Source organism: Mus musculus, chromosome 8 (genome assembly GCF_000001635.26).
Source record: "Mus musculus strain C57BL/6J chromosome 8, GRCm38.p6 C57BL/6J".
NCBI lineage: Eukaryota > Metazoa > Chordata > Mammalia > Rodentia > Muridae > Mus > Mus musculus.
Genome location: NC_000074.6, coordinates 12,381,729 through 12,453,249, shown reverse-complemented (window position 1 = coordinate 12,453,249; position 71,521 = coordinate 12,381,729). Strand labels below are relative to the sequence as shown.

At 48.3% G+C, this 71,521-nt stretch overlaps 1 protein-coding gene and 1 long non-coding RNA gene across 2 annotated transcripts; both read right to left on the bottom strand.

The window, feature by feature from the left end:
• Nucleotides 1–16,517: 16,517 nt before the first annotated feature.
• Nucleotides 16,518–67,479, bottom strand: Sox1ot (Sox1 overlapping transcript). Its single transcript, NR_027975.2, has 8 exons — nucleotides 67,220–67,479; nucleotides 28,148–28,369; nucleotides 27,127–27,487; nucleotides 26,343–26,471; nucleotides 23,212–23,743; nucleotides 22,519–23,100; nucleotides 20,827–21,815; nucleotides 16,518–18,509 (listed from the first exon to the last, which is right to left on the bottom strand). It is a non-coding gene; the product is annotated as a Sox1 overlapping transcript (long non-coding RNA).
• Sox1 (SRY (sex determining region Y)-box 1) lies at nucleotides 53,695–57,731 on the bottom strand. The gene has a single exon (NM_009233.3). The coding sequence runs from the start codon at nucleotides 56,887–56,889 to the stop codon at nucleotides 55,714–55,716; it is 1,176 nt and encodes a 391-aa protein (NP_033259.2). The 5' UTR covers nucleotides 56,890–57,731; the 3' UTR covers nucleotides 53,695–55,713.
• Nucleotides 67,480–71,521: the final 4,042 nt, after the last annotated feature.

Here is a 71,521-nt window from a genome sequence, read left to right as displayed (position 1 = left end):
ATTGCTGGCTAACTCTAGTACATGAGTCTGAGCACTGGATATCGCTCCTGTACTTGAATATAGAAGTGAGAAACTGCATTCGCACGAAGTAACTAGCTTTTACTCAGTGCAGCTGACTCCCTGTGCACACTCAGAAAGGGGCGTTGTCTTAGCAGGATTTACTGCTGTGATCAGACACCATGACCAAATCAGGGTTTATAAGGACTGCATTTAATTAGGGCTGGTATAGGTTCATAGGTTCAGGCCATTATCATCAAGGCAGGAACATGGCAGTGTCCAGGCAGGCGTGGTGCAGGAGAGGCTGAGAGGTCTACATCTGGTTTCTAAGCAGCTAGGATGAGGGTCTTAAAGCCCACATCCACATCTTCTCCAAGAAGCCACACCTCCAAATAGTGCCACTCCCTGGGCCAAACATATACAAACCATCACATCCACGCACTGATTTTTCTGGATGCTGTTAGTCTGTTTTAACTTCTCACAGGACTATATGTAGGGCATTTTCTACAGTAGCTATCTGTAGTCTTCCAACTGTGGTCAAGCGTTCCCACCCCCACAGCTCCTGCTCTGCCTCTGTGCTCTCCCTATTCCCTAGATAGCACTTAGTTTATTAGAATGTGTTTTTAAAGCATTCACAAGCCGTGCCAGTTGGTTTAAATAAAAAGTTGGAGATCAAACTAAAGAATCTGTATCAGGCAGTGTGGTGGGGGGCAAGGAATACATTTGGAGAAAAGACAAGAGGTTAGAGAAGGCATAGATGAAGGCGAGAGACTGGCACAGGACAAGGAGGGCAAGGAAGAAGAAGGAAACGGAGGGCAAGGAAGACCATCACCGATCAGTGGCCCGGCTGGGGTGTTGAAAGCCCTCTGATCCCATCTGGAGACCTCAGGGTCTAGCTCCGCACAGTAACAAACTGCGGGACTGTATGCCCAAGGGCAAGAGGATGGCTTACTATTGGGGCAACTGGAAAGGAAACAGAAAGGTGAGTGAGTGGGAACGTTCCTGGCCGCATCAAGGCCTCGTGCTCTATGTCCAGTCACTCAAGGTTAAGCTGGGTGTTTGAGACCTCCTTGTCCCAGGTCTTTGTGGGGCTGGAGTGCAGAGGTGGGGAGCAGCCTGTCAGGGAGCCAGCAGGGCCTTCATGACTGCGGAGCTTTGTGAGCACTGCACACTTTGGCGTCTTCAGGCAGGATTAACATAGAAAGGAAGACCCACCCCGAGGGAACTTAGTGCTGCTATCCAGGGTCCTAAAGTGAACAGAGATGAGGAGGCCACTGCACCCCACTGTCCATCTCTCTCCGCTTCCTGACTGAGGATGCACCAAGGCCCGCAGCTCATGCCCCCACCACTGTGGTTTCCCTACCATGAAAGTCTTATGTGAGCCAAAATAGAGTCTCCTTCCTCACATTGTCTTTGTAAGGTACTTGGTCAGAGCAGTGAGAAAAGGGTGCTAATACAGGGGAGACCGGATGAAAGGGTGGGAGGGAAGGGAAGCTTCTTGGGTATCTTTTCTTTAAAAAAAAGTTTTAATTTTTATATGTGTGTGTGTGTGTGTGTGTGTGTGTGTGTGTGTGTGTGTGTGTATGTGTGTGTATGTGTGTATATGTGTGTGTGTATGTGTGTATGTATGTATATGTGTGTATGTGTGTGTGTATGTGTGTGTGTGTGTGTGTGTGTGTGTGTGTATATACGTGTGTATGTGTGTCTATGCTTCCTCTGCTCCCTACAAACATGGGCACAGGTGTCTTTGTGGAGGCTCAGGAAGCCCTTGGCCAAATACACTGAACTTCGATGAAAACCTCAGTAAACCAGAAGTGTTTGCCCAACAGAACCAATGTGCACCACAAGCCTGAGCCTTCCTCCTGCTGGCTTTGGGGGAGGGGCGGCTACTTCTCTTACAACACTGGGAATGAGTAGAATACAGTAGCACATGCCTGTAATGTCATCATGAGAAAAGCCAGTGAAAGAGGATTGCTGTGTATTCAATGACAGCCAGGGCCCATCTAAAATAATAAAACAAAAGCAAAGAAATAAGCCACACCAGAAGACCAAGGTAAGACATTTAACCATTTCTGTTTCTGTCCAATATCATATAAGAGAAGTTTCCTTTAAGCATAGACAAGGGCAAGAAAAAAAAATTACATGAATCGTGAAGGAGAAGAAACGTACATCTCTTTACTAGTGATATCCCCACTACACAAAAATCCTGCAGAATCTACATATTATATCCTAAGACTGACACATGCATTTAACAAGACTGCAGTACAGCAATATGGAAGGACATGTACATATATGTATTCCCAACTAACAACTGGGAATTACTTCCAAATAGTCTTTCAACTGAATCACAAAAATGAAGCATTCAGCTGTTTATATCATGGAATAGAGGACAGAACATATGAAAAGCCACAGGATGATTGGAAAAAGGCCTGCACACACAGAGTAGTACTCCATGCGTGCATCTGCAGGTAATATCAGCTCGTCGATTCTTTGGAAATTCACCTGCAGATATGAAGCTGGTCCTCATCAAACCCTAGCAGGATTCTTTTGCAACAGACAAGCTGATTCAAAAATTTATGTAGAAAGGCAAGTTACTGGAATCATAATAATTTTGAAAAAGCACAAAATTAAGACTACCTAATTCCCAAACTCAGTCTATGGCTGCAACGATCAAGACAATGCCGTACTGGCAAAAGGACACACAGGGATCGATACAGGAGGATGGAGCCCAGAAATAGACCCACACAATTGATTTTTGACAAGAGTAGAAAGATAATTCAATGGAGAAAAGACAGTCCTGTCAGCCAGTGGCCCTGCAGCCACTGGACGCCATATGAAAAACAGACCCTCTGTCTATAGCTAAAAATTGACCACAGATATAAATGTAAAACTCAAAACTGTAGCAATCTTAGAAGAAATGTAGGGGAAAAAACCCCACATTGCATTGGTTGTACAAATATTCTTAAATATGATGTGAAAAACCTTATCTATAAAGGAAAACATAAATTTATCCAAATTAAAAGTTTGTTTCTGCTCAAATCACTACCAAAAGAATGAAGGTAAAAGGTGTAGATTATTCCAGGATGCTTAAATTGCTACCTCACAAAGGGCTCATGCAAGTTATAGAGAGATTTGTCAAAAATCCAATAAGACCAAGCTGTCTGGTTGTGAAATTGGCTGACTATATGAAGAGACACTTTCCCAAAGACGAGTCAGACAGAAAAGTGAGCCACGCCCACAGAACACCCAGGCTCACTGTTCATTAGTGAAATGCTGTTGCCTTTGGTACTCATATTCCACTTGCTGATGGCTTTTTTTCATTGCAATTTTAAGTGTTGGTGGGCTTGCAAAGTGACCAGAATTCCCAAGGCAAAATGGTCACATGTATAGAAAACACTTTTCAGAATTCTCATGAAATTAAATTAATCTTGCAAGAACTTATGGTCTAGATCTCAGATATTTAACCAGAAGAACTGAAAGTATGTATACACACACACATATAACGCAGAGACACACACAAATCACTTTCGAAAATGTTTATGACAACTTTTAAAAAAAATGTGGTTTTGAGACTGCCTTTGCTTTCCAAGTGCTGGGATTAAAGCTATATACCACCACAGCCACCAGCTTTTAAATTTTATTTCTAATATCTCCATGTGGGGAAATTGAAGGAAAAATGTAGAAAAAAACAAACAAACAAAAACATTGTGGTTTTGGTTGGATAAACTGTTCTCAAATACAATGTGAAAAGCAAAATCTACAAAGGAAAAATTAAAACTATCAAAATTAGAAAGTTTGGCTCTGCCCAAATCACCACTAATAGATAAAAGTAAGACACAAACCTAACTGTAGAGCGGATATGCTCAGAGTGAGGTCACCACTTAGGGAGGACAAAGGAAATTAAAAGTCTCCCTACTTCCGTGTGTGTGTGTGTGTGTGTGTGTGTGTGTGTGTGTGTGTTGTAGCAATTTCCTCTGAGGTAAAACATTCCACCTTGTAGGGAAGCTCTTCAGACTCAGGATGTTTAAAAGAGAGGCTCATTTGACTCAGAGAGTAAACAACTTAGAAGTTTCAGGAAGTCCCTGAAACTGACCAGTTTAGATAGACTGAAATCTCCCTAAGCTTATCTACAAAGTAAAGATTGCTTAGAGACACCCTCAGATAAGCCCAGATGCATGGAAGATTCACTCTCCAACCTGTTGGGTTGCCTGCAAATTGTGCAGTGAGTTCCAGCTTTCTTGAGCTGTCACTCATGCTACACATGGCAGGCTTTGGTGATGTGGCACTTCTGCTCCTGTAATTAACCCATCACCTATACTTGTGTTGATAAGCCCAACAAACACATTGGTTCACCAAGTTGGGTCTTGTTGGTTCTATTACCTTGGTATGTCATTAGTTTCTGTCCTACTTTGCTCTCTATTGCTGTGGCGGGCATGACCTAAATCAATGTGAGGAGGAAAGGGTTTATTTCAGCTTACAATTTATAGTCCACCATGAAGGAAAGCCATGGAAGAAATGCAAGGCAGGAACTGAAGCAGATGTCATGGAGGAACTCTGATTACTAGCTTGGAGCCCATGAATTGTTCAGCTTGCCCTCTCATACCTCCCAGGACCAACTGCCCATGGGCGGCATCACCCACAATGGGCTGGGTCTTACCACAGCAATCATTAATCAAGAAAATGCCTCATAGATTTGCCGACATGCCAATCTGATGGAGGCCATTTCTTAGTTAAGCTTCCCTCTTCCTGGATATGTCTAGGTTTCTGTCAGACTGACAAGAACCAAACAGCACAGTTCCCTCTCTGAGATGCTCACATCTCCTCAGGAACTGTCTCACAACAGTGAGTCTTGACTGCATTGTGCACACACATGATCACACATTGTACACTCATGGAAATATGCGCAAGCTGGCACACTCCATTGTTCTAATATTAACTTACACACGCACACACTTGCTCCCACACAGAATATAGCTTGGGTTTTGGATAAGAGCAGCTGCTTGTTTACTTCCTTAATGCAAATATCCAGAAGCCAGTAGCAATTTCACAGCACTTCCACCAGCCTTACACTGTGTGTGGCCGCAGAACACTGTAGTGCTATTCCCAGGACTCTAACAATGCCTGTGCAATTCTTTGCACTGGGGGTTTTTTAAATGCACCCCCTCCCCAGTGCCTGTATAACCCATGTGGCATAGAATGGCAGCTGGTGTCTGAACATGCAGAAAGAGATGTCAGTGAGACATGGAGAGAATTCTAGAAAACCACCAAATCCCTAGCTCAGGACCTATGCTGAGATGTTAGGGGATGGAGAGATGTCTCAGTGCTTAAGAGCAGGTGCTGCTCTTCCAAAGGACCCAGCTGCACGATGGCTCACAACTATGCACAACTCTAGATCCTTGTTGCCCGGCACCCTCTTCTGACCTTCCTGGACATCAGGCAAGCACATGGTGCACATACATTTGTGCAAGCAAATACTCACACAATAAGTAAATCTATTTTTCTTTTAAAATGGAGACTTTATAGCTCTTGGCAGCAGAGCCTCCAGTCAAGGTCACACATGTGCAGGTCCATGCATGAAAGGAGAGTTCATCTTTTCACAAACATTGTCAAAAGCAATGCACTGCTTTTCTGAGTTCACATACCCTGCGTCTGTCTACCTGTCGTCTGTCTGAGTACCTGGATAATTATGCTTAAAGCAAGCTTGTATGCATCCTGTGGTAATAGGTGGCTCTCCTTGGAGCATTATCCCTAAAATAAGATTTGCTCTTCATTTCTTGGAGAATGCAACTGAGGAAGGATGAGACACAAAGATGATGCTAACCTAATGGTCCTCTCAAGGTTGTGCCTGCCAGCCCCAGCAGCTGGGGAGGAGCGGCGGCTGTAAGGTTTTAGGTGTGCCTTGCAGGAACTGCCCCTTCAGGAGGCACCGGGTGGTGAGGTGGTGAGGTCAAACCTATGTATGCCGCTGCTTTCAAGGCCCCAACACCTGAGTCCCTGTAGACCACCTGAAAAAGAGCTCGCTCTCTCTCTCTCTCTCTCTCTCTCTCTCTCTCTCTCTCTCTCTCCCTCCCTCCCTCCCTCCCTCTCTCCATTCTATCATTTCACTCTCTCTAACAATGCAAGTCCGAGATCAAAGCCACTGTAGCCATATTTGGAATTTAGCTTCATTTCTACATTTTGTTTTCTTTGGTTTCCTTCTTTCCTTCCCCTCTTCCCTCTCTTCTTCCCCCTCCTCTCCTCCCTTCATTGATTTTCCCTTCCCCCTCTTTCCTCCCCTCCTCTCTTTTCTCCCCCTCTTCCCTCCTCTCCCCCTCCTCCCTCCTCTCCCCCCTCCTTCCTCCCTCTTCCCTTCTCTCCCTCTTCCCTCCTCTCCCCCTTCCTCCTTCCTCTTTGCCCCTCTTTACTTCTCTCTCCTTCTTAAGGTATTTCTCCCTCTTTACCCCCTCACCCAAGTCTACCATGGACAGAGTTCTGCCCTCAGTGTGGGAGACCGCGTAACATTAAGACATAGGTCCTGCCTTAAAGGGTGAAAGAGACAGAAAAAGAACAAGCTTGCTCGGTTTGACAAATCCTGGGGAAGACTGTCAGGGGCCTCTAAATGGGTCAAGTGGGAGCCAGAAGCAACATTCAGGAAGAAGGCAGGTCACACAGCCCTGGCCGTCCCTGTTAGGAGCATGGCCCACGGGCCATGTTCTGACCCTGTGGCGTGCTCCCCAAAGTCACCCGCTCGAGAGCTTCCGTATCCAAATCGCCCGTTTTGAAGCGCGTCGCCACAGATCTATTTAAAGTCCTGCTGCTGCGCGGCTCGCATTTGATATACGAGGAATTTTGATTTCGTGTCTCATTTATTAGCCTTCATATTCAAATTCAGAATGTGTGATTTTACTCGGAGATCTGCAGAGGGATGTGGGTGCGCTGGGGACGCCTCTCACCTCAGGTGGTGTCCCAGTCTGAACCCATTTGAAGGCCAGGCGGCTGTGGCCAGCAGCAGCCCCTCGCTTGGCCTTGCACCCAGCCCTGATACGATGGTGTCAGCTGAGTCTTAAGTCTGCGGCTGAGGTTGAGCTCATTAAGGACCCTGAGGCCATCCTGGGCTCCCCTGCAATCTCAGGAAGGGGCAGCTTCCCAAGAGGCCCCTGATTGGGGCTGGCGGGACCCAGCAGGGGTCCAACAGCTCAGTGTGACAATGCAGGGGCTTCTCTGCCTCTCAGCTCTGTGAGTGGCAGTAGCCAGCCAGTGTTGCCTGCTCCGGAGGACTCCAAGGTGGGGCTACCCATGATGCAGTTCTGAATCTCACCTCCTGTCGCCTGATTGGCAATTACACTGCCCTGCTTGCTGCAATCAGATCTGAAATCAGCTCTGCCTGTCACGGAGTTGCCTTGCACCCCTGGAGCAGCTGCTGGAGATGCACCAGAACTGAGGGGTTAGAATAGGTGGTCCATTCTATCCAATTTATTCTAAAGACCCCAGCCCACCACCAAGGAAAGATGACAAAGTAGAAGGGTCAGGAGCCTTCCCTGTTGGCTCAGGGGACAGGGGAAAGGGTGCTGATGTTATGTGTATAAATGCAAATGTGGTAACATTGATGTGGCTGTCTGTCATCAAGGTTCTTCCCTCCCTCCCTCCCTCCCTCCCTCCCTCCCTCCCTCCCTCCCTCCCTCCCTCCCTTTCTTCTTTCCTCCTTCCCTCCCTTCCTTCCCTCATGTATCTCAGGATGGCCTAGAACTCATTAAGTAGCTGAGGGTGACCTTGAACTACTGGGATTACGGGTGTGTATCACCTGATTCTAGGCAGTGCTGAGCCCAGCGCTTTATGCATGGAGTAAGCATTAGACCTGCTGAGCTTCCTCCAGCTCCAGCCCCAGCATCTGCCTGTGCAGCTTCCTAATGCCTCTTGAACCATGGGCTGCAAAGACCTCACTGCCTCTGTATCCATGTGCCAATAGCACCCAGGGTGGTGGTGGTAGTCCATTCTCTCTAGCTCACCCACACTGCCTGCTAAATGCTTCCCCCACCCCAAAGGCAAACTGGGAATCACTGTCTCTGTCCTCCACAGAATGACCTAGGTGTAGTTGGCATAGAAGTGTTGCCCTGATCATCGCTGCAGGGACTTCAGACCTGACCAGCCTCTCACCTAGTAACTAAGGACATCAGTGCACCTGAGATCTCCCTGCCCCAGAACCTCAACTAGGTGCGATTTGGGGGACATGTCCCTGGCAGGTTATAGGGTGGAGCCAGCTGTCCACTTCCAGCTGAGAATCTTCTCTCAGGCTGAGATCCCTTCTACCCTGGAACCCTGCTCTGGGCACTGAGTGTTCCACCCCTGATTCCAGCCCTGGAGACTGTATCTGCTCCAGCCTGCCTACAAGCCCCTGATTTTGAGGTGCCATCTATTCTGTCAGCCCTGAGTCAGTGCCTGGGGCTGTCCCAGCACAATGTAGCCAGTCCAGGGTGCCTTGAGGTTCTAGGAATGAAAGTATTAGCTTGGGGAAGCAGGTGGACCGTAATGCACCTGGAGAGGTGTCTTCCTGACTCTGAACACCATGTGGGCTTTTCAGTCAGCTCCTGGCATTCTGGTCTCTGCTGCATTGGCCTTTCTGTGGGCCCTTGCTCTTATTCTAAGGAGTCATTCAGAGCTGCCTACTTAGAGGGATTGCATCATATTTAAACCAATTACATCTACAAAGGTGGTGTTAGTAGTGGTGCTGTTTGAGTGTGGAAGCAGAGGAGTTAAGATGTTATATCTGGAGGGGGCGGTCATGATTCGACCCAGGGATATGCTGCCCTGCCACCCAGAGAAATTTACCCAGTCCTTCCTTTCCTCCTGTTAGGCTGTCCATGCATGCGGTCCCACAAGCTGATCCCATGTCAGGAAGAGAGGCAGAGTTAGTGGCTGGGTAGAACGGCATCAGGGGGTGGAGTACTGTATTAGTCAACTGTCTAGTGCTATGAGAAAAGGACTAAGAAAAATCAGCTTCGAGGTGCAAAGACAGCATGGGTCATCACTCCAACACTTTCAGTCCACGGCTACCCAGCTCTGCTGCTCCTGTGGTCAGGCAGAGCATCGTGGTCATGGTGGGGGTCATGGAGGAACAGAGCCCCTCAGCTCTGGGCAGCCAGGGAACAGAGGGAAGAAAACATGGGATGAGGCCAGAACATCACCACCATGTGTGATGTTTACTTACTTCCTCCAGCTGGGTCTGACTTGCTAAAGTTTCCACCAACTTCCATTAAATAATACTATCAATTAACAATCACTTTGAGGTCACTCCAGATCCAAGCTTGAATGGCTTTATTCTGTGTCTCTGCAGGGGCTATTTTCTCCAGACATCTGTTTTTATTGAGGACAGAGATCCAGATTGTATTTATTTATTATGGAGACAGGGTCTCATTTAGTTCAGGTTAGCCTCAAGCATATATGTATAAACAAGGATGGCCCAGTCTCCAGCTGGCTGAGATTACATGCAGGCACCCCGCACCCAGTTCACGTGTGTATCTTACCAACACTGTACATTTCAGATCATGTCTACCTGTGTACTTCAGACATGTTGCAGTCCAGAGGTCAGACCAGTATAATGAACAAATTTGATGATAAAGGAATTTTCACACAATGGTTTGGTTTCCCAGTGCATAGAAGATGTGTTTACACTGTACGTGGGCAACAGCACTGTATCTTTAAAATAGCAATGGCCATATCTTTTTTTGTTTTGTTTTGGTTTGGTTTGGTTTGGTTTTTTTTGAGACAGGGTTTCTCTGTGTAGCCCTGGCTGTCCTGGAACTCATTTTGTAGACCAGGCTGGCCTCGAACTCAGAAATCCGCCTGCCTCTGCCTCCCAAGTGCTGGGATTAAAGGCATGCACCACCACGCCCGGCTGCAATGGCCATATCTTAATCCAAAATATTTTATAGCTAAGAAGTACCAGCAATTAGGGAGGGCCAGGAAGGGGAGCAACAACATTTGGAATGTAAATAAGAAAAAAAATTTAATAAAAAAAGGGAAAATCTTTTATAAAATGAAAAAAATGTACTAGCAATTATCTGAGCTTTAGGAAAGATGACAGACCTGCTTGAAGCATGCTGGCCATGGGCCGTCAATAAAATGAAGCAGGAAAGCAAGGACTCCTGTACTGGTTAGGACTCCTGTACTGGTTAGGGCAAATGAACTCCAGCTGGGTTGCTCATAATAGGAAGGTGGTGATGGTTTGTGCGTGCATGCGCATACTGACATGTGTGTCTCAGTATAGCATTGGTGGAGCACAGGCAGCAACCCCCTCCCCACTCACTTTTATGACTGTAATCTAAATGCCACGAAAGGGTTGAATTACAATGGATGACACACACTTTTGAAGGATGGCAGACTATTTAGTACTTAGTATTTAGGATAGGGAGAAGTTAAGTCATTGGGGGCATGTCCTTATAGGCTGTCTTGAAATCCCCACCCCTTCTTGTCTTTCTCTTTTGTCTCTGGTTGCTGGGAAACAACTACCTTTGTCTCCACAGGCCTGAAGACTGTGGAGTTGGATGTATCGTTGGTTAAAGCCACCAAAACCGTGAGCCTAGAATAAATGTTATCAATTTGTTAGATGTAATTCTCCAGGATTTCGTCGCAGGGAGAGAAAGTTGACTGATACAACGTCTGTAAAGCAATATGGAAGTCAAAGTGAGTAAAGAGTAGTATTTAGGATAGGGAGAAGTTAAGTCATTGGGGGCATGTCCTTATAGGCTGTCTTGAAATCCCCACCCCTTCTTGTCTTTCTCTTTTGTCTCTGGTTGCTGGGAAACAACTACCTTTGTCTCCACAGGCCTGAAGACTGTGGAGTTGGATGTATCGTTGGTTAAAGCCACCAAAACCGTGAGCCTAGAATAAATGTTATCAATTTGTTAGATGTAATTCTCCAGGATTTCGTCGCAGGGAGAGAAAGTTGACTGATACAACGTCTGTAAAGCAATATGGAAGTCAAAGTGAGTAAAGAGTAGGCTTCGGCTCACACAGCCTAGATCTTGAGTACAGTGATGCCCTCAGATTCCTAGCCAGCAAGGAGACTATCATGGGTTATAAACTGCCTTGTGGGGCATCTGAAGATATGCATGCGATGTGATCCAGCGGAAGGCACAGGAAGCACTGGGAAATTGGCTGGGATCCCGAGAACTGTGCGCTGTCTGTAGGTCTGAGAGAAAAGCGTCACAGCTTGTCTGCCTCTCAAACACCATGACCAGTCTTTTGAAACACGCTAATCTCTTCTTCTTCTTCTTCTTCTTCTTCTTCTTCTTCTTCTTCTTCTTCTTCTTCTTCTTCTTCTTCTTCTTCTTCTTCTTCTTCTTCTTCTTCTTTCTCCTTCTCCTTCTTCTTCTTCTTCTCCTTCTCCTCCTCCTCCTCCTCCTCCTCCTCCTCCTCTTCCTCCTCATTATTATTATTATTATTATTGAAAAATCAACAGAAGGGCTGGAAGAGATTTCTCAGTGAGTAAAATACTTGTCAACTGGTTCAATCCCAGGATATAGATAAAAATCCAGAGCCAGGCATGGTGGCACATGCCTTTAATCCCAGCACTCGGGAGGCAGAGGCAGGCTGATTTCTGAGTTTGAGGCCAGCCTGATCTACAAAGTGAGTTCCAGGACAGCCAGGGCTATACAAAGAAATCCTGTCTCGAAAAACAAAAAAACAAAAAAAACAAAAAAACAAACAAACAAAAAAAATCCAGGCATGGTGTCATACACTAATCAGGAGGCTCACAGCTTGCCACTCTAGCTAATCACTGAGTGTTGGGGTCCAGGAATCACCTCACAAACTACACAAACACTGATCTCAGTCAGACAGGGATAGTTTATCGAGCATATACCCCAGGACTGGTCAACGAGGGCCATGGTCCAGATTCAGGAACTGAACCATGATGCAGAGTTAAGATCCTTCAGGGATTTTTAGCCCCAAATCCACAAACATCTGTGCCAAATTATTCCACCAATCAGGATGTAGGGATAGGGATTTCCTTAGGAGCATGACTTTGTTGTACACTTATCCTGCTCCCATTGGTTGGCGTATTCAACTGTGGGAGGGGATTTGCCTTGTCTAACATTCATGCCTTAACTTGTCTACCAGGATGAGACTTGTCTAACATTCATGTCTTAGCTTGCCAACCCGAATCTCAGTTACCCACGTGCCTGTCTCTTTCTGCCAAGCAGGATGTCAGTTCCCAGCGAGGTCTTGGGAACTTAGACTTTACTCAACCCCTGCTCAAAATGGAAGTCTTATTCCAAATAGCTTCTTATATTGGTGCCGGTGTCTTTCTTATGTTGGTGCCCCATCCCATGGGCAGCTTATACCATGGAAACATACATAGGCACAGGAAGTACTGCTCAGTGATTGGTTCAGGTCCAAGCTTATTGTGAGTAAACTGTATAAAACCGTTCTACTGACTTCTATTGTGATTGGTTTCCAAGGTGTAGAACATAGCAGAGTCTGTAATCAATCTTGGCATTAGAAAGTTTCTTAGTAACAGCAGAAGCATATGAGAAAGTTTTCTTACGATGGCAGACTAGCCAGGCAACTGTTACCTAGGCCTTAACATTCCATTTAGGCCCTAATATTTTACCTAGGTCCTAACAGTGAGCTTCAGATTCAGTAGGAGATCCTGTCTCAAAAACCAATGTAGATAGTGACTGAGGAAGACACTCAATGTCAACACATGACAGAGAGAGAGAGAGAGAGAGAGAGAGAGAGAATCAACAAAAATGCTGCCTGTGAATATTTTAAACACGAATTCTACATTTGTGCTTTAGTGCCAGTGTTTTAATTTAAAGCCCACCACAGTGGGAGAAGCACTTTATTTTACCAAGATAATAACCTTAGTAATCAATGTTTTCATTAAAAGCCTAGCAAGCTGCATAGCACTCACGCATGGCCCGCCCACTCCACGCGTTCACAGAGGTACTCAGCAAACAGCATCACGTCCCATTAGCCAGTGCCATCCCTCAGACTCACCCTTTTCAAGTATAGGTACCTGGAGGCCACTCTACCATGCGCCGGAACAGGCTCTCTCCTGACCTGGCACCATGTGTGTGCCTACTGGTCCACACTGCCCTCGTGAAGCTGGGCTTCTTTGCGTCCTTTCTCTGCCCACCGAATGGATCAAGAAACACCACCTCCCTTTACGTGTCTTGCTCTCTCCAGCAGCATGATGTCTCACCTCTGCCAGAGAGGCTGGCCTTTGCCCTCTGCTCTCCAGGCTTGTGCTTTGGGCTCAGGCCCTGCATGAACACAGCCTCACTGCTATGCCAAGTTACCTACCTCACAGGCTTCATAATGCTGTTCCTCCTGCTCCCCGGCCCTTACCAACTCTCTGCGGACCCCGTGCTCCCCCGCACCTCTGTGTCTTTGCTTATGCCTCCCTTTTGCTTGTCCTTCTTGGCTGAGATCCCTGGAGTTGCTGTGCTCCCAGGACAAGGTGACGGTGCTCCTCCTTGCCTCTTACAGAAATGCTAACTATTACAATTGTGCCAAGGTCACCCCTGTGCTCCTCCTGTCTTATCAAGACAAAAACAAACGCAGGGAAGATACAGAGAACCTTTCAGACTGGGTTCGGAAGGCCCGAAAAGCTTCAGGAAGCCTGTTGTGGAGAGTTTGAACATCCTCTCTGCCCGCTTCATGACAGAGCCTTGAAGCAGAAACTTCCACAAGCCAGGAACCTTGAGCCTTGCCCCACAAGAAAGAAAACCCTCACAGTAAGTGGGAGCCTGATTTTGAGTGAAGACTCTCCCAACCTTCCTCTGATCAGCCCTCACTAAGTATCCTTTCCTGGGAAACAGTTTGTCTTCCTGCAGCTTTAGTGGGGCTGTGAAAAGCCTGGAATTAGTCCCTAGCTTTGTGCTTACCTCTCATACAAGTTCTGGTTTCACCGAAGCCAGTGAACCAACCAGAAGGTTGCAAATGGCTAAGGCAGGGCCAGCCAGTGAAGCTGCAAAGGGATTGGTTGGAGCATTAGGCACCACCTCCTGGAGGCGGGACTTTTCCCCTACAATATCCAATTTGCATTAACTAAGGAGAGAGATTGAGCCAGCTCTGTCTCAGACACCCATTGCTCCCCACACGTGAGAGGCACTGGCTGCTAAGCACAGACACCTAGAGCACACACCACTGTGGCAGAGATACGAGGTTTCCCAGTTTATACCAGACTGGAACAGAGGCCTTCAAGCCTTAGCTGGGGGTGATTTTTAACTGTCTAGCTCCGTTCTTTACACATGAAATTGGGTGTTCAAAGTTCTAAATATGCTTTATTCCAGACCCCAGTCTCCAGCATCTTTGTTTTTTATTTTGGTCTCTGCAGCTGTTTCAGCACCATTCCCACCCACAGCAGCTGTGACTAGCCTCATCTTTGGCCATCTTGCAGTGCGGCAGGGAGCTCACCGCGGCCTTCACAGGAGGCCCAGCTTCTCTCACTCCATCGTTTTTATAGAGCTCATGGTATGCTCAAATGTTCCCTTTCCAACAGTAATATTATTTGGACCTGAAGTGAAAGGTCATCATGGCTCCCGCCACTCAGATACACAGGAATGTCCTCCAGGGAGCCAAGCTTCCGGGGCCCTGAATGCATTCCCGACACATCCCCACTGGTATCTGTTGTGTGGATATCTTGAGACACAGCATCAATGACTGCGAACAATTATCTGGAACACGGAGTTGGTTAACTTTGGTTGGTCGGGGGACGATCGGGATAAGATTCAACTGGGATTACTGGTTTCCTAAGACATTACCAGGAACCTGACTGGTGAAAAGGAGCCACTGGCCCCTGACTTCAGCAAGCCCATTCACTGTAGGAAAGCCTGAAGAACATCCCCTCGTGCCTAGACAGCCTGGCCATGTTCTAGGGCTTCCTTGGGAGATCTATTCTGAGAAACTTGCTTGATGCAGATGCCATTGCTGAGGAGATTTAAGGCCAGGGGCTCTCCCATCTCCCAGTGGTGTTTGTCTCAATGTCTTGAGCAACCTTTTCTAGAATGAGACAATTGTCCAGGTGGTGTATCCTGACTCCCCTGAGGACTCCGCCCTTACATGGAATGCGTCTTAGGGGAACACACACACACACACACACACACACACACACACACACACTCTCGAGCTTGGCTTACACACAAAGTATATATGGCTAGCACAGAGTCACGAGCGCTTTAGATGTGTCTGCTTTCCTATGTAATTTATCTTACTTGCAAAAACATTTATAATTTGCTTACTGCCATATTAAAATCTAGATAAGAACCTCGTTTACAGAGGCCCTCGTTCCTTTCTTATCTGCTTTTGAGACATCTTGTAATAAGACTTTTCCCCCCGGTCTGTAGTGCTTTTTCAATTTTTCAATCAATGTAGCTGACACCAGATAATTTCAACACAAGGGATATATAACCCTGGCCCCATATGAGCAGTGACCTAATTTAGTGAGTCTTGAGCTGTTTATCCACAATATCTTGCCTGTGAATATTTGAAAGTGCATAACCATTGTAATCTCCTGGGGGTGGGGGGAGGAAAACAGAAGGGCCATGAGAGCCTCCATGGTCTTAGAAGATGAAGCAAACAGGACCATGTAACAGACTCACTAAACAAACATGAGCGTTAGCTAATTGGGATTTTACTATGTGGGATCTGTGTGTTCCCCCCTCCCCCGCCCCCTTCTCCCTTCATCTTTCCTGTGTTCTTACTCAACGTTCTGGAATCTTCCAATCTTACATGGTTCTGGGAAAGTAGGAGAATGGGGACAGCACTGGCTGAAGTCCTGCTGCTCTTCTTGGCAGTTATGTGGGTCAGGATGAAGGAGAGCAAACATGAGTTACCACAAACAGATGCACCTCGTCCTGGGACATGCTGGCTACCCTACACGTCCGAGGCACCTTTGGGGGATGCTAATAGGAGGCTAATGTCTTTAGCATGACACGTGCCCCATCTGAAGGTAGTTTCTTGGCAACTATTAAAAGCTGTTAGTGTGGGGCTTGGAGTGTGGCTTAGTTTGTAGAGTGCCTGGTAGCACCAAGCTCTGTATTCTAGTCCAAGCACTGCCTCAAGATGGATATGGTGGGACACATCTGTAATCTCCATGCTCAGGAGGTTGGGGCAGGAGGGTCAGAACTTCAATGTTAACCTCAGCTAACCCAGTGGGTTAGAGACCAACCTGGGATATTTGAGAATCGGTTTCAAGCAAACAATAAATAGACAGATATACAAACATACAGAGAGACAGAGAGAGACAGAAACAGAGACAGAGAACAGACAGACAACAGACTAGGATGCTGCCACTAATGTTTTACTAGTTAAACAGAAAATCCTAAGAATGATATTTTGCAAGGAGTGCATTCCTCCAAAGAAACCATATCAGCTCATTTACATAAACCCTGACACTGCTACTTTATAATTTGGTACTTTATAATTTTTATCTTAGTTAGACAGAATTCAGCCAAAATCAGAGGAGTAAATGGACTTTAAAAATAATGGACAACAGCTCCTTTTATGATGAAAAATAATTTTATTCAAAATTTATCTCTGAGATACTTTCACTTTATTGATGTAGTGGATTTAACTTCACATTTTCCCATTTTTTTCATATTAGTTATACAATACCTAAAGTAAATAAATTGAATGATATTGTATGTACGCCAAGCCTATTCATGTAAAATTTTCGTGGTGTGCTTTAATTGAATATATTAAGGACAATAAGCATGGAGCAGGTTTTTTTCATTTCTTATCACCAAATGACTAAATAAAATTTCTACTTTTTATAATTTCACTTTCAGACCTCTGGTATCTAAAATATTATACAGAGTATTTTGGAATCTTTAATAATCAAGTTTACTTGAATTGGCAAGATGGTTCAACATCTCAAAGGCAGTTGGTGCCAAGCCAGGTGGCCTGAGTTAGATCCCTGGGACCCACAAGTTGGAAGGAGAGGAGTGACTCCTGAAGACTGTCTTCTAACCTCCTTGTTCACCATGGCAAGCACACTGCCAGTGCATGAATAAATGTAAATGAATACATGTAAAATAGACATTTATAAGCATGTTCCCTCATGGCCTCCTTGGTTTAAGTCTCATTTCATATCATTCTAAATGTGTATGTTAGCCCCAAAAGGAATTTTGAGAAGGAACTCACTCTTGGTTGGTATAGACAACAAAAGACAAATTTCTGTTCAGAATTCTGTTTTGTTTGAGTGGTGGCAGTTACACTCATTTGTAAGGCAAAATTAAAGCCAGAAAGTGTCAAGTGCTGACTAAAAGTTTGAAAATAGCAGAGAGAGGCTTCCTTGTAATGCCATGGGATTTGCACAGTCACTCCTAGAATCAACGTTCCTCCATCCAACAGTAGTAGCAAGATTCTTCAAAAGTTGCACACTTGTTGGCATTCACAATAGTATCTGAGTTTGGTAGCTGTATATGGGATGGATCCCCAGGTGGGGCAGTCTCTGGATGGCCTTTCCTTCAGTCTCTGCTCCACACTTTGTCTCTGTATCTCCACATGGAGGGACCCATGGCTTCCTGTCTGTAAATACATTCAAATTCTCAGACACTGCTTCTAAAATTACTTTCACTTCTTTCTGTTTTCGAGATGAGAGTGTGGGCACCTGCCGTGGTCCACACAAGACAAGGGCTCTAGACTGTAGAGCCCTGATCATTCACACTGGATGCTCAGCACAGTGACATTCACGATCTGATACTGTTTTGTTTTGCTTGCTTTGCTTTGCAGAATGAAATTCAGCACCACCTTTCCCCCCACAGCCCACTCACAGAGCAGTGAAAGCACGGGGCATGCACATGTAGCAGGGAATGGCCTTGTTGGACATCAATGGGAGGAGAGGCCCTTGGTCCTGTGAAGGCTCGATGCCCCAGTGTAGGGGAATGCCAAGACAGGAAAGCGGGAGTGGGTGGATTGGGGGAGCAGGGGGAGTGGGGATGGGATAGGGGGTTTTGGTAGGGGAAACTAGGAAGGGGGATAACATTTTAAATGTAAATAAAGAAAATATCTAATAACAAAAAGTTGCAGCTCGGTTAATGATCACAATGTAATTAAACAGAATTAAAGCTAATCTAGAAAGAATACCACTCCAGCAATAAATACAATGTATACTTCTTTTTACTGCTGCAAGTGAGGAAGCTTTGATTGTTACAAGGGTAACTTTGAGAGGAGCTGGGAGGGGCTCTGGCTGCCTCTAGTGATCGCAGGCTCAGTCCTTTCCACTGCATTTGTTTCTTCCCTTTCCATTTCCTAGAGGATCGTGGAAAGACCACAGACAGCCGCTGAAAGGCACAGAGCCAGCAAAGAGGAGCTACCAAGGCCACAGTGGCTTCCAAGAGCAGCTGGCAGTCAGGCTCACTTTAATAATGTGTTTTCTTTAACCCAACACATCCCAAGCACTGTCATTTCTGTAGCCAACATCTCAAGAAATCAATGATCTCCTTCTCATTCAGCAACTCTACATCTAGTGTGTATGACATTCTGAATGTTGGATGCTCAGGGGCCATATGTGGTGGCCAGGCACCCTCTTGGATAACACAAAATATACATGGCACTCTGGGAGCAATCTAGGAATAAATACAGACAGAAAGGACAAATCAGGAAGCACAGAAAACAAGCTGACAAAGCCCACCCACAAGTTGTCCAACCTGGGATGAATCCAGATCCTGACGGACAGAAGGAAAGGCCTGGCCCTTGGACTCACATTGTCCTGTGTGCCTAATCTAGAGTTTTTCAAGTTCTGCCAGGAGGTCAGGCCCTCAGGCTGGACGATCCATCCAGCATTCAAAAAGAACACAGACTGGGAACTAGAGAATGCCCTGTGTTTGAGTGTGAGTCTGCCACTTGTGAATGGCTTGTGACACATACGGGCTGATGTCTGGCACCTGTGTGCTCAAGTGAGCGTGAACATGGGAGGATGAACACCCACTGTGCGGGGGGAAATGGAGAGGCAAGAGCAAGCCTGTGGCCATTCCCCAGAAATGGGGAAGGTCCTTTTGCAGGAAAGAGGCCCTGTTTTGTCACATGACATCTCTGGCTACCAGCCCTATCATCCCTCCTACCCAGGACCTCCGCACTTCCTCAGTAGATACCCTGCGCATCTCCAGGGAGCCTGGTCCATACTGAGAGCCCAGCTTGTCCATGCAGTTTACAGCCTGATGGCCTCTCTCCACTACATTAACGTCCAAATGGCTACCCTATCTATAGTCTCCCTGGTTTGGGGCAGCCTGGAATGCTCAGAGAATCATGGGTTACAAGATCTCTTCCCCACTAATTGTTCACTTTCTTTCTTGTGTAAAACAGTATTTTGTTGAACTTCACATCTCTCTGAGCCCTCCCTATTGAGGCTATCAAGAATTGGGAAGGCTCCTTGGCAGGGTTGAGGTACAGGGGAGGCCTTATTCAGTATAGGAAGACATGCTCTGCAGCCATCTTATCTTGAGTATGACCCTGCTACAAGTGGCCTGGTGCTCTTCTTGGTGTTTCCTGGGAACATGCTCCACCAAGAGAGAAGGCAGAGGGGACAGCAGTGGAGTCCTGTGAAGAGGCAGGAGACCTGTCAACAGAGCAGGATGCTGCCGGCCTGTGATACTACATCTAGTAAGCTGACACAGGTAGATTGCACTGAGTTCTAGGCCAGCTTGAGTTATAGAATGAGACCCAAAACAAAGCAAAATGCAATACACTGGAGGTCCCCGGGACCAAACATATTGAAGGAGAGGAGGAAGCTGTCTTACCTAAAGCCCTGAAGCCTTGCCCCCCCCCCACTCCCCTGCCCGCCCCTACCACTTAGTAGGCAGTGAGCCTGAAGACCAGAGGGATGCACTTGCAGGTTCGGCAGCAGGCACACTACAGGCCACCCACTGCTGGTTCCATTCTCATTTCTTACACCAGGAACCACCATCCCCTGGCCAAAGAACATCTCTTCACAGTCCAGGTTGCAGAGAAGAGGGTGGGGGAGGCAGGGAGGGAAGATGGAAACGATGATATGAACCACTGATGCTTCTGTGAAGGGAGCTGAGGTGGTCTGAGAGTGCTGATGCAGCCAGCCTGCTTGCTTCTCTAGAAGGTGGCATTTGGAGTTCCAGCTAAGGAAAATGACCTTGGCATCTGCGGTTGCCTCTTGCTCCATCTCGTCATCCAGTCTCTTTTCAGTGCACTTAAACTTGCAAGCAGCAGCAAGAGACAACAAAAAAGCCTCCACATCTTAGCCCTTTAAGCCAGACGCCCCACTTCAGAAGCCAAGGCTAGTTTGTAAAGTTTTCAAACCCTCTAGTAAGAAACTGCAAACTTTCCCTTGCCCATGCCCTCCTCCGGTCCCCAACAACAGAAGCAGCTCTGGACATTGAAATGTGTCACAGACAGAAACACTCAAGACAAGGCTGCTCATGAATTCGGGTCGTATAATTTTCAGAGTCTACATCTTGCAATGATGACATTACTCTGGCAGCCAAGGGTCCAGGGCGGCCAGTCTGAGCAGCTGCTCCCAGCTTTGAAAGGCCCCGGACAATGGGTGCACTGTTCCCAGGGTTGCCCTCCGGCATTTGCATAGACTGTTCTGCCTGGTTGACCAGGGGCTGTCCAGCTCAGCATTGTCCACATATCAGAGGTGACAGGACTCAGGTGAGAGCTGAAGCCGGAAGGCCTCCAGAGGGCATGAGGATGACTGTCCTGGGAACCTTAGCTCGGCTTGCTTTGCAGAGATTCACATGTTTGCTTTCGCTGCTGGAGAGGAGGAACCAGGAGACTTTTAAGAGGAGCTTACAGAGGCTGTTGCAGAAGCATCCTGGGGTACCACCTAATCTAACAATCTAATAATGTGATGGACCAATGGGTGGTCACTCTTGGATGTTTAATATGCTGACAAAATGGAGGCGCACAGTTTCGGCTTCTGTGGCCTAAAGCTGTCACAAGCTGATGCCCAGCTTTCACACCTACAGAGACACCGTTGCCCAGGCGCAGAGACCTCACACACCAAGTGGTAGTTCCCTCGAAGCTGATGCTTTGACCTCAGCAGAGAAAGTTTTTGTAGACAAGTATTCTCCCTAGAGCTTTGGCACCACACACTCCACCATCTTATTTTATTTTATTTTATATTTTAGGTTTTTTGAGACAGGGTTTCTCTGTACAGCCCTGGCTGTCCTGGAACTCACTCTGTAGACCAGGCTGGCCTCAAACTCAGAAATCCGCCTGCCTCTGCCTCCCAAGTGCTGGGACTAAAGGCGTGCGCCACCACTGCCTGGGTACAACCCACCGTCTTTAACTGGAACAGGTAGGGCAAGGGGCTGAACAACTAGGATTTATTTCCACGCCCACAGTTCCTAAGTAAATATTACTAACCCTTGTAGGACCAGGATCCCGAAGGAGAAAATTCCAGGGGAGGGGCCTAAGGAGTAGCTGTGGGTGTGGTAGGGGTGAGGCTGGGAGATCAAGATGGGAGGGAACATTTTTCTGCATCTGAATAGACCACGGTCTGAAGACTCAGCAGCATCATTTTCAGGTTAAAAAGCTCTTTATATAGGCAGTTCTGTGCCTTTACTGGGAGCTAATCAACCTCTCTCAGGCCGGAGTCCCCACAGGCCTGTTTCCTTCCTCTCTTCCACATCTTCTGTGCGCCTAAGTGCTCGTAGACCCCCAACCCGAGCCCAAACAGGTGCTAGCTACTGTGCAGCATCCACTGCAGGGAGCTGGCCAGCTGCTGGCCCCCGCAAGAACCTAGGGGAAGCTTCCGTGTTCCCACCCGTGTTCACTGCGGATTGCAGCACCGCTCATCTTGGGAATATAGCGATTAATCCAGCCGCAGGTTTCCAGATAAGTGACTGTGATGGAGACTGTTGGCGAGAAAATAGACAATTATCCGCTGTTAGCTTTACATAAAGATCGCATTAACTCAAATTAGTTATCAGACAAAAGAGCGTCGGCAAGCGCGCCCTGCCGGCCCGCGCCCTGCACGCGGGCACCTCGGGGTGCAGCCGGGCAAAGCGTGGGGCTGGGCTGTGGCTTCGAGACGTGGGGCCGGGAGTGGGAGGACGCGGCGGGAGGGCTCTAGGCTGGCGTTACTCGTGCTGTGCTGGCCTGGATGGGGCGAGGGAGGGACATAGGGGCAGCCTACGGAGCCGGATCGGCCGGCCCCTGAACTACAACAGTCCCACCTCAGTCTGTCCCACGCTCGTCCCTTTTGCAAGCTCTACCCTGGGAGCCAGCCTGTCCCCGCGACCTGTAGTTCTTTCGTCTCTGGCTGTGACGTCGTTAATTCTCCCAGGCAGAGGCGGCTCTCCAGGCTCGCCACTGCCCCGCAGGGTGCACTGGACAACCTGGTGATCTGATCCTGCGGGGCTACCAGCCAGTATTCCCCGCCCCTGAACCCCCCACCCACCCACCCACCGCCACCCACCGCACTTTCTGAAGGTCGCTCTCAGTATGACTCATAGAGACGAAAAATGAAGACAAGCTGAGGGGGACCGGGCCCGAGCAGGGATAGGATGGGGCTGAGAGTGGCCTGAGGCAGGACCACGTCAGTGCGGCCTCGATTACCAAAGTTACGCACTGTCCACGCACTGAGCATCTTCGCTACCCTCCTTCTCCTGTATCCCGGTTAGCCTGGACACCGGCTTTCACCCGCAGGATGGATTTCGCTGACCGCTGTCGGTGGGAACAAACGCAGCGCCCAACATCCCGACGGGTTGCAACGCCCAGCGGGGTCCCCACTGCTGCAGGCGCGTACTGGCGGTGGCGCTTGCGCCCGGCCGGCCTCCTTGGCCCCAGGGTCCCCGGTCCCGCTGAATAGGGCGGATAATGACCCCCGGTTCCCAAGGCAGGCTCTCTGCTGCCTGGTGAGCCTTGGATTTGTGTGGTCCAAGCCTTTCCCAGCTTGTCCCATTCTGTCACCGGGATAAGGGGCTCCCTCGGCTCGTTTGCACCTGCGTCGCTTTTGGCTCCTTCAGGAATGCGCTGAAGCTTGTAATCAGCTTTGTGAAGCCATTGAGTGCACGGCTGAGTGAAACTTCCAAAGCTCGAGGAAAACTGGCCGGCTGAATAGGAGCCAGCATGGGGCTGCTCTCCAAGCCTCCGCGCTGCCAAATTCCAGCAGAGCGCCTCACAATCGCCTTCCCCACACTGAGAAAAGTGAGAAAAGAAAAGGAAAAATACCAGTCACCGGGGTTAGCTGTTTGTTCCCAGATTAATGGCAAGCGGCTCCCTCCTACTCCACCCCTCCACAAAGCTCACCAGTTCAGGAAATATGACAGGGAGGGGAGGGCAGTTATTAATAGCTCCCCAACTGATGTCACCCCCCCCCCGGGCGGGGGTCTTCTGGGTCTCTGGAGGGGTCCTCCATTCCCAGTTGTTGAGTTGAGCTCCATGTGCCTTAGGCCCAGCAGTTGAAGCTTGTCTTTGCTTGAGTAGAGCGGAGGATGAAGCCATATAGAATCCTTAGCCTAGGCTTCAGGAAGGAACCACTAAGCACCGGGCTCCTTCTATGCAGGCCCAGCAGGGACCCTGCATGCTGGCCCCTTAGCAACAGGTTCCTGGGTCTCTCCTTAGAGGAGCACTCTCACTTCCAAGACTCCCGTAATACCGTTTCTTGGTGACTCCAGTAACAGAGGTGCCTGCAGGGTGACAGCCACTACAGGTGCTTCTCCTTCTGCTTCAGGCATCTGGGCTGTGATTTCTAAGAGCCAACTACTTAAGACAAGTATTTCCATGTGCCGCAGAGGCCCTGGCTGATTCTCTCCCACTCAAGGTTAGTGAAGGCTCCTCTCTGCAAAACAAAATCCTTACCAGTCAACAAAAGACCAGACAGCCTGCAAAAGGCAAAACCATCCTTTTCAAGGTCCAGGTATACCTGGATTCTGGATGGCTGCTCGTCAAGGGAGGGCTCCTCCTTGGGAAGCCACAGTAGGTTCTAGAAACAGTGCGTGCAGTGTCCCTGTAGACAGAGGCACCGCCAGTGTCTACTTTGTGGATGCTGATCTGAACTCAAGTTTCAGAAAGGAAAACTAGAACCCTTTCTCTGTATCACTCAGGAGACCCTTAACTTAGCAAAGCCCCGTAAGAACCTCCCAGAGAATAGAAAGCAGAGGCCATATTGTGATGGACACATTAAAAACTTGCCTCACAATGGCTCTGGATTTTCATAGCTAATGAATTCCTTCCACCCTGAACAGGAAGTCTTTTCTGGGAGCACAGCTACTCGGCTCTTGTTTGATCCAGATGTCCATGTATGCCCTCTAGCCAAGAGAAGCTCAGTCCTGTGGGGTTCTTGCTGCCGTACCTTGCTTCCGTGGGGGGTACTCATGATGTCTGACTGTGGCTCTGTGCTATAAATAGTCCCCTGGTAGATCGAAAGGCTTAATGGGCCTCTTTAAATACCTAACTTATTATAAAGCCCTGGGGAGAATAACATTAACAGGCAGGGAGGAACAAGAATCAAGCTCCTCCTGTAGCAGCCCTATTACAGTGCTCTTGGTTGCAATCCTTACGGTGCAGAGTGGGCAGGAATTTTCCTATTTATACACCTTAATGTGCAGAGGGGGCTAGAGCACTTGAGAGGGTGTGAGAGACAGCCTGTCTGAGCAAGGAGGGAACTGAACTTACAGAGGTGGAGGGAGTGTCCCAGAATTGCTAATCAGGAGGATTCTGGCTACTTTCAGGTCCACCGGAAGGAGCTGCAGCTGGCGCACCGTTCTGCAGTCAACCATGCTTCGCAGCGGCCGGCGGACTAGTGAGGAAGCCCTCCCTTTCAGACAGACCAGGAGGAAATGTGGGACTCAGAGCAAAGTTACCTGACTGGGAACCCAGACTGTACATGCTCACTCAGAGGCTCTGAGCCACTTTGAACATCCCAACTCGCGCAAGCCACCCACGCTGACAATCAAAGTTTACTTTTTTTTTTTTTTCATTGTAAAGTTCGGCTCCATGTCTCCTGCAACCCCACTCATTCCAGCCACTCTCAGCGACAAGTCAGGAGGATCTGCGGCAATTCAGAAATGAGTGAAATTTTATTCCTGGTGGGGGCACTGGATTAAGAGGCTGGGAGAGTGTGAAGCTAGTCAACGTGTAATTGCGTGATAAGGCTCTCACGAGGAATTTATTGGCCAAGTTGCTATTTCTATTCCTTCCTAATCTGGTTTAGCACATTCGTTCTGTGCAATCTGTCTTCATAATCTCCTGTAGCAGAACGGCAGCCAATGGAAGCTCGCGTGTTTGGAGAGTGCAGGAAATATGCAGAAGCGCGATAAACTGATGCTAATTACCCATATTTAGGGCAGCAAGTGCAGAAGATCAAGGTTTACAAATAACAAGCCAGAGCCGATGATGATGGCTTCCTTGTGTGGAATGTATCGGAGGGGACCAGATAAGGGTTTCACGGGCAGCAGGGATTTATTGGTCAAAGGCTGTACCTTCCACTTCCCCACTTTTATAGCAGTAAATTATTTCGGCTAAATTCACCAGAACATCACTCTTTCATTTGGCGATGTGCCGTGACTTGCTCTTTCTTTGTGTCCATTCAATGCAAATCCTTGTAGTTTAACATCAGCTGATAAGAAACAAATAATTGAAGTAATAGGTAATTCCCTTCACACTGTGCACATAGGAGGGTCCAGGGGAAAATGAGCCCAGGCAAGGAGCAGGGGCTGAAAGCAAAGCGGCTTCACCTTCAGCCCTCGGACCACATGTCTAGTACCATGAGCTCACAGCATTGCCTCCTGCGCGTGGCATGGCCTGCTTGCTCACGAGGAGAATCACTTCCGGCGTGGCACTAGCAGAGCTGATGCTCTTGTCTAGAATCCTGATCAGATGATGACAACGATGACAATGACAATGAAGAAGACCATCAAATTATACCCAAGTATAGCGTTTCACCCTCTCACCACCACAGCATGACCATGACTTAGTTTGCCATCAGCCCTGTTCCCTCTACAACTCCCGGCTCTGAGAACAGACACAGGGAGGCCTGGGAAGCTGGTGGCAGGTGGAGGATGAGGGTGGAATTCTTGGCAATGCAGTAGCTGCTTCCTATGGCCTTGAGAGAACATTGCACAGCCACCTGCTGCAAACCTGCACAGCGGTAGTTTTAACATTTGTATGTTAAGTAAATGCAGCCCAAGGGCTTGCTTCATTCTTTGAGAAATTGCTAGGGTTTGTCTGTAGCCTTCTCAGTTGGTAGTGGAGATGGGCAAAGGGCATTCTCTGTTAGATGCATGTGGCAAAATGCTCTTGAGATAAAAGGAGCCATGCTCTAGTTTGGGGGCATAATTTACAACTCCTAAATAAGAAGGGATTAGAAAGGATAGTTGATCTTGCCACAAATTATTTTTATTCTCAACCATACAGACCACGAATTCTGTAATGCTTACCTCCATGGGCATGAATGTTTCCTTGGTATTCCAGCAAGCCCGGGGTGTGTTTTTATTCCATGTACCACCGTGGAAGGGGGAAAAAGGGATGCCAGTGGTCGGCTGTTGAATCTGAGGGTGCATCCAACTCTAGAAGGATAAAGACATTCCATGTGTGCATCTTAGAACCCAGAGCAATTGGGGTGAGAGGTTTAATTAACTGTATAATGAGTCTGTAACGTTTTGCCAAAAATATTTTAAAAACATGCCCATTGTACTGTGAGAGTTAACTTGTTATGAATTAGCAAGCGTACTAACAATAGTGTGTGGCTAACACAATATACACGCCATTGTTGCACATGCATTCCAAAATTATTCATTTAGCTGGGCATGGTGGCATGAGCCTTTAATCTCAGGACTTGGGAGGCAGAGGCAGGAGGATCTCTGTAAGTATGAGAACAGCTTGATCTATATAGTAAGTTCCAGGGCAGCCAGGACTGTATATAGAAACCCTGTTTCATATAACCACACTCTACTATTACTATTACTGATGATGATGATGACTTAATAATTTACTCATTGGGGAAAACAAATATTCTCCCTTAGGAATAGTCAGAGAGGGGTGGGGCAGTTCAGGTTTCCTGGGAAACACATCGATTAGAGAAAGAACCTGTTGCTCAAGTCATCTGATAAGTTCACATTCTCAGAAGTTCATTTATTCCCCCCCCCCACCTGAACATTCCTGTGCCCAAGTGACTGACTGACCCACTTCACTCTGGCCCACGTGCTTAGTGAAGTGACTTACCTGGGCCATGCTTGCCGTTTGAGTGGACTTGGATCTGCAGAGCCAATGAGATGATGTGGTCACTTCCTCCCCCCTCGGTTGCGGGGAGTTAGTTCACAGGTCTGACTTGCATCCAGCTTCACCTGTGTGTGTCTTGTGTGCAGTCCCGAGACAGCTTCGTGGCTCCCTGAGACCACTGGTTGTCTGTGAAGGTTAGTAACCCTTATTTTCAGAACACGCTAAGTTGAGATGATATTAACCAATCAGTCTGCACCAGTGGGAGCTGATCTAAACATTCTTTTTAAGTGAATGATTTCTTTTTAAATTGGCTTGTGTCCTTGAAGACAGACACAGGGACCAGCTTTGACCTCATAGAGTATTCCTGAAAAAGCATAGAGAAAATTTATTAGATTATTATTATTATTACTAGTAGTATGTATGTATGTATGTATGTATGTATGTATGTATGTATGTATGTAAAGTACGTATGTCCCCTTCAAGTATGTATGTATGCCTCTGCAGGCATGATAATGTGTGGGTGGGTGTGATCATGCCTGTGCCCTTGCAGGTGTATGTAGGTGTGTTTGTTCACGAAGGTGTGGGCAGGTATGTTTATCTGTGCAGATGTGGGCATATATGTGCAGATGTGTGTCCCTTAAGGTGCATATAGGCATGTGTGTGTACATACAGGTATGTTTGTGTATGCAGTTATGAGCAGGTGTGGGCTCATGTGTGTGTACCTGAAGGTATGTGTAGGTGTGTTTGTGTGCAGGTATATGTGCACAATTGTCTATGTAGGCTTGTGTCCTGACAGGTATGGCAGGTGTATGGAAAGGTGTGTGTGCATTCATTGTTCATGGGTAGGTTTGCACCCTATCGACCTGCAGCAGCGGGCACTTTGAATTCCTACCCGAGTGAAGCCCAGGAGAAGGTCAAACAAGAGAGGTGCAGGGGAGAGTAAATCAGAGGAATGGTCTAGGTCAATGTCTTTCTGAGAACCCGATGCTCTCCCTATGGCCCTGAACGTGATCGCAGTGCTTACCCGCCAGGGTGGGGGTGGGGTGGGCACCTGTGCTGTTCATACACTGACTCTGCCCACTCAGACGCCCACGTTAACTCAGCACAGGAGTTTTCCTCATCAGCCTGGCTTTCAGGAACCCTGCTTCCTTCTCTTGCTGGATCTTCTTCACACAGGCAGAGGAAGCTTCGGGCACTCATCTTGAATCACAGCCTTGTGCCTGCTGACAGCGGATGTTCGGGGTATCTGAAATAGACAGAACTCTGGATTGGCTGAGAACTGGCTAGGGGATGACTGCAGATAACGCACATGTGCTTCAAGTGTGGAAATACACTTTCAGCTCCAATGACTCCAAACAGCTCCCAAAGAAAACAAACAAACAGAACAGGTGGGACTTCCCTGAAGTCATTCACCACGAGACTACTCACTCCGTGTCACTTCCAGCCGTGTCTCTTCACTTTTTTTTTTTAATGTTTGAAGAAGTAGGAAAGGTTCTCACATCTTAGCCTGTGTGGCAGTTGGCCCTCGACTTATTCTGCAGCCACAGGGGCTGACGGGTCACCACAGGTCTCCTCTACAGACACACAAAGCTTGCCCTGGTGTCTACACTTTAGAGGTGAGATAAATACCAGGCTGAGCCAATCATTATCTGTGATTTGATGTGTTAAATGAGCCCGTTGCTTTAGAGGTTGTAAATGACAAGATTTTTACTGTTAGAGTAATTTCTGCCTATTTCCCATTTGATATGTCAGACCCTCATGGAAAAGTCCAAATTTGTCTGCTTGACATACGTTAACACTTCCCCCCCCCCTCCAAATTCTAGCTTAACTACTGTTTGCCTAGACGTCAGTCTACACCTGTGGGGTTTACCTCTTGAGGCCTCTGAGCGGTCCCCAGCCTCAACTCCAGACAGCACTGGTGTTTCAGCAGCTAAAGTGGGTGATTACTGGCATATTTACCGTAATTGATAAAAATCACAGGGAATGACACTTTTATTACTCACTGACACCAAACTAACACCTACAACAGATGGCTATGCCTACAGATCTATTAAAAAATATTCTTTAAAAAAAAATCAGGACTTCTTGCTAGTTCTCAATTCTGTGGGATTATCTGGCCTCATTTTAATGTATTGTGTCTGATTCCGGGGAATTCCCCAGGCTTTGGACATGTTTGGGGAGGGGACTCAATGAGCATTGGGGAAACATACTTAGAGATTGGGGACATAGGAATGTACTAGACAAGATCTGAGAGGCAGTGTGGGCAGAGCTCTGAAGTGTCTCCTGATATCCAGTGTGTCTGCTGCTGGGGTGCAGGCCAGTGTCTATAGATCCCACCTGTCATGGACCACTGAACCAAGCAGCCTAAATAGATAGAGCAGTCTCTGAGGAAAGGAAACACATTCTCTTCTCCACAGCATCCATCTCCTCCTCCTCCTCCTCCTCCTCCTCCTCCTCCTCCTCCTCCTCCTCTTCCTCCTCCTCCTCCTCCTCCAAGGACCATGCTTACCTGCCCACAGACTCAGGAGAGCAATAACTATCTGCACAGGCCAGAGCAGAGAAAGTTGCTATCATCCATGATGAGGGTTGTTGTTGAAAACAAATTGGACTGCAGGGGCTTTGGGAGGGGCTGCTGGAGCTTTGGGAGGGGGCTGCAGGGATTTTGGGAAGAAGCTGTAGGAATGGAGGAATCTCATACGCTGGGAATCCTATCACAAGAGGCCTAGAATGCCACCCTGTATGCTCACTACTATCCAGGTTGTCAGTCACAGGACCTGGAGGCAGTAGGCTGATGAAGATAGGGGGAGGGGAGAAGGCTAGAGCGCACTCTTTGGGGTTTGGGCTTCCACAGCTGAGAGAGAAAATGCAACAGAGACAAGGCAAGATGAGGGCTGCTTGAAAACAACCAGAAATTTGTGTGAGAGTTAGCTATTATGCAAATATGTGGACAGCAGATGGGAAAGGCTTCCAGTTAAGTTCGCAGTAGGGAATAAGGAGTTCTTAGGGAGTTACAGAATGTCAGGTAGGTTGAAGTTATGTAAGGTAAGGAGGCAGTGGTTGTCCCTGGCCAGGACTGGGCACTGGTGTGGACATGAAGGGGGCTTTAGGGCCTGAGATGTTAGAAGAGGTGGAGACTGGTGAGGGAGTGATGGAGGTCTGGAGAATGGACCAGGCAGTTTGGGCTAGGGTGTTTATTGGGGTCAGAGTTCACCAGGTATCTGCCAGGTATCTGCCATTGCCTTCCCAGACTCGTTGCTCTTCACCTCATCTTCAAGGGCAGCTCTTGCTCACCCTGTGAGTGATATACTGGACTTCGGCCTTGGACCTGGACCTAGGTGCTTCACAATCCAACTTCCTTCCACTGTCCTAGTACTGAGGACCACTGTGAGACCAGGCAGATGGGGACTCAGGGGAAGATGGAAGGACCACCTTTACCTCAGACAGTAAGAAGGAGGAGGGTGGAGAAGTGACCCATGATAGCACATCCCAGGCACCAGACACTTTCAGCCTGTGGTTTATTCTCAGAATAAAAGCGAGGTGGAAGTTTTCAATGTCAGTGCTATCAGAAAGAAGCTAAGGCTCTGAAAACATAGCTAATGCACAGACAGGCTAGCACAGCATCTTGGATATATATCCCACGCGTGCATTCACTCAGAGATGCTACCCCCTGCACAGAGGCCCAGCCCAGGAGTTTGTTCTGCACCAGGAAAATGTAAGGACACTCGTGAAGGATCAAGCTTAAGTTTGGGGGATGGCTCAGCTGGCAAAGTGCTTATCATGTAAGAATGAAAACTTAAGTTCCATCCCTAGCAGCTTCGTAAAAGCCAGGCCTAGTGGCATCTGCCTCTAATCTTCTTGCTGAAGAAGAAGAGGAAAGGTGGAGTCCTGGGCCTCACTGGCAAGCCAGTGTAGCTGAACTAAGGAGCTCCAGGCTCAGTGAGAAATCCTGCTTCAGAAGCTAAAGAAGAGAGGAATTGAAGAAGACAAAGGGCATTAACCTCTGGCCTCTACATGCACGTGTGTATAAGCACACAAACACACATACACACACCACACACACACATATTCACAACTCACATACTCACACAATTCACACTCACATACTCACACTCACACACAATCACACACACTCATACACTCACATACACACATACACACACATACACACACACACACATACACACACACACTCATATATGTACTCACACTCACATACACTCACTCACATACATACTCACACATACATACTCACACTCACACATACACACTCACATACACACTCACATACACACACTCACACACACTCACATTCACACATACACACTCACATGCACACTCACATACTCACACACTCACTCATATCATACACTCACATACTCACACTCTCACATACACACTCACACACTCTTATACTCATGCACACATACTTACACACTCACTTATACACTCACATACATACGCACTCACATACTCAAACATACTCATATACATACTCATGTACATACTCATGTACACACACACTCTATTAAGCTAATCGGTATTCCTTAAAAACTTGAAGCATTCTGTAATGTGGTGTCTATCATGTCCAGTATACAATTTAAAAATGATTAGATACGTCAAGAAATAAGTAAATATGACTGTGAGAGAAATCAGCCAAAAGCATCAGAGTTGATAGGACGGAGGAGGTAAACTAAGGCCACCGCTATAAAGAGGGTAAGCCCCTGGTGGGGAAAGCAAGAGACAGAGAGAGAGAGAGAGAGAGAGAGAGAGAGAGAGAGAGAGAGAGAGGAAGGGAAGGAGGGAGGGAGGGGGAGGGAGAGAGAGAGGGGGATGGGGAGGAAGGGAGGGGGAGGGAGGGGAAGGGAGAGAGGGGGGACAGGGAGGAAGGGAGGGAGAGAGAGAGAGTGAAAGAGAGAGAGAGAGAGAGAGAGAGAAACTGTGAAACCCCATGGTATTTCAGATCAGAGTGATCCTAGTTGAAGACAAGCATCTGTGAACGTTCTGTCTACAGTGGTTTTGTCTGTAAATATAAAGGCGTAAGGCATCCCTGTTGCACAGATTCCAGCTCTCTCTTGCAAGGCAGCCTGCAACTTCCCGAGTGGATTCTGGGGTGGCTAATCTTGGCTGTCAACTTGTATCTGGAATCAATTAAAACAAAAGCTACTGGGCACCCCTGTAAGGGAGTTTTGTTTTGTTTTGTTTTGTTTTGTTTTGTGAAAGACAGCATCTCTCTGTGTAGCCCTGGATGGCCTGGAAGTCATTATGCAGAGCAGGCTGGTCTCAGACTCTGAGATCTGCTTGCCTCTGCCTCCCAAGTGCTCTTTCTTGTTCTGGTTGTTTCAAACAGGAAGACCCATTGCAAATGCTGAATGCTAAAGGCCCCTTCTGGTAGCAGACAGGAAGTGCAAGGGACTGGAGAGGCCACAGGCTGCTTGAGAGTGCATGTTGCTCTTTGTAGTTGCCTGGGGACCTGAATCCAGCTCTCAGCATCCACTGGGTGGCTCACAGCACCTCTAGCTCCAGCTCTTGGGGATCCAGCCTTTACGAGCATCTACACTCTTGCAAAACTGCCACACGTAGAAATATATGCTGAAAATAAAATATATCTTAAATGAAATTTAAAACAAAACAGGAATGGATTTGATTGATTGATTGATTGATTGGCCTGCTGGCTGGCCCTCACACTCAGTAGCTAGTTCATCTCTCTTGCTGCTTGGCACTCCTTCTCTGATATGAGGCTGGAGAGCAGCAGCTCTGCAGGGACCCCCTAGGCCTCAGGGCGCCAGATTGGAAGTGTTGAGACATCTATTGCCAGATTCTCTGCCTTTGCGTTGTGAGGTAGCGAGCACCACTGTTGGTCTTCCAGGCATCATCCTGTGAGCCAATCTAACAGATTGTTTTTTTTTCTAAGATTTACTTATTTTATTTATATGAGTACACTATGGCTGTCTTTGGACACACTAGAACAAGGTATTAGATTCCTGTTATAGATGGTTGTGATGTGGTTACTGGGAATTGAACTCAGGAACCTCTGGAAGAGCAGTCAGTGTTCTTAACCCCTGAGCCATCTCTGCAGCCCTAACAGATACCTTTTGAATCTATGTATTAGTTCATAAGTTCTGTTTCTTTGCAGAACCCTGACTAACACAGGTGCCTGACCCACAGGCACACTGACACCACACTCTCTCTCCAAGACCTGTTGGTAGATCACCCAATGAGGCAGCTACCAGTCCTGTGACACCACCACATTGAACCCCGATCTCCTCAGCTGCACCAATCAATATGGACCCATCATCTTAGTGCATCGTCTTAGTGCAGCTCCATTGCTTTGAGCTCCGGGAGTTCATTTTGTAAAAGTCTGACCCTTTAAAAAAAAAAAAAAAAAAAGATGTATTTATTTTATGTAACTGAGTACATGGTAGCTGTCTTCAGACAAACCAGAAGAGGGCGTCAGATCCCATTACAGATGGTAGTGAGTCACCATGTGGTTGCTGGGAATTGAACTCAGGACCTCTGGAAGAACAGTCAGTGCTCTTAACTGCTGAGCCATCTCACGAGTCCCTCCGACTTTGTGTCTGTTTTAACGTTGAAAGAGTTGCCTCAACTTATGGAATCTGATGAACTAATGACTCGGGCACTCCAGAAGGAAGAGAGTGTGCACTGGGGAAGTCAGGGGGAGATTGCAGTTTTCCTTTATGCTGTTAGTTAACATCTGAGATAAGCAGGAGGGCCTCGCTGTGCATAGAGGCTCTTGGAGTTTCATGAGCCAGGAGTTAGTCAGTTTGATATATATGCAGTGTTGGCCATGCCTGGTGTACTGGCTAGTTTTGTGCCAACTTGACACAGCTGGAGTTATTACAGAATAAGGAGTTTCAGTTGAGGAAATGCCTCCATGAGATCCAGCTGTGGGACATTTTCTCAATTAGTGATCAAGGGGGAGAGACCCCTTGTGGGTGGGACCATCTCTGCGTTGGTAGTCTTGGGTTCTATAAGAGAGAAGGCTGAGCAAGCCAGGGGAAGCAAGCCAGTAAAGAACATCCCTCCATGGCCTCTGCATCAGCTCCTGCTTTCTTACCTGCTTGAGTTCCAGTCCTGACTTCCCTTGGTGATGAAAGTGTAAGCTGAATAAACCCTTTCCTCCCCAACTGCTTCTTGGTCATGATGTTTGTGCAGGAATAGAAACCCTGACTAAGACACCTGGGTATTCTCACTCAGGTGACCAGGGTCTCTGTTCCTGGACAGGACGCTGTGTTTCCAGGATGCTGTGCAAATAAGCCAGGCACGCAGCCCCTTGTTGAGAATCACTGGGGAACACACACTCTAGCCAAATGCTATAACGAAGCAACAGCTACCATGCACTGTGGACATCCGGGTTCTCCTTTTGCAGTTTTGGTACTGAACTGGTACTGACACACTGCGTTCTTTTTAAACATGTAAAAACATTTCTCCCCATTTTTCTTTATTTTATTGAAAGCAGAAGACCCAAAATGTCACTTTTGGCTAGGTGTGGTGATGGACACCAATACTCAAGAGACAGAGGCAGGCAGATCTCTGTGAGTTCGAAGCCAGCCTGGTCTATTTAGTAAGGCTGAGGCCAGCCAGAGTTACACAGGGTTTAACATCCTGTTAAAAACAAAAGAGAGTCACATTTGCCTGTTAAAACCCTGAATGTGGTAGCTACCATTCACTGGTGCTTGAGGGCAGCAGGTGGCAGGTGTCTGAGGGTTGCCAGCTCTAAGCCAGTGGGCCCTGGTAATTTAATGACGTTGGAACCCTGGTCTTGGCAGAGTGCACCTGGCCAGAAAACCTATCCTGGATTGCTGGTTCTGGTTCTGCAGCCCAATACATTGTCAGGGTTTTACTCACATTCATCAAAGGGAGTTGCCCTCAGAGTAACCACGGACTCCTCCTTTCACATAATCATATATGCCAGAAACAGGTTTGGTTCATAGAACTCATTGTTTTGCAAATCACATTCGTAGTTGCATGGGGGGTGGGGGAGCTTGGAAGTGTTTTGCAAACCTTGTTTGATCTCTGACATCCATGCTGACTTAGAAAATGATCCCTTAATCTTATGAGTTCATCTAATCAATTTCTCATTGATCTACTGAGAATCCTGAACTTCAGACTGAAGCCCTCATGTGGGGAAGCTGGAAACACACGAGCTCCAGAAGGTTTTCCTGAGCTGATATTGAACAGGAATTTGGGTTTTCTTGCTTCAGCTCCTCGTCTGATTCTGAAAGCCAGCCACGAGTGTTCCAGCCTTTGTGTTCTGGCTGTGTGAGGAGATGACACTTTGGGAAGTGCTGTACCTGTCTGCACGTGCCTGTGACACGTGCTCCAGGCTCTGCGGTGAGCATGAGATTACTCCACGGCTGGTTGTCCTCCCGTTTGACACCTTTGATTCAAAGCAAATCTAGGGAGCAGTTGAGCACGGTAACCTTTTGGGATGCACCTGTGGGTGTAGCAAATGTATATGTGTATGTGTATGTGTATGTGTATGTGTATGTGTATGTGTATGTGTATGTGTATGTGTATGTATATGTATATGTATATTTGTGTGTATATATATAAAATTCTGGCATGGGGCTTCCTCTATTCAGGTTCTGAACCTTGGACAGTGTCTTGCCATAAAAGACTTCTAAACTGATTGATTCTGATATCTCTAAATCCATTCCTTTTCATGTGCAGGAAATTTCTGCCTGACTTTGGCCACAGTTGTTGCTTTTGGCTTCATTTGGGGTCTTTTGCTCCAGCATTCACCTTTTTCTCAGTCATGGAGAATGATAAGTCAACACTGATACCCTAGGGAGATTCCTACCCTCAATGCCTTAGAGTGTGACTTGTGAGTCACTGAGACCTTTGAGTCATCTTTCCACAGCAATCCCTTGGCTGCCTCTCCCTGGCTGAGACATAAGGACTCATGCCTGTGGATGAACTGCAGTGCTTATATGCAGTCCTCAGCTGGCTGTGATTGTCATCTTGTGTCCTCTGGCCATGTGCTGGCGTGGAGACCTGGCTACAGCCACCTCAGTATCTCTCGGTCTGTATTACTTGGTCAGTAACACTTGGCGCCTGTTGGTGGAGGTGGTGGTATGGTTAAGGACAACCACAGCTGACATGAAAACATTTGTGACATTTTCTAAAACAAGAATCCTATCATCCAGAGACATTATAATGAATATCTACGGACCCTAGGCCGTCTGTCTGGAGGTGAGATGTGGAAGAGGTGGGGAGGGTAGATCTGGATGCTTCTCTGCCTGGATGACCGTGCCATTTAATGCAGTGGCTCCAAAAATTTCAGGAGAATGGACTTTGCCTCACGATTTAGCCTGGAAGAGCTCAGATCTCTTCCCTCCTTGAATGGGTTGGTTGGACTGAAGCCCAGTGTGGTGTGGAGTGGCAAAGCTCAAAGCTTGAAAATGCAGAGGTAGAGGAACTAAAGCTAGCCTGCCTTCCTCACAAGTTACCAAGAATGTGGGAGATAAAGGACAAAGGAAGAATCTCGTGAGAAAGGCAAAATGTCGAAGACCCAATAGAAGAGAAAGCTCTAATGCAGCCAGCAATGCAAAGCCTCAGGACAGATTACAAGGGCAGGGCAGCGAAGCCAGTGCGCAGGTACTCCGTACAGCCATTGGGGTGATGTGGGCATGGCGTGGAAGCTGCTTGCTTTAAAACTTGGAAACTGAGCAATGCCTAGCCAAGTTCAGTGTTCTGAAATTTTTTATTTCCATTTTTTTCCCTTTTCAGAACCCCCCTAAGATGAGAATTAGGTGACACAGGAGAGAGGAAGGGAAGGGAAGTGGGGGGGGGGAGGACATGTGAACTATCCATTTTGTGGGCCTGCAGGAGGAGGAAGGGTGAGAAGACTTAAGAAAGCTGAGGGCAAATGTGCAGACTCATAAGAAGCACACCGGTTCTTACAGCAGAGCCACAGAGGCCCAGATTATAGTTATTAGGTCTGAATGACCCACTGAAACCCCCGAGGAGAGCCATTGGTCCAGAAGGACCTTCCCCAGGCTGTTTTTGGCAGCTATCCCAACTCCCAACACAGCAAACTAGGCTGAACGGGCCACCTCCAACACAGCAGGTTTCTCTGCAGAAAACTAGGCTGATGGACAGTGGAGGCTGAGACCACAGACATAGACCAGGGAAAGGAGAAAACAGGAAACAGAGATCGAGCAAAGTCCACAGACTGGATTGCAGGTCCCTCAACCCCACCCAGCACCAAGAATGACCCTGGTGAATGCAGAATTCTCCTCAGAAGTAGAACTCATGACAGGGAGATAACCATAAGTAGATGATATTTGAGTGCCTCTGCAGCAAAACATTTAAGTCGTAGCCTATTGAAAAGCTTCCAGGTGTTGGATAGCCCACACCTCAGCCCCCTGCCAGATTTCTTAATGTCTTGCTTTAAAATACTAATACATATTAAAGGTTGCTAGACATTTGCAGAGAAAAACCTCCATATGAAAGATTGCATCTAGAACCAACAAGTCAAGAGGAATCAGAAAAGGTAGAAAAAAAAAAAAAAGAAGAAAGTATTTCCGAGAAATAAAACTCAGAAAGGAGGTATTTAATTCTTAAAACAAAACTCATACAATATTTGAAACAAAAGACAAACTCAGAGATAAAAGGCCTGGAGTATATAAGTATGATCGCCAAATAAAATAAATGCGGAACAAGGGAATAATAAGAAACCAGAACAGAAAGAGAAATATAGGAGAGAAGAAAATTATGAAAATCGCTGATGATATAGAAGTCATTACCCTAATAAGAATTTTACAAGGAGAAAACAGAAAAAAAGACATACAGATTTCTCAGAATCGAAGTGTATGATTTTCAATATTGAAAGAACACATAAAATTTCCAGCACAATAGATAAGAAAAGATTTGTGGTCCAAGCCCATGGCTGTGCAATTAACAACAACAACAACAACAACAACGAGAAATTAAAGAACTAAAAACCCAGAAAAGGCTGTAGATTGGACTTTAAAATAAAGCCAGAGAAACAAACTAGGCCACTTGTAAAGGACCAGAGACCAGCTTAGAGGCAGTGCCCACAGACTCCTGGTGGCTGGTGGCTTCCCATCAAGAACCAAGTAGTGTCTGAGCTCCCTCTGTCCACCGCCATGCCACGTGGTAGCACAAGAGAGAGAGAGGTAGAACTGCTTTTCTCTACCTCAAGCCTGAGAGGAAATCGTTCAGTATAAATATGACAAAGGACGGACAGGACTGGCTCCTGAGAACTACAGAAGATTACAAAGAGAAAATCAAGAGTGCTTAAATAAGTGGGTTAAAAGATCAATATGGCGAAGACATCAATGTCTTCAAAGTTCATCTGTAAATTATAGGAAATCCCCAAAGCTGCTGAGAGTGTGTGTCTTTTCAGGGACTGTCTTGTCTTACAAACGATTGGACTCAGAGCCTGGTACATGCCAGGCAAACACTCTCCCACCGACCTGGAAGGACAAGGTCTTGGTAGGTTAACTAGGTGGGCTCAAACCTTTGCTCCTCCTCCTTCAGCCTCCTGAGCAGCAGGAGACAGGAGCGTAGCACCATGCCCAGCCAATAGAAGGAACTTCTTTGCTTGTATTTATTTGAGGAGAAAGTTAAAAATCGTATATGGAAATTCAAAATACATAGAGGAACTAAAACACCTTCTTTCAGGGAATCAAAACTGGGTAACTTACACTACCTGTCTGTGGGGTGTATTGGAAAAACACACCAGGACTGGGGGCGATGTTGCCACAAAGACAGATCAGTAGTGTTGCACAACTGAGCCATAAAAGTAGAACTAGGCACACATGGCCAGTTGGTTTGTAGGGAGGGTGCCTTACTTACTTAGTTACTTAGTTAGTTACTTATACTTAGTTAGTTACTTACTTGCTTGCTTTACTTATAGACAGGGTCATAGTATGAAGCCCTGGCTAGCCTTGATCAGGCATCTACTCTCAAACTCCTCATCTCTGTGCCATAGCTCACAGGCTAGGATAATGGCTATAGGCCACCATATTTGGTTTTTCCAATAGATTTTTAAAAATTTAACTGTTCTTATGTATGGGAGTGTTTTGCCTGTATATGTGTCTGTGACCCACATTTGTGTCTGGTGCCCAGAAGAGGTCGGAGAGGAACACCAGCTCTCATGGAACAGGAGTTACACTTGGTTGTTAGCTGCTCTGTGGGTGCAGAAAATCAAACTAGGATTCTCTGCCAGAACAAGAAGTGCTCAACTGCTGGGCCATCTCCACGGCCCCTTGGCTGAATTGACATTTGATGGAAGCTGAGGCAGGGGAGAGGAGGGTGTCTTCAAAGTACCAGACTAGAACAAATGATCCTGTGCAAATGATATAACCTTCCCTCACACCATGAGCCACTGCGTGAGCAGAGACCACAAGATGGTAAACATTCTTTGTCAGAACTCCCTGTGTCCTGGCTACTGGAGAGCCTACTTGTCCATGGGATATTGAGAACTCTTAAGACAGCCGCTGCAAAGAGACACTGCTTTATTTTATTTGTGTTTATTTTGAGACAGCTCCAGCTGACCTAGAATTCACTGTGGAGAATAAGCTGACTTAGAACTTATAGTGACTCCCCTGCCTCAACTTTTTATGTTCTGGGGTTACAGTTGTATATTACCATGTTTTTCTTTATTTATTTTAACTGGATATCTGCTAAATGTATTTGTTTTAGGTTTGTTTATTTTCTGTGGATAGGTGTTTTGCCTGCAGATATGTCTGTGCACATGGTATATGCTGTGCCCTTTGAGGTCAGAACAGGTACTCGGAGCCCAGAGAATTGGAGTTACAGGTGCGTGTGAGCCATGATGAGGGTACTAAGAACCAAATCTAGTTACTTTGAAAGAGTAACATGTGGTCTTAACCACTGAACCATTGTTCCATCCTCCTACATGTAAAACCTAAATAGCTGTATATAATAATTGGCTACTGAATTGGACAGCACATTCTGGGGCAAACTTGGGAAAGAAAATTATAGTAACTTAGAATTTGGCATGGATTTCTTAATCATGATACAAAAAGTTTGGGGTATAAAAGGAATCAGTAAATGAGGCCTTCATCAAAACTCCTCTAAACGTTTCTTCTTCAAAAGACAACACTTGCTGAACAGCTGTGTTGTATTCAGAATATATGAGATTTCTAGCAGGGCGTGATTCTCACCTTGAACCTCAGCACTTAGCATATGGAGGAAGGTGGATCAAGGCTCTGAGGTCAGCCTCAGAGGTAGTAGATTCTGTCTCAAAAAGTAAAACAAAGTAACTTTTAAATTTTTATAATATAAAAATAACCCACAAACACAGTTAAAACGTAACCGAGAAGATGTCAGGACGACCAGTGAGCATCTGGAAAGAGGGTGCCAGGGTTAGTAGTAATTGGGAAAAGACAAATTGAAACCACAGTGGGATAATACTACCTGTTCAGTCATGGAGCTAGGATGGAAAATAAGTGTGGATGTGGATGTAGATGTAGATGGATAGTTGGAACCCTCAGGCCTAGCAACGTCATAACCTAAATTGAACAAATACGGCCAGGAAAAGGGTTTGCTCAGCTAGTATAGTCCTTGACATGTATGCACAAGGTCTTGGGTTTGACTCCCAGGACACATAAGAAGTAAATATACTAAAAAATCTCAGCACTGGGAAGTTGGAGATGGAAAGATCAGGAGTTAAAGGGCACACTCAGCTTCATGGGGGGTGGGAGGTGGTTGAAGCAGCCTGAATTAGAACTTGTCTCAAAAAAGAAGCAATTTAATTTAAATCAAACAAACATATAGGATATGCCCTCCTACTCCTAAGGGTGAGCAGAAAAGGTATGAAAGCACATGTCTTTATATGAACTTATATCCAAATTTGCAAAGTAAAACTGAAAACAAGTATTTGCCAGTTGGTGAGTAAATAGATTGTGGTATATAGCCATACAGCAGAATATTACTTAACAACAACACAAAAGAAAGAAAGAGAGAAAGAAAGAAAGAAAGAAAGAAAGAAAGAAAGAAAGGAAGGAAGGAAGAAAGAAAGAAAGAAAGAAAGAGAGAAAGAAAGGACGAACGAAAGACAGAACCTACTGATATCCACACTATAATGTGGATGAATCTCAAAACTATTATGGTAAGTAAGTGAAAGAAATCAGGTTTAAAAAAAAAGGAGAGAGAGAGAGAGTTTACAAAAAAATCTGCTGATAGAAACTTCTAGAAATTGTAAAACATTCTGTAATGATGAAAGGCAGTGTGTGGTTGTCTGTGGATAGAAGCACTGTGGGCAGGGGCAGTTGCTAAGAAGAAAAAAAGAAAAATCGAGGGTGGTAAATTAAACATATCCAATGTCTTGATTGTGGTCCTGCCATTTTGTCTAACCTTATCAGATTTATACTATATTAGGCACAGCTTACTTACAAATCAAGTATCCACAAACAAACTATATATATATATTTATTTTTAAAGAGGGAAGGACTTGTCTCAAGAAACACAATAGATGCAAAGACAAAAACTCAAGGGAATATTTTCATATCAATATTTCACTTGAATCCTATACCCAGCTAAAATGCCACTCTTGTCTTGCTGTCATTTAGAAGAGATCACCTGCCAAAACAAGGGTGGGAAGCAAGGAGACAAAAACTGAGGAATCCGGGGGTGCGGAAGGTTGGGGATGTAGTTCATCTGCTAGAGAGCTCGCTTAGCATGTGTGAGATTGGTTCTGTCCTCATCACCACATAACTCTGATGTGTAGCACACCTGTTATGAGAGCACCCGGGAAAGAGAGGCAAGAGGAACAAATGTTCAAGACCATTCTTAGAAGAGAGTTAGAGACCAGTGTGAGATACACAAGATCAGCAAGGGGTCCACAAATTTGAGAACTACATGGAAGAGAGATGGACTGCTGTATGAGGGAAGGGCTGGCACCAAGGAGCTGACCTGAGGGCGCTCCTGCTCTTCTGCATCCGGCACTGTTTGTTTGCTCTGCAAGTAACAAAAAAACTAAGCAGGTGAGCAATCTCAGCAAACAAGGCCACAAATGATGTCAGAGAGCCCAGTCCTGCAGGAAAGGAAATACGACCATGGTGAATAGTGCTGTCTATTCAAAACAAACTCCAAATGTCAATGGAACTAACCGGGGTTAACCTGCTGTGAGAAAGATGGGTGGTGGTGGGGAAGATAGGAAAAACCAGGAAAATCTCAGTTGCTACAAAGGTCTGACTGGGAAATGACTCCAGCAATTGGATTAACACCAAGCAGTGCCTGCTTGGGATGCAGAAATATAGATATAAAGATGTGGGGGAGATGTCCAAAGATTTAAGAAGCGCCTGCTAGGAAGTGCAGTTGGGGTAAGGGGAGCAAGGAGCTGCTGGGCACCTTGAAAGCTTGGCAGAGCTCTCGGTCTTTTGTACAATGTTCACGTGTATTCTATTAATCATAAACACTAGACCCCGTCCGCTCTAGATTCCGTAATGACATGTCCTTTGGTCATTACTTAACTTCTGGTTTCTTTTGAGGGCTTGGTATAGTTAAGTCAGAGGGTGCACACTTTGCCTGCTGGAAGCCTGGGGTTCGATCTTAGCTTACTGTACTGACTGCTCAGAAGTGTGGGAGGGTTGGAGAGCTGGTATCTGCTGTGTGGTATTGTCTCTGTATAACATTCTTCCACGGGAACGAAGGTGATTTCCAGCGGCACGTGTAATTCCACAAAAGAAATTGGATTAAGAATAAGTAAGGAAAAGAAAATGAGGTAAGTCTAGCATGGCAGCCCGGAATTGTTCAGTTTCCTTCCTCTGGGACTGTGTCCCCAAGGGGTGAATTTCATATATGTGCTCACTTGCTGCCCTAACACGATGACCCATCTCTCCCCTCCAGCCTTCTGCGACTCCCACCACACAGGCAGCAGATTATTAACTTGGGTGACTCAGGTCAACTGGAGGGCAGCTGCCCAGCTGTGTGAAAGGCTGCTGCAGAGGCCTGGGAGACACTACACTGTGTGAGAGCTTGCAGGGCCATAGCACCTGTTCTGGAGGGGGGCAGGACCTCAGAATGCACATGGCATTTACCAGGAAAGATGGCTCACAGTCAACAGTGGTTTGAATTGAGTTTCCCAGAGAGAGCTTGAAGCCCTAACCCAGGACACTTGGTGGCTATCAAGGTCTTTGCAGGCAGACAGGTCAGGACAGGGTCATCTGTGAGGCCCTCAGCTAGTGACTTCTGTCTTTAAAGGGGTTTGGGAAAATGTTGTGATCACTCAGTCAGTAAAATGCTTACACAAGCATAAGGACCTGGTCCCCAGAACCCACTTAAAATGTTCAACCTCAGTGCTGGACAGTGACAGGCAGATCTCTGAGGTTCTCTGGTCAGCTCTCTCTCTCTCTCTCTCTCTCTCTCTCTCTCTCTCTCTCTCTCTCTTGGTTTTCCGAGACAGGGATTCTCTGTGTAGCCCTGGCTGTCCTGGACCTCACTTTGTAGACCAGGCTGGCCTTGAACTCAGAAATCCGCCTGCCTCTGCCTCCCAAGTGCTGGGATTAAAGGCTAGCACTACCACGCCCAGCTACTGGTCAGCTCTTATAAGACTACTTGGTGAGATTCAGGCCCATGAGAGAACCTGTCTCAGAAATCAAGGTGGCCAGTGACTGAGTAATGGCATCTAACATTTACCTCCACAGGCAAGTATGTATACAGATGCCTGTGCACCCTCCCCTGCATACAAACATGCATACACTCATTCATACATCCAGAAGAAGAAGAAAAAAACAGAAAAGAAAGGAAAGGGACTTTATACACAGCAAAGATAGAGGAAAAAAAACCAATGTGGCTTCTACAAGCCAAACAATGCCAAGTCCCAAGGCAGCACGCTCTGGAGAGGGAGAGTGTGGCCTTGAAAGAAGAAAGAACCTACCATGCTCACATCTTGAGCTTAGTCTTCTCCACAAAGCTGTGGAGGGTAAGTTTTGTTCTGCAAGGCTCCCTGCATGATGCTCTGTCATGGGAGTCCCAGAGACTAGCCCAGAGGGTGTCTGACTACACAGGCAGTGCACATAATCCTCTGACTTGAAGTAGTTCCAGCTCCAGCAGTCTGCGGACAGCAGGACCCCAATTCCAAATCTGCTTGGGACCTGTGATGTGCTCCTTCCAGGCTGAGGAGAGAGCGGTCCCTAGGGATCCCATGTCAGCTAGAGTGTAGGTCTGTCACTAAAACTTTACCTTTCTAGCATTTGTCCTTGGCGGTGGCTTCTCTTGTCTCTGCCTGTGATTTCTCTCTTGCTTCTTGAAAACCTCTTATTTCAAATTCCTTTAACATCACACACGTTTGTTTCTTAACCAGAGTTATAGTCTCTATTTGTTCCTACCGTCCAGACTTTGTGACAGACACATACAAGTTTTTGTTTTTTGTTTTAAGTAACATCTCTTCGCTCAGGTGCAATGAGAAGGTCACGACAGAGAGCTCAGAGTGAGCTCCACCTGCCCTGATAGGACTCTTCACGGTGAGGCTCTAAACCACGCTGTACATTTTTGCTGGACACTGGGGGAGGAATCAGGATGGAGTCAGATTCTATTTTTTTGCTCAAACGAGAGTCCAGCAGAGACCACAGCATTCCCCCACTTAATCCTAAACTTTACTCAACTAAAGAAGAAATACAATCTAAGGTAACAAAAATCTTTTTGTGAAAAGTAATTTAATCTGCGAGGTTGAAATAGCACTTTCAAAGGAAACGTTTTCTCATACTTGTATGTATTTGCTGAACATACAAGGTAAACTATTTGAAAAAATAAAAATAAAGCACCGCTCAGACGCTGGGGTTTCAGGGCCTCGGTGGTACCACTGACTCCTCTACAGGGTTTCCTTCCCTGTTGGGGATGGGACTTTGGGGCTGGCGCATGCCAGATTACAGCCACACTAGTCCAGCCCTCTGCTTTGCATGGGCTCCTTCACCCCCACCCCCACCCCCGAGCTGACCGTCACGTGGTGCAACCACCATCTCTGCCCCCACTGCCCACACATCCAGAATCAGAGATATTGTAACCATCTTGCGGCCAAGAACAGAAAGAATAGGATGGTCCACAACTATTGATACCAGAGCCGATGGAATAAGAGAAGATTTAAAGTTGGGAAGCTCTGCGCAGCTTTTACCAACGGTCTATTCTTGCAGATAAACATCTGTTGAGGAGAGAGCAGACATCCTGGTGTGCGGATCATTCGCCTCCAAACGTGACAGAAAACTAATGACACAAGTGCCGGGCACAAGCACCAGAGTTCACACCGTGCTAGTGTTCTGTCGTCCCCGATTTAAATTCGGTTACATTAATGAGTAAGATTCCAACGTAAAAACTTTCTTGCTCATTTAAAAATAAGTAAGTAAGTAAGTAAATAAATAAATAAATAAATCGTTTGCTTCAGTCTTTAAACTGAGACTACTATTAGAAATGTCATCTCAATTTCAAAACACTGACTATGAAATCTAGATAATAAAGTAAATTATCCACTCTGTAAGGGAAAATTATATAAAATTCTTAAAAACTAATTAGACCAATACTTTATTATTCCAGAATGAATACATCACCTCTGGCAATTATTTGCAGGAGAAATAAAACTGTATTTCAAGCCACGGCTTAAATTAAGCCATGCAAGTGTGTGAAGACACAACCAACAACTCGTGTTTCTAAATGAATCTGTGAGCTGAAGCTTAATGCTGTTGTGAACAGTGCAACATTTCACCCTGTCCAGGGTTCCCAGGCTAAGAGAAACACCTGCTGCTAGGTTTGTTATACACTTTAGACCAAACAGTTTAATATATATTTCTGTTTTGATATCTTGGCAATAATTTTAAAGCAGTATACAAAGATTAAAATAAATATTCTCACTTCACTCTTCAAAGAATAAAAATTCTCGACTGCAGGTGTGTCAGGCCTGTGGCCCATGGGTCACAGGCATCCCAGGATAACTGACTGCAGCCAGACACATTTGACAATCGAAAGTTTGGAATGCCTGCCTTATTGCTTCTTAGCCACATATGCTGCTCAGCTGAGCCCCACCAGCCTGGGGTTGGCTCTGGGTTTCCTGGTCTGCTCCACTTTCCCCATGGGAAACAGTTTTAATGCCACAATTGTTTGACTAAAAAAAAAAAAGTTTCCTAAAGCTGGTATGTCACCAGCAGCCATTTAGCTCCAAGCTCACACTGGGGCTGAGAATTACCTTCAGCGAGGACCTTGCTCCACAAGACCTCTAAGATGTCTTGAGCTGCCTGTTCTCCATGAATTAAAAACCCTGCCATGTTTCTCAGAATTTACTGTGGGGGTCCCGAGGGACCTGCAGCTTGGGGCCCCTAGGCGTAGAGAACAGGTTGGAGCAGGCAGTGTGCACAGCTCGATCTAGAGGGATGGACTCAGCAGCCTCCTGTGCTCCACGCTGACACCTCCACAGCCAGGATCCATCATGATCTGTTCGGGGTTTAGGGATTTCAAATCAGCAGGCCACACATTCAGATTCGCACAAAGAGGGTTAATAAACCAGATGCTCTTAGGAAACTCTGTTGGGATCAGCTGACATCCATGTCCACGGATCTCACAGCATCTAGCTACCTCCATGCCACAGGCCCTCAGGCTCCCTGAGCGGCTAGGTGGAATAGTACTTTAGGGGTTTGGTTCACCTCCTTTCCAGGTGCCTGAAGCCGTCTACTGCAAAGAGGGGTTCTGCCACAGGCTCTAAAGGAAAATCCATCTTAATGCTCTGCGCCATTACTCAGATCCCAGGACTCGCCAGGTGCCCAAGTATAGCAGGTCTCCAGGAGATCCCGAGGCAAAGAGCAAGCTTCCAAGCACTCAGCTGGTATTGGGACCACAGTGGAACCTCTGAGCCCATTCTCTGAGTCTACCATTTGAGGAATGAGGCACACTCCTGCCTAGCCCTGAAGTCAAACAGTTCCTCTATCCACTCTTGCAGTTCAGGGCTAGAGCCACAGCCAGGAGCTCACAGCTTTTTACACACAGAGAACACAGCAGGTGTGCTGTTCCACTGTCTACAGGTTGGTCTATACTCAGAAGGCCAAACTGTTCCACGGAAGCAGGCAAGCCTTTTCTACGCTGGTCCTGTGATCCCTGCATCCGCCCTGTGAACTCATCTCACATAAAAGATTATGTTATCTCTTGGCGGCTGCGATGTGCACAGAACCCGGCTGTTTTGGAAATTACAACTTCCTAAAATCCCAAACCAGACATGGCTGCGGCACTCACAGCATGCGGTTTGTTGACAGGCACTTGGTGATGTTAGGGTATCTGTCCCCATGTGACCTCTGGTCCCTGAGAGTACATTCATTCCGGAAGAGCTTCACTCACACCATGCCAAAGGCAGGGACTGTAAAAGCCAGTGTGGGAAGATGACCCTTTGGGTACTAAGTAAAATAAATTCTAAATAAGTCACCTGGAACTGTTATCATAAATCTTCTAAATTCTACTTGAATATCTTCCTAACAGTTTCACTTTAAAATGTAGGTTATTGACATTGATATCAAACTTGTAGCCTGTGGACTGGTTTTAAGTTTACCTATTTATATTTATATTATGTCTTGATGCAACGGAAAAGCTAATTTGACTGTGACTTTAGGTGCCATTCCATTGTTTAGAATAGCTACTGCATATGATCTATTTACATTAGAATACTAATGTGTCCTCTTTATTTTTATGCTACATGTAATTTCCCTTAGCACGTAGATCATGTGATGTATCTAAATTTCATAGTATTTTAAAAGCAACACTACATTTGTACTTTCTCCTCCCACCCCCACCCTCCAGAACGTTGAAATAAGTGATGTATTGTTTTAATTGAGCATTTTAAAATTTTAAAATGAAAAGGACTTCCCATTCTCTCTGGTTTCAAGTCTAACTTACCTGCCAGTCAGATACTGAAGTTCTTCCACAGTCTCATGGTGGTTGGACTGTACTTGTGAAAACAGTGAAGGCTACCCCACTATCACTCAAGACAAGCCAGTTCATCTGCACACAGCTCTTTCATGTACACAACTCGGGCCTGCCCATTTCACAGATGTAGATCTGATATGGTTGAGGAAAGTGATGTGGTTATTTTGTATGGGTGCCTCCATCATATGGCTAGCAGGAATGTTTTGATGCACACGAGGGTGATTTGATCCAGATTATGCATACTCAAACCTACCTGGTAAAAAACAAGGCCTTGGAAAGACTGGCCCCCAACAGGCCTTTCTTTCACTCACTCATTTCTGAAAATATTCACATGTACGTGTACGTGTGAGTGTGTGAGTGTGTGTGTGTGCCTCCCTCCCTGGTCTGCATAGGCTGCCCTTCAGGAGATCCCAGATGTATTTGGGGGTGTGGTTGGGTGGGCTGAGATAACCAGCCAGGAGTAGGAAACAGAACTCCATCACTACCTTCCAGGCACAAGATCCGAATAAAGCAACTCAAAAACTCTTCTCCCAGTACTCTTTTTTTTTTCCCCAAAAATCACCAATTGAAGAACTAAATGAGCATTTTTACAAACAACAAATTGCTGTTCTGATTTCAATAATTATGATAGCTGCTCACTTCACACACACACACACACACACACACACACACACACACACACACACACACACACACTGTCTGAAATACAGGCCTTCCTTCCAAGTGTCTTCCAGGGCCAGCGTCCAGCATCTTCCTTACTGTGCCTACCTAAAACAGAGCAGGTTCTTGCAGTCCCGCTGGTCAGCCTGTCTGGGTCCTGGTCAGAGGGATAAGGGTAAGAAGTCGCTGCTCTTGCAAAGCTCCAAGTCTGTGTCTAGTACCACAAGTCCAGTCCAAAGCCAACTTAACAAAGGCTCTCTTTAAAGTCACATCGCCACTACCACCAATCACAGTTCAGCACTGTGCAAGCCACCCAGGGAACCTTCCACACAGGGAGGACCAGGACATGTGGCTTCATGTGCTCTGGAAGGCACCCCTGTCTCCCCCAGGCCAGGCCGGATGCCTGTGGCCTGTGCTCTGGAAGGCAATTGACTGCATGTCATTTCTTCTGAGTGACACGTGTCTCACCCAGGAGACAGTGAGCCTTGTCCAGTTGATCTGAAACTTATGGGCACCTGGTAACAGTCCAGCCATGACACAGGACATCTGCCGAGCAAACAGGGATGTGACAGCTCTCTGAGAATTCCTATACACGGTGGATCATGGCATTCCCCCCTCTGCAACACCTTCCTCCTAAAATCCTGGTTCCACAGGTCACTGAATTCAAGGCTGTGTGTTACCTTTATACCTGACCATTCGTGGAGACCTTCTGCTTGCTGGGCTCTGCAGGGCGTGTCCCAAGGAACCCCATGTTTGGTGGTTTTGGCCTCACTTCTGAACGACAGATCCTAAATTGAGAAAGCTCTATTTTGTCAAGTCCGGAAAGCAGATGTCTTAGTCATCTTCTCCCTTCAGTTCTGTGTGGAAACAAAGGCCTGGGGTCCAGCTCCTTCACCCAACAGAGAGGCACGAGCCCTCCACTTAGTGACTGAGAGGTTTAGCTTATTAAAGCCTGAATCTGCTCAGTTTGCTCATTGGTTAAATATGCTCAGCTCACCTGGATGTCCCCACTTCTGCCACTTAGAAGCAAGACACTGGTCTCTTTAATTTCTTTTTTCTTTCTTAGACGATCCAGATGCTGACACTTAGGTGGCTTTTTTTTTTTTTAAATCTACAGGGAATTTTTGCCTGTGTGAAACTGGGGTCAGGTCTTGCACTGTGTGTGCCTCTTTTCACTCAGCTTGCAGACCTGACTGGAGTACCACCTCTGCCAAGTAGCATCCCTTCTTAGCATTTCCGGGGTGCTGGGAGAGAAAACACTGTCTGGGTGATGGCTCTTGTCAGTTTCCCCATTGTCAGGCCCAATCTTACGTTCCTCCACACTCACAATATTTCCCCACTGGGAACGCGCCTGACATTGCAATTTCTCACAACTGCAGCTCTGCAGTGAATGCCTAATTCCCGAAACTGCAAAATCTAACAAAAGCTGATTTTTTCCACTGATTTGACTGGCTGACTATTCCAAGGCTTTGCGTGTGGTGACCTGCTGTTCTCCACAAACAGAGTCTTTAATGTACCCACAAGGCTGTTCTGAAGTGGCCGAGGGCAATTAAATCCTCACGAGAAATCCGCAGGGCATTCAGGAAGACTCTAAGGCCACCGTCTCTGACACAGGCAAATTTCCCCAGAAGGTCACTTAGCATTTGCTTCTGCAGCATTCTGCTCTTCCACTTTGAACTTCGAACTCACAGCCTACTTTCTACCTAAGTGTGTGAGTCCACAGGGTGCGCCCACTGTGCAGGGATGTGCGAGTTTGTTATTTAAAACAAAAACAAAGAAACGCTGAAAACTGGCTCTGTCCTGTCCCTGCTGGTGGAGTCTGTTCATGTGCAGGTGAGAATTTAGAAGATTTGGCAATTTTGTGTTTTTTATTTGTCCTACCCAAACATAGGCTCTTTGTCTGTGCGTGTATATTACTTCCTTGGGCTTTTATATTTTCCACATTTGTCAAACATTATCAGTTAACCGATATCATCTCAGTAGGAATTCCCAATGGGGCGCTAAGGAGGACAAACCTATTTCCCTGTCCTCAGGCCTCCCTCCACGTTCCTGGTCTCCATCAACGTGAATAAATAGTAAATTTTGCCCTTTAGTATTTCACTCAACCAAGTCTGGCGACTAAACTGTCTTAGTAATGCCTTCCGTTCAATACCATCTCATCTATAGCTTGCAAAGACACTGTCCTTTCAATACCATCTCATCTACAGCTTGCAAAGACACGGATGGCTGTACTGAGTCTAAAATAATGCAGGGGTTACGAGAGGACCACTGAGTCCAGCTTCCAAGAACTTGCCCTTATTTTTATTTATTTATGTATTGCTACTCAAATAAACGGGACCTCTTGGGTAGAGGCCCGTGCAGCTTTCTCTTTAGACTCGAATCCCAAGGAATAGTACCCAGGAGGCACCCTAGACTTAGCCAGTGCAGACGGTTCCCTGAGAACGAAACCTTTGAAGGTAGCTAGTCACTGTCCAGGCCTAGACGCAGCCTGTGTCCGCTGTTGCCCAGAACCCAGTTCTGCCTGGAGCTGCTTGCCACTCTGTCTTTTCCTTGTCTTTGCTTGCCTGGAAACCCTGCTTCCCCTCCCCCTCTCTGCGCCCACTTGTTGCGGTCCCGCCTGGGACCTGCTTGGTTTCCCGACTGATTGTAAAAGGGTTTGGCTTGAGGCTGACCCCAGGTCAGGACTTTCTCCGCCATAACCCTGCAGTCTTTAACACACACCGCTCTTTTCTTAATTCCCCAACGGCCTTCGGGCAAGCGTGGGCATGAGTACGGTGGACGCCAAGCCCTTACTTGCCACCCCCGCAAGGACAGACAAGCTGGAAGAAAGCACCGATCGCCCTGAACCTGTGCCTACGATGGGGCGGCTGGGGAAGAGAGGGGCTGAGGAGGCGGGAAGCGGACCGAATACCAAGACAAAGGGAGGGCTTGGCAGCGCGTGGTGGAAAAGCCAAGCAAGAGCAGAGGCTGCAGACCGGAGGCTAGGGGAAGGGCAGGGATGAGAAGACTTGGTGGACAGGAAAGTGGTGAGAGGGACATGAGAGCAGAGCAAGGTGCGGGTCTCAGCGGACAGCAGAACCACAGAAGCACGGGTGACTTGGAACTCAGGAGGCAGCGTGGAAGATCCACTGGAGGCCGGCCCGCTCCCCCAGAGGTCCTGGCCTCAATGCCTGGGACGGAGGATGCTGTCCGCCGCCGCACTGCCCCGCTGGTTCTGGGGGCGGGTGAAGCTGGGTCCTGCCAGGCACAGCTGGAGAGGAAGGGCCGGGCGGGAGGGGGGAAGAGGAGGGCTGAGAAGAGAAGGAGGGGTGGTGAGGCTTCCCAGCTTCGAGCTGGGGAGGCAGGCTTGAGCTGCGCTGCAGGAGCCTGGACCAGTCCACCCGCCACCCGCCACCCCGCACAGAGGGACTCTGGCATTCTCGCCCCGGGGGCCCGCGCTGCGCCTCTCTCTTCCTTATCCGTCCGCCCTCTCAATCCCGCCAAGTGCTGCGCCAAGGCCAAGTCTGCTCTCCTCCTGAACTTTCCCAGGACTCTAACCTACGGTTAGATTCCACCGCGGGGCTCCCGGACACCCGCTGCGGAAGCTGGGTTGGGGAGAGGGCGTGACCACAAGAGCTCAGGGGCCCCGAGCCAGCAGTGCTGAACCCGGGCTGGACAGAGCTTGCTTTCCTGCGTCCCCAGAACATGAGTGCTGGGGAGGGCTTCTGGAATAAACTGGAATTTTCCGGAGACAGAGCTCGGCAGTGCCCAGTCTTTGTCGGGGAAAATGAAATGCGTGAATATGAGTGTTATTCTTCTCCCACACGCATGATTTTAATAGACCTATCAGTCACATCCCGACACATCTGCAGATCAGGCGCGCTGCGCCCGCAACTCCTTTAAAAAAATTAATTCGTTTCATCTGCCTACTAGTGCGTTTGAGGGAGGGTGTCAAAGTCTCAGTGGCAACAATAAAAAGGGGCCAGTGAGTTTTTTTTTTTTAAGTGAGCAAAGAAAGGGGAATAGGAGAGAGGGAGGGAGAGGGGCAAGGGGGCGGAGGGGGGGCGACCACCAGGCAAACCATCCCGCTCAGTTTACCCGTGGGTTAGAAGCCACCCAGGCGCCCTACACGAAGTTATGCAAACTTTATCCACGCTTCGCAAAGATCCTGCCCCATTCTCCACACAGAGTTTTAAACAAGATCGCACTAATAGAAGGAAACACCGCCCGAACTTTGGAAGTGAGTTATCTGGTAATCATAGCCATAAAAAAAAAAAACAAAAACAACAACAACAAAAAACCCTCACTTGAATAAAAATGTGCATGGCTCGGTAAGGTACTGAAACTACCCTTGAGTTGGGCTCTAAGTAAGACCTAGGAGAAAATTCTCTCCATTTATTTAAAATGGAGAAAGTTTGTCTGTCTGGATCTGGCCTCGATCTTGAGAGAAGCCCCCCCCCCTCTGTATTGTTTTCAAATTAAGTCATTAGAGAATTTCTCCTTGTCTTTCACATCAGTAGAACCCAAAGGAAGGTGGCTTGAAAGCCTGGCACAAAGAGTTCTTGTTCACTGGGTAGAGCTCAAGTAGGGAGCACAAACCTCTGAAAGTCTTGGGGTGGGGGTGGGGGCTGAGCTGTCTGATACTAACAAGATGACTAACTTTATGTGGGGTGCTTCACTTAAAGTGGCCATAACTCCTATGCACTGAGCCCTGGTTTAGTTGCCCCCAGCCAAGGCACACCAGGAACTCCAGAAGCCCAGGCAAAACAGAGGTGAGTGTGGCCACCTTTGATTCTCCCTAAATAAAGAGCAGGGTGGTGTTGGGGGCCAGTCTGCAAAGGTCTTGGCGTTTTAAGGGGGAAGTGGGTTGGACTCTAAACACTCTCTAGAATTTCCCTGAGGCTATTGGGGCATTTCTTCCTAGACTGCCACAGAGTGTGGCCTCCCTCCTGGACTCCTAAGCGGTAGGCTAAGCAGCTCTAGAAACAACAAAGCAAAACCCTAAAAGAAAAACAAAGAAAGGAAAAAGGGAGGGGTGTTCTTTTATTACCTCATCAGAAAGCAGTGGGCGTCATTCTTGAATCTCTTGCAATCACTTTAAGGAATGAGGGGTTTAAGCAAAATCATTAAATGACTTTAAAAAAAATCACACGTGTCACTTGTAATATTAGCATTTATACTGAAAGATATTCTCCAATGTAGGTTGAGCTCTGGTCTTACTGAATTGCTAGATTAAGTCCACTTTTGAATGGCTAGTCCATATTCATTCCAAGAAAAGAAATTGGGAAAAAATCAGGGGAAAGGATGCTGAAAATAGTATCATTCCCCATCTGGACTTAAAGAAAATTTCCTTCAAAAATAGAATTTCATTCTAATGTCATGATTAATTTTAAAACATATTTGCTACAGTATAACTTTTAAATGCAATATTTAATGCTGTCAGATTACTTGAAGACAAAGTTTTACAGGGAACTTTAAATTCCAGGGGGGGGGGACCTGCAATATACCAATAAACACCTAGAAAAAATATAATTAAAAATATTTAAAGCATCAAACAACCTCAAGATCTGGTCAGGAATGATAAACACAGCATTCTGTGTTTACATTCCCTGGCAATCTGCATCCCGGTTCACACAGGAGAGAGTGTGTGTGTGTGTGTGTGTGTGTGTGTGTGTAAGAAAATCGGTAGAATTATGTTGGATTTTCCCAGAGAGGAATCGGGAGGGGATGGGATAAGACCTGGGTGAGAGACTCTGTGGTGGTGAGGTCTGGGTCAGGATTGCTTCCTTGAAGCACAGGAAGATAATTTCACTTACAATTCCAATTACAGAGAAATCAAAGGCACGCTGTCTTGGCGGTGGCTGTTGTCCCTATCCTTGGCCTTGTCCCACCACTGAGCACAACCCATCCTCCTTCTGAGACCCAGCTGCCTCAAAACTGCTACAGTATGCAAAAGGCAGAACCACAGGAAAGAAATGCAAAAAAAAATAAGCCAGGGCCATGGCAGTTAAAACGCTAAACCATTAGGAAGCATTTTGTAATTACTTCCCTTCTGTGTCAACTTGAACTCTACAAAATAATCTATGGAGTTTAAGATTTCTCTTTCCCCACCGAATAAAGTCACGGAAACGCTGCACTCCGCTTGGTGGGATTTCCTTACTCTTGGGCCCTGCAGATAATTTCTCCTCCAACAGATTGCTAATTGTATTTTGAACTCATAAAACATGCATATAAAATTAGCACGTTTCGATTTCACAGGGAAACGGGCTTTTCTCTCTTAAATGTATTGATTCAAATTTGATGCATTTTGGGGGTATCTCTCTTTGTTTTTTGCTTTTAGATGAAAGACTTGCAGGCTATGTACAACATCCGACTCCTCTTCCCCCCGTATCGCAACGCCTAAAATAAAAATGTCACAACGCATTTACAAGAAATAATACAAAACAAAACAAAAAATTGGAAATGCTCGGATACAGAGATTTACAAAACCCAGAATATAACTCCACCGTCTGAGAGGGGATTGCGGTATAAATTAACCAACCAACCCAAAAGAGCGGTAACAACTACAAAAAACTTGTAAATGTTTGGATCTGCCTTACTTAGATTTATAACAAGTGAGAAGGGCTCGAGGTCCGTCACTCGGCCTCAGGCAGAAGAGCTGGCGGGAAGTAAACCCCGGAAAAAGTTACAGAGCCGGCAGTCATACAAAAGTTGGCATCGCCTCGCTGGGTTTTTGTCTTTTGTCCTCCGAAGCCGAGAAAACGCTGTGTGCCTCCTCTGCGGACGATAAATACTGTACAAAAGGTCTCATGAAAACACCAAAGTTCAGTCTAAGAGGCCAGTCTGGTGTCAGCGCCTCGGAGTCCTGGGGAAGGTGATGGGGGCAGATGTCACCTGGCGCTCGGCTCTCCAGAGCGGCCTTTTATCGAGAGCGCGGGGACCTCGGTACAAAGTCGGGCTCTGGAGGCTGGGGCGCAGGCCTCGCTCTTCGTCGCCGGGGCGCCGGCCTTAAGCCGCAGTGTCCCCGGCGTCCCCGCGGCGCTAGATGTGCGTCAGGGGCACCGTGCCGTTGACGCCCGCGCCCGCGCCCTGGTAGTGCTGTGGCAGCGAGTGCAGCCGGCTTTGGGCCGCCGCAGCCGCTGCCGCCGCCGGGTCGCCACCCTCGCCGGCGGGCAGGTACATGCTGATCATCTCGCGCAGGTCCCCGGGACACGGTGCCCGTGAGTGAGCCGGGGCCGGCGGACTGCCGCTCGGCTCCGACTTGACCAGAGATCCGAGGGCGCCCAGGGCCCCCGACGACGCGGCTGCCGCGGCTGCCGCTGCCGCCACCGCCGAGTTCTGGTGCGCGCCGCCCGCAGCGGCGGCGGCGGCGGCCGCGGCGCCGTAAGGGATGCCGCCGTAGCCCGAAGGCGACGCGCTCATGTAGCCCTGAGAGTTGGAGATGGGGCTGTACTGCAGCGCGCCCATGTCGTAGCGGTGCATGGGCTGCGGGTTGTGAGGATGCGCGTGCGGATGGTGCGGGTGCGGGTGCGCCGGGTGTGCGTGCGGGTGCGCGCCGCCCGCGCCTGGGTGCTGCCCGTAGGCCAGCTGTGCCTCCTGCATCATGGCCGCGGCCGCAGCCGCCGCGGCCACCGAGCCGGGGTAGGCGCCGTTAGCCCAGCCGTTGACATGCGCGTAGCCTCCTCCCGCCGCGCCGCCTGGGCTCTCCAAGCGCTGGCCCACCGCCGCCGCCCCGACGCCCACGCCCACACCCATGGCCACGGCCGCGCCGCCGCCACCCGCGCCGGCCGCTAGCAGCCCGCCGGCCAGCGAGTACTTGTCCTTCTTGAGCAGCGTCTTGGTCTTGCGGCGCGGCCGGTACTTGTAATCCGGGTGTTCCTTCATGTGCAGCGCGCGCAGTCTCTTGGCCTCGTCGATGAACGGCCGCTTCTCGGCCTCGGACATGACCTTCCACTCGGCCCCGAGGCGCTTGCTGATCTCCGAGTTGTGCATCTTGGGGTTTTCCTGGGCCATCTTGCGCCGCTGTCCGCGGGACCACACCATGAAGGCGTTCATGGGCCGCTTGACCCGATCCTGGTTGGCCTTGGTGCCCCCGCCGCCGCCGCCGCCCCCGCCCCCACCGCCGCCCCCGCCCGCCCCGGCCGGGCCCGAGAGGTTCGTGGGCGCCTGGGCGCCGCCGGGCGAGTGCAGGTCGGTCTCCATCATCATGCTGTACATCTGGGCGGCTAGCGGGTTCACCGGTACCGCAAAGAGAGGGCCTGGAGCATAGACGGCCGGGTGGGGGTGGGTGGGTGGAGAGAGGATCAGCCCAGAGAGACTGGGGGGGGGGGTGTGTGTGCGGTGGGTGCCTAGCGGAGAGAAGGGGGTTGGGTGGAGGCCACAACAACAACAACAACAAAAAAGAGGCAAAAGCACACGCACTTAGCGCGGGTCCAGCTCGCAGGTGGAAAGTTTCTCCCGGTGCACAAACCACTTGCCAAAGAGGCCGATGGCCAGGTTGATTGCTGCCGTCCGGTCACTCAGGGCTGAACTGTGCAAACAGGTGCAGTCGTGGCCAAGTTGAGGCTCCACTTTCTGGGTCTGAAGCGGTGCCCCTGGGCCCGACGCAGGGTTCGCTGCCTCCTCTTGTCGGCTCGAAGTCTCCGTTCCTGTGCTGGCTTCCTTGGCGGCTTCCAACTCTGGGACCGCAACTTCTAGCAAGGCGGTGCGCCGCGTGCGCTGGGCATGTGCTGGTCCCAGGTGCCTGGGGGGAGCCAGGCGCTGAGGGGGACTCGGAGGGGGGTTCGGAGGGGGCGATCGCGGTGCAGCCAGGGAGGGGGTTAGGGACAGCAGTGGGAGTGCCAACGCGAGCAGAGAGCCAGAGAGCTGTGCCGCTGTGCCCAGGACAAGCTGTCCGCTGCCTGCCCGAGGCCGTGCGCTCGGAGCGGAGGCGCACGCGGGGCCGGTGGCGCGGGGGGCCCAGCAGCCATACGCCGGGCCCGGGCTGCCATTAAATGAGCGCGCCGCGGCCAATGGGAACCGGCGGCGGCGGTGATTTGCATGGCGCGCTGGCGAGTGACGTGGGGAGGGAGTAGATACACTGGGCGCGGGCGGCGGAGCAAGGAGGTGGAGGAGGAGAGAGGGGGGGAACAAGGGCAGGAAGGAGGGGGAAAAGGGGGCGCGGGGGGGCGGGGTCACAGCCACACTGCTTCCTGAGCGCGCGCGCGCGGCGGCGACGGCGGCGGCGGCGGCGGCGAACCCAGAGCTCGCCCCCTTTGCCTCTCCCCGCCCGCGCGCTCCGAATGATTAACGATTGGGTTGAAAACCCAGAGGAAGAAAGAATCGCTGTCGGGGGAGGCGGGGGGAATACAGCCCTGGGTCGTGTTTAAATGCGCTCATTGGAGACCCAGCTCCTCCCCTGTCCCCAGCCAGCCAACTCTGTGCCCGCTGGGAAGGGGAAAGTTGGAGATAGAGGCCTCACTTTGCACTCAGCTCAGCCGGGAGTGCAGAATAACAGCGGTGCGGGGGAGATCCTCCCGGGGGGGGGGGGCTTAGGCCCAAAGTACCTCTGCTGGGTTTCAGGCCAAGCGGGGCGGCTCAGTCTCTCCCACCCCTGGCGCTCGGTGCATTCTCAGAGCCTGCAAAGGCCTTTACAGATTCGGGATCTATAATTCGGGTCTCCGTGGCAAGAGGTGCAGCGGTTTTTGTGTGGTGCTACGCTCCTAGCTCCCTAATCTACCCCGAACTTTCTTGGGGGAGGGGGTGTCTTTTAATGGAGCGGAGTGTTATAGTCAGGTGCCAATTTACTCTATATCCTCTTGAATTTCTGCGAAGGTCAAAACCAAGATCTAGCTGGAATCTTGTTACTCCGACAGTAAAAAGAAGTTTGTGGAAACAGCAAAAGAATACCTACCTAGCCTATGCTTTTCTGAAGCGATTCTCCCAGAAGCTGTTTGCCAAAGGATTTTGAAAATCGTGTGAACTCGGGTTTGCGAGGGTGGGGGTGGGGTGCGGGCGCTGAAACGGAATTGGAAGGTCCAGTGACAGGGCCGCCTTTTTGTATGTTGTTGTTTTTGTTTCTTCGTATGTTGTGAAAAAGAAAGGGCAGTTCTGGGGATGATCAAGACATACACAAATGGCCGTAATCCATGAATCTCAGAACAAATATGATTCCGGGATGTATAAGAGATTTCCAACCCCACCCCAGGCTACTTGGGATCAGACCATCATGTCCAAAAAAAAAAAGGGGGGGGGAGTTATTGTAAAGGCTTCTTCCAGAAAGACCTTTAGAGTCTACAAGTTCTTCAGATATCCTGGGGCGGGGTACAGAGGGGAGAGGATAGAGTTTCTACTTCTAAGATCTAGGTGCTTCGGGAGGTTGCTGGTGGGTAAAGCAAGCCTGGTCAGATGCCTGCAGACCGCCTCGCGTGTAATCCAGAGGCTCTTCTGATGACAGATAACCCGGATAATAGCAAGAATACAGGTGTTCCAATATGTTGGACGGTGAACATATGACAGCCCCCCCCCCCACTAACAAAAACATCTGAGGCTGTGAATTTCCTGACGCCGTTGCTCCCTTGCTATGATTATTACAGTGGTTTATTTTATTTTATTATTATTTTTTTTTATCTCAGGTTGTTACAGCACAGTACAGCCCTCAGCCCGATTGAGCTTTCATTTCAGGCCATTCAGCACTTACTAGAAAACTCATCAAATAATATAGAATTGTGCTAGAAGGGAAACATCGTTTCATATTTTTATAAACATCTAGGTCATAAACTTAGTTTTCAGCTACCTTCTTATTTCAGCCATCAAGTTTATTAAATCTTTTGATTTGTTTCACGAACTACCTACAAATATCAGTTACATTGTAAATGAACAAAAACGAATAGGACTATTGTTTAAGAATGCCGTAGAACCATTTTCCTTGGATAACTTAGGAGGTGATGGGTGTGCTGGGAGATCCGCTGTGTTAGGGCAAGTCAGCAAGACTGAAATAAAGGAAACGGTTTACAAATTATAAACTATATTATCCACTTAGCAATTGAAAGATTTCTTTCTTGTGCTTTTCAATTTAGATTTTAAACTAAATAGCCAAAGACCCCCTGAAAATGCTTTGTGTAAATCAAGCCTGGCACATTATTTTCCATATCAATGGGGCAATTTATTTTATAAACACCCTGCACTCCAGTGAGCTTTGCAGGAATGCTTTATGCCTTAGGAAACTTGGATAGATGACTTTGAAACAGTCTCATTTCTTCCTACCATAGGGCTGAACATTGTTTCCAAATAGGATGTTACTCTTGTTTTCTAGGACATCTAAATAGGAGGTAAACGGCATCACAATGCATACTGCCATGTTGGTGTTTGGCATTCTGGGAACTATTCTGCAGAAGCAAGTCCAAGCTGGTGCAAAACCTATGGGTGCCCACCTGCAGAAGTATGAAATCAGAGATGCAGGTGTAACCTGTTGCCAAGTGACAGAGAAGATTGGTGGTTGCAGTCTGTGCCAACTAAGCAGTGGTGGGCATGGTGTGCCAGACCTCCTTGTGCCTTCCATCCTGGTATGAGCAGAGGGTCCTGTCAGTGACAGCTTCTGGAAGTCTCCTTCTGTTTCCCTATCTATAGTCACTTCCCCAATGGCTTCACAGACACAAAAAGAACAGTCTACAACCAGTTTGATAAACACTTCTGTCTGCTTCCCATCTCCCCAACGGCTGGGTGGGGCTGCCTTCCTAAAAACTATATTCTTTAGGATTTGAAAACTGCACTGTGTCCAAGTAAAACTAAGAAAAGTCCAGAACCCAAGGCAAGGGATTAGTTTCACTGTTGACTGACCAATCTTTGTTCTCTCAGCAACTCAAAAATCTCATGGTGCCACTGCTCAGAATGCCAAAGAGCGACTTTACAAAGTGGCTAAGTTTTTATTCAACCTATGGTTATAATCCTTCAAAAATTCAAGTCAGCTCATTGCTAGTGGGAATTATTCTGTGTGCAGGCATGGGTGCTTGTATATGTCAGTGCTCATAGATAAATTATGAAGGCTTGTATATATGAAATTATGTGCCTACACTCTTGCACAATAGTCTTGACTTTGAAATAAACCAAGTCCTGGGTTTTAAACACTTTCAACTCGAACCCCTGACATAGAAAAACCAATACTTTGGCTCCTTTACACACACCTTTGTGCTCATGAGACCGAGAGGGCCCCTGTGGACAGAAGCCCTTGTCCTTCTTTTTGAAGGCTGGCTCTGATACATCTATATATGGGTTTTTAAGCTCAGCATTAGTCTCTCAGGCTCCAAACAAGTTGGGTACGTTGGGGACCATGCAAGACTAGAAATTATTTCATATGGGGTTCAGATTATCTGCCCTGATGACAATCTCCTCCTCGCCATGCTCAGAACATGATTCTCTCAAGGCTGGTGGAGACACTTGGAGGACAGAGGACACATAGAGGTGTCTCCTGGGAGCTCCCCGGGGCAAAGGCTTGCAGGCTCTGATGTACCCTCACAAGGCTGAGAGAATAGTTGAAGAAAGATCTTTAGCGAACCGAAATGACAGTTTGTGGGACTGAAAGGGGAAAGTTAGCAGCAGGAGGAAGAAGCAGCAGAGAAAACTTAGGAGAGATAAAGAACGTCGGAAGAGGTCTTTGAGGCCATCTCGGCCAACAGGAGGCGCAGATTCAGGGCGGAATGGAAGCAGAGTGGATCTGAGAGGCTGGGAGTCCCTGTCTCAGGACCTGCTGCAGGGAGTAGAGGGCTGCGCACTGGGCCCGAAGCCCCTAGGCCTGTCAGTGTGGACCCTGTAGCGGCGCGGGCCGCGATCGCCGTCTGCTGGCCGCCACCACCCTCTCTGTCCTCGCGGAGCTGAGCACCACGGGCTTTCACCTGTGGGGCGGGAGGCGCCCCTCGCCCAACTACTGCTACCACAGCGTCACTGGAGGGTTGACGGCCCGCAGTTCGGTGTTTGCTTTTCAGCGCGCGCCTCTGACCCGGGTCTCTAAGGGGGCATCTTTTCTCCTGGGTCGTCTCCAAGCCCTCTCAGCCGATTTCATGGGGCCCAGCCTGGGCTAACTTGGGGAGGAGGGATCTTCCCAAACACCAAAAAGGACCCAAATTCAAATTTGTGTGGTTAGTTTGTTGTTGCTGGTTTGTTTAAAAGGGGAAAGAAACAAAACGGATAAAGGGGGGAAAGTCGAAGGAAGAGAGTCACTAGCAAATAAGGAACTTTGGACGATCAGTGTCTTTATGAGCATCTCACAGAACCGAGCTCTCCTAAGTCGCTCTCAGGTTAAAAGCAAAAACTCTCTTTGAGTTTAGAGAGCCGCTTGTAACAGCGCCTGTGGGAAAATAAAGTCTAGGCTGTCAGGCTCCGGTTCCAGCCGTTCTCGTGGCGACCGGCACACACAATCCGGAGCTGCACTATGTGTGCGTGCCTGCCTCCCGGCTCTCTGGGTGGAAGCATTCGGAGAATCTCTGGGAGCTTCGAGTAGGGGCTCACCCTGTGAGCAGTACTCACACATATAATTCAAATTTCACAGCTGACCTGCTCTGAAAACCTCAATCAGCTTCTAATTGAAGGGAAAACAAAATATTGCTTCCCTACAGCAGAGCTAACGATTTAATCATTATATCAGACATTATAGCTTTTAATTAGGCTAATGCTGATACTGTATGGAAAGAGATAATTCAACACAGTTCTTGATGAATTCTGTAATTGGGTTAACGGCGGAGCAGTCGGGGGAGAGACGTCAATATTCAAGCTGCGTCTGTAGCCACCAGGTTTATGAATGAAAGAGAGGAGGAAAGCCTGGAACCCAAGGGGGCATCGAGCCCTCTCTCCCCCGGAGCTGCGGGTACTAGGGAAGAGGCGACTGAGATGCCAGCGAGGCTGGACCGCCGCCGGGTGCCAGGCCTCGCGGGTTTGGAACCGAGCGCGCCCGCTTCGTCGCGTGAAATTTTCTGACAAGAATTTCAGCAGACCCACTTTGCGAGTACACCTGGGCACCCGATTCCGAATCTCTCTACTGGGTCCCAACCCATGCCTGCAAGGAGGGCTGAGCACCCAAGCAGCCGCTAAGGCTTTCCATCCAGTGGCCTTTGAAAAGACAAGTGCTGCCTGGGTTCCCACCCATCGCGAGTGCCGGCTGGGTGTCCACAGCGCCCCTGGCACTCACACTCGACAGAAGCAACTCTACCCTCCGCAGGTACCCTGGGTGCGCCGGGCGCTGGTGGCACCGGAGGCTGTCCGCACCCATGTGTCCTTGCCGATCGAAAAAGGGCAGCTCTAGTGGGTGCCCAGGCTTGTGCCCAATGTCTTTTCCCCTTTCCAACTCTTGGCTGAGCGGGTACTTGGCCTTGGGCTAAAGGAGAAGGTTAACAATTAGAGGGTGTGGGCCCGCTTCCCTTCCTGCAAAAGAAGGGGAAGCAAAAAAAAAAAAAAAAAAAAAAATCCGTTTGCACTTGCCTGCGAAGCAAATTGTGACCCCCCCCTCCTCTTGCTTCCCTTTCTCTCTGCCAAGTAGGGCCTGGGCTAGAGATGCTATTTCAGGGTCAGCTTGCCATCGGGGCTCTACCCGGCATCTGACAGATGCCGCATTCTGCCTGGGTTGGAAATGCCTTTCCTACATTCTTTTTTGCCTCTAGATTTCTAGTACACTCAAAATTTGTGCTCAAGCCTGGGAGTCAGAATCTGACCCTGCCGGAGGAGAGGGCTCACGGTGAGCCTGGGGTTCTGAGAAGAGACATAGTCTCTGTAATTTGGTTGCGCTTTTCAGAAAAGCCACGGGCGGAAGCTGCACTTTCTGCGGTTTTAACCCAGATGTTTTCAGGGCGAGATTTTTATGTACTTTAAAATTTTCTGCCGCCGTTCTTAATTTTTCTCTTACTCTTTGGTTTAACTACATCAGCACAATATTCTCCTTCAAGATAAATATACTGTATTGTGATTCATCCGTGTCTTATTTTGTCAGCAATTACTGCAAAATTAAATGGGTCACTGTGAAAGTTTCATTTACTCAACCCCCCGTAATTAACAGTTTGAATACACCTTTTTTTTTTACATTGTGCAAAAGTTGTAATTTTCCAATGCATGTTGTGTCTTCCTGATAAAGAATGCTGGTTAAGTTCGATGTGATCATAAGGATTCAAAGCTCTCCTCCCAGGGGAGTGCTGTTGGGCTTGCTTTTCCCTACGACCAGGCAAAGCCTGTGCACAAGATCAAACTTTTCTGAACAGTTGAGCTTCACGGCCTGCTCAAATCAAAATTTGCAGAGGGTAAACCAGGGAGAACAGAAAGTGCCCGATTAAGGGACATTCCCAAGGAAACCTTTAACAGCAAGACTCTGGGCTAAGCAGCCAAGCCTGCATTCTGCTCTGCCTGGAGAGTGGAAGGCAAGGTGAGCTGAGACATAGGGGTGGTGATGCTAACCTTTTCACTCTGCCTGAAACAATGTTTCAGCTCTACAGCGAGGCTCAACAGGCCCAAAGGTGTCCATGACCAGGGATGTGTGCATGAAGCATACATTTGGAGTATGACTGCCCTCTCTCACATTCTCGCTCATTTAGCCCCCAAATAGAAAAGGCACCGCTCACAAGAGGAGACAAGTCATGAGGAATTTCTATATGAAGAGGAATAAAGTGAAACTAGAGATGCTTTTTTCCCCTTACAGGCCATCCCAGTTATTGCAAATTAGATTAGCTACACGGGCTGCAATATAAACATGGCAGGAGGTTCACGCCAGTGAAAACCCATCCACTCCAATCTCGCCTTTCATCGGAACAGCTCACATAAATCACATCTTGTCCTTTAATACACTTTTCAATGAGATTAAAACATCACTCTGACACAATTTCAAGCCCTTTCAGTCATGTGCCTTGCTTTACTTCAGAAAGTAGCTAACGGGAAAAGTAGGTCCGAGAATATCTCCAGGCTGTGGGAAGGGCTTTACTGCTCTATGAGGGGGCTAATGGAGGACCCTTTGGCCCCATCTGAACGCCATTCATCTTCCCCTTGCAAACATACAAAGCAGCTGGTCCAGCAGCAGAAATCAGATTTCCCTGGGGAGAGAGGCCTGTTGACAACTGCTTGTGCACAGGAGCCTTTGGGAGCAGCACACTGTGGACAGGAGGGTTGAGAAGGATCACAGCCACCTTCCAGGGCTCAGACGCCCTTCAGGACATTTTGGGAAGGAGCTCCAGGAAAAGGGGTGGAGAGGAGAGGTGAGGAGCAGAAAGAAGACAAGAGGGACACACAGAGAAAGGCACATACAGAGAGAGACACATAGATGGAGAGAGACAGAGAAGTAGAGATAAAGATAAAGATAGATGGATAGATACATAAGATGTGTAGGGTTTCCGGTAGCCTTTGAGTACTAACTTAGGAGTGAAGGGAAAAAGAGGTTATTTTTCTATAAAATTGGCTAAGGGCTCAGATCAGCACCCCTTACTGTCCCCCAGAAATGCCTCATCTCTCCCTCAGGGACGGGCTACTTCTGGGTCAGACATTGACCCTGGATTTCAGAAGGACAAAGAACCCTAGCAGGCAGCAGGAGAGGGGTGTTTGAACCCTATCTGTTCAGTCTTCAAGATATCTAAAATTGCGTGTCTAACTGAATGCTCAGGCATATCTTTTTCTGGAAGACAGACTGGACACAGCTCATCCCATCTCCCTCTGGATTCAGGTCGGCCACATGGAGTATTCTCTCTCTCTCTCTCTCTCTCTCTCTCTCTCTCTCTCTCTCTCTCTCTCTCTCTCTCCCTCCCTCCCTCCCTCCCTCCCTCCGTCCTGCAGTGTTGGGCTCATTGCTGGGAGCAGCGGGTGAGACTACAAACCTCGGAGGCAGAACATCTGTGGGAGGTTTCTCCTGAGGGACCACTTCCCTCCACCCCAGTCACCCTTTCCAGCCTCTTCCTCAGTCTTTAACTCCCAGGCTCAATCGCTTTAGTAGGGCCCAGTAGGAAGCCACCTGGTGGCTTTCTGTTCAACTTCACTGAGCGCCCAAACATCTCCCGTGGGAGTCCTTGTTCAGGTAGTGCTACAAGGTCTGCCTTGCTCTGTCCTAAAACTCCTAGGTGAGGAAACCTGACGGAGTGCAGGAGGGGGACAACTCTCTTTCCTCTTTCCTGAGGATGCTGAATTTGACCACAGTCAGTGTTCACACCCCAGCTCTACTGGGCCTGTGGCCAGTGAGGGTGTTTCCTAGCAGCGACACCCACCCGCCAAGCTGCAGGAGATAAAACTACTGAGGACCAAGTAGGACTCTTCTCTCCAGCGGGAGGGAAAAACCTCCTCTGAACCTATCAGGGTGCAATGAAAGCAGCTACCTTCCAAGCCCAGCTTTCCACAAAGGGGCATCCAGAACGCGGGGCGGGGCGGGGGGGGGGGCTTCGCACTGCAGGAAATCAATGGCAGAAAGCGGGCCTTTAATGGGTTAATTGACTGGAGGCCTCTATCGCCTTCAAACACCTGTTTCCTGCCAGTGGAGGCGGCCTGTCTGGTCCCTGCCTAGGTCGATGATGTGTCTGTCCGCCTTGCTCGCTCATCGACTCTAGCCCGTGCCGAAAATCCATTTCACCTCTGAAAGACGCTGACTACTTCCGTCTGCCTGCTACTGGAACTGGGTAAAAGAGGGTGCAGATGAGGGTGGTCAGCGGTGTCCTAGAGACTTCTGAGTGTGCACAAGTTTAACTAAAAACAAAAAACAAAAACAACAACAACAACAACAAAAACCCAAACCAAACCCTAATGGTGCGTTTGACGAGGGAGGACGCCACCACCTAGGCTGGGCCTTTATGCCAGGGTCACCCCTACCTAGGGAGGGCCCTCGAGGCGTGCAGTCCTCAAGATCAGACTGCGGGAGTCCTCCTCTCGCCGGCGCACGACCTCCACCGCGCCAGTGCGGCTTCTGGGCAGGGACCGGGTCCAAAGGCACTCTGCGAGTAGAGGGCTCCCGGCTGATTGATTTTTTTTTTTTTTGTAGCAGAATTAATACAGTCAAGTCTGTCGGTCAGTCAAAGTAAAATTGATTCTTTGCCCAAAACACCTCTCACTAAGTGGCACACGCTTCAACATGTTAATTTTTTGAAGGTAATTTCAACCCGTGGGTTTAGTTCTCGATGCTGCCTCGGGTGGTGGCAAAGAGCCCGCAGCCTGGCCTCGGTAGGGCCGGGGGCGGGGCGGAGGCAGGCGACCTGAAGGAGTACCGCCACCCACTAAATCTTGCCCCCGTAGCCACAGGGCTCGATCTCCCTTCTTCTCCATCTTGAAGGGCGATCCACCTAGACAAGGCGTTGGGCCGTTGGGCGGTGGCCAATCCGAAAGGCTAAGGACCGGGGAGGAGTGAACTTACAGATAAGAAAATGACCAATGGACCCGCGAGACCGCTCGGAAGCTCATCCCCCCCCCCTTACCGGGCCACTCTCCACAGAGGCCAGCAGGTTGCGAGCACCCTGCACAACCTCCCGGAAAGTATCGATGGAGACCCGCGTCCATCCTTGCGCCTCTCCCGCCACCAATCCCTGCTCGGCCGGTGGAGCCCCCGCGCGCGAGTTCGAGACACACTTACAGTTAGTTCTTCCTGCAGCCCGCCGGGTCCGCAGCGCTTGGCCCGCCTGCACCTTCGCAGCCCTGTCTGGTTGCGGGCCGCGTGGGACCTGGGCTCCCCGCAGGCCAAGCGCACGCGCTGAAGCCCGCGGACCCCGGCCCGGCCAGGCTCCGAGCAGCGACGGCGCCCGCGCCACGCGCACGCACACTCACACGCGCACCCCCGCTCGCACACTCGCTCGCACAAGCTCCTTGCTCCTCGTTCGGCACACACACTCGCAGACGCACACACTGCAGGCGAGAGAGACAAGAAAATGAAATTTATTATTGATAGAAAAGACTCGCAAGACAATTTCAGGTTATTGTTTCTCTCTGGAAAAGGGGGATCCCGCCACATAATGAAGCGCCTTTTGTGTGGCACTGAACAATACCAAACAAGTATTCTAATAAATAGCCGCGTTTTTGTTCCTGCTCGGCAGTGAATAGAAGGGAGCCGTTGCTTCGCGAGCAGCTGGGACGCCGAGCCGAGCGGGGAGGTGGAGCCGCTGCTCGCCCTCCTCTAGCCGCTCCCCAGCCGGGTCCCCGCCGCTCCCTATTCGCCGGCGCCCGCCGCCCCTCCCGCTGGCCCGACCGCAGAGGTTCGGGACCCTTGGACCATAGGGATTCCTCCCCCTCCTCCAGAGACGATGGCACCCCCTATCCCTGTCAGCAGTCACTTGTGGCATCCCACGGGCGGCGACTGTCACCTGGAGCGGCTTTCCGGCTTTCCCTACCTCTTGCAGGAGGGACGCCCCCACCCGCACTCCTGAGTCAGCGCGGTCATTGCGCGGGATCTGAGCCGCGCGCCCCCTCCGCCCCCACCGCGTCCTCGCAGTGGGTTTTTTTCAGCTCTGCTCTCGGCTGGAGCTTTGTTGTCTCGCCGAGGGGACACCTTGGACGTGGGCGCTGCGCCAGGCCTCCCCCGGAGCAGCGAGGGCAGGTTTCCCCCCTCCTACGATGCGCTCCTCAACCCCACCCCCCTCCAGTGCTCGCTCTACCAAGGGCAGCAACAGAAGGAAAGACAGAGTCTAAGGATCAGTGTGTGAACACAAAGCTCTCAGGTTAAAAAAGACAAGACGAAGAAAAAGGAAAGAAAAGAAAAAAAGAAAAAGAAAAAGAAAGTCGCCCAGACAGGAGTCTGTCAGGGTGCACACAGGGAGAGGGAGTGGGGCGGGACTCTCAGGGGCAGTAGCCATTGCGTGGCCAGCCTGTCTGCATGGGTGGGGGGGGGGCACGACCCTCCCAACACTCTGTAATCCCCTCCTTTGGCGGGTCCCTGACCCTGGCCTCTGCAAGGCTGGAGCTGCCGACCAGCCCACCGCTAAGCAGGGTGAACGGCCCGGGACGGGATGCAGCTCAGGAGAGAACCTCTGAGAAGGAGCCCGGCTGCAGCCGCTCAAGTCTGGCTTTCAGTTTCTCCTCGCTTCCAGGTCTCTCTTTCCCCTTTGGTCCCTAACTGTAGGAAGGTGTCAGCACTTTGGACTGGAGACCCAAACCCTCTGCGACACCTAGGAAATGTTCCAGGAGCAAACTTTCTTTTTTCTTTCTTTTCTTAAAGGGATGATAACTCCCAAAGCATTTACAATTCACTCTCAACCTAAGGAAAGACGTTCACTTTATATATATATGTATGTATAAAAATTGTACAAACAAAGCACACGTGACAGTACCAGTGTTTGCTCACCCGGTCGGGGTGCTGGCAGTGTGTACTTATCTGAAGCACACTCTCCTGGACAAATGCATGCGCCCCTCCCCCCGCAGCTGCAGGTTTTCAGCAGATCCGTGTCTGGCTCTAACCTCAGGGATAAAACCCCACATGACTCTCCCTCCGTGGATCTTAATCTAGGCAAGCACTTTGTCATTTGCAAATTATTTCTTAATCGGACCGAGCGATTTCGGTGTGCATGCAGTACGGGGATTTAGTGTGCAGAGGATCGCCGAAGCCGAGGAGCTGTCCAGGAATCCTTTCCCTAGTTGCAAGGCTTTTCCCCCAAAGACACGTTGGTCTGACCGAGAGGAAGAATAAAACCGGCGGAAGTCCTTGGTGACTCATTTTTGGGTTTTTGTTTATTTGTTTGTTTTTGCTTTTCTTCAATCTCTTTCTGAGAAACTGCATTCCCTTGGAGTTTTAAATAATTTAGCTCAGTTATTCCAAATGTCGGCAACACCAAGAAGAGGGAGTTTGGCCTTGGTTTTTTTTTCCCCCCTCAAAAACCCGGGTTTGTGCAGGAATCTGGGGGCAGGAAATGAGGAGACTTTGGAGTTGGAGTCGTTCCAGCAGACACCGGGAAGCGCTTTCCTTTTGTATGGAAAATGGAAACATTTTGGAATCCGGCTTTAAAACTTTGACTTATATTTTACATGTTAAATCACTGAAAGATTGGGTACAACAGTGTGTAAAGACTCAGAACCTGCAAATATTTGAATGGTTTTTGTGAGCGGAGCAGCTGCCAGTCAGCTGGCTTTGACAGGCTGTCACAGTTTTGTCATTTAATAGTGGGTGTTAGCCTAAGTGCAAAACACTCTGGCAAACAGATGTCAAACCCGTATCAATGGGGGTTGTGAAGTGGAGTTTAACCCGCATCACGGGGAGCTCCTGTGCACACGGATCCTTGGATCCTCGGATCCTCGGTGCAGGGGAGGTGCAGGATTCTACAAGTCAAAGACTGGCTCTAGGTACTGGACACACAACCTTGGGAGTCTGTCCAAACCAGGACGGGTCTCTCTGGTTCAGGCAGGGGAGAAGCTCATGGTCAACCAATTTTGCAGGCCGTGGGGGTGGGCGGATATTATGCCTCTCTGGACTTCTCTATGCAGTCTCCAGCTCTGGTTTTGTAGACCCTGGCTGCTCTTTGCCGATCCAGGACATTGCATAGAGTTTGGTGGACAGGCCACACGCTTTCCTTGGCCGCTATGCTATAGCAAGCCTTTTTAGGCTTTAGGAGACAAACTGAGCCCGCAGAAACTTCCAAAAGGTCTGTGGTTGAGTCAGACCCTATCCTAAGCCTGGCTGTGTTCAGGCCAGAGTCAAGGAGGCTCGGTGCCTAGCGCAGAGCGGCTGCTTTCAGTGTTTGTTTTTCTGCGCCAGAGTTGGGAGTCTGACACAGACCAGGCTTTGTCAATTGCTATGGGAAGCGTGGAGGGACCAAAGAGCGGAGGTTCTGGATTCAAGGCTCAAGCGAACATCTTTGTTCAGGCTTTCAGAGGCTGGCCTTCCATGCCAGCACACAAACAGGATCTTCCTTTGAAGATCTGAACAGCAGGTCAGACACAAGGGCCCGTGGTTTTAAGTGTGTGGGGGTTTTTTGTTTTGTTTTTGTTGTTTTTTTTGTTTTGTTTTTGTTTGTTTGTTTGTTTGTTTGTTTTAGCAGTTGGAGGGGAACCCTGTGGCTTTTGTATTTCTTCACTGGGGACTACACTGGGTGAGGGTGTCTACTCTCTCTTCTCCATCAGGAGAGGATTATTCAGCAGTAAGAATTTGAATCACAGGGCTTTGCTCCTGCGGAAATATCTGTCTGAATCTGTCTTTTTCAGGTTAAGTCTGGCTCGTACCCGGGATACCAGACACCTTGGCAGGCAGTGTACTTTTCTTTGTCTCTTTGTCCTATCAGCTCCTCTTTCTTCTCCTCTTCCTCCTCCTCGTTCTCCTCCTCTCCTCCTCTTCCTTCTCCTCTCCCCTCCTTCTCTTCCTCCCCCACTTCTCTTTCTTCTCTTCCTCCTCTCCCCTCTTCTCCCTCCTCCTCTTTTCTCCCCTCCTCCCCTTCCTTCTCTTCTTTGGATTTATACATGAACTTAGACGGTGGGAATAAAATTTTCAAATTGCATCAGAAAATGCAGTTTAAGAAGATTTAGAAGTTCTCAGGGCTTCCCTCCAGAAAGTTGGTATTTCTGCTGCAGTGTCCTGTGTGGGAGATGTCCTGGCCTTCTAGTCAGTGTCTATGTTATAATGGTGACCAGTGCTCTGTCACTGCAACCCTCTGACTCTCTGATCAGCTTGAGACCTAGTCTTTCTCGTGCTGGATGAAGGGCACACCGTTGACACAGACCTTTATGGTTCCTTATGGTCTCTTTAAGGGACTGCAGTAAAAACAAGGCTCACCCCAACCACCCCCAAACATACAAACTGACCATTACAGTGGCCAATATGCCTAGCATGCTGCTGTGCCATTGACTTTAATGACATTTTAATTGGGGGGAAAAGCAACAGGGTTTCTTGGTGTAGTCTTAGCTGTCCTAGAACTCACTCTGTAGACCAGGCTGACCTCAAACTCAGAGACTTGCCTGC

What these genes read in the sequence shown, in the direction of transcription:
- Sox1 (NM_009233.3), bottom strand. Translation starts at nt 56,889, where the DNA reads ATGTACAGCATGATGATGGAGACCGACCTGCACTCGCCCGGCGGCGCC.